General features: G+C 43.6%; 1 protein-coding gene, 1 long non-coding RNA gene and 4 gene segments (V, D, J or C); all 6 read left to right on the top strand.

Moving 5' to 3' along the window:
* Positions 1-155, top strand: part of LOC120397926 — a 1,417-nt gene extending 1,262 nt beyond the window's left edge. Inside the window, exon 2 of the V gene segment in view lies at positions 1-155. This exon is cut by the window's left edge and continues 549 nt beyond it.
* Positions 156-13,625: 13,470 nt separating this feature from the next.
* LOC120397929 lies at positions 13,626-14,383 on the top strand. The segment is given in 2 exon segments: positions 13,626-13,687; positions 13,800-14,383. Coding segments are annotated over 2 exon segments (414 nt in total).
* Positions 14,384-43,237: 28,854 nt separating this feature from the next.
* LOC120397925 lies at positions 43,238-46,299 on the top strand. The segment is given in 2 exon segments: positions 43,238-43,375; positions 43,886-46,299. Coding segments are annotated over 2 exon segments (630 nt in total).
* Positions 46,300-46,407: 108 nt separating this feature from the next.
* LOC120397930 lies at positions 46,408-52,239 on the top strand. Its single transcript, XR_005594089.1, has 3 exons — positions 46,408-47,651; positions 49,334-49,873; positions 52,159-52,239. It is a non-coding gene; the product is annotated as an uncharacterized LOC120397930 (long non-coding RNA).
* A 2,620-nt stretch (positions 52,240-54,859) lies between these two features.
* LOC120397269 lies at positions 54,860-55,377 on the top strand. The segment is given in 2 exon segments: positions 54,860-54,902; positions 55,007-55,377. Coding segments are annotated over 2 exon segments (414 nt in total).
* A 196-nt stretch (positions 55,378-55,573) lies between these two features.
* Positions 55,574-62,224, top strand: LOC120397268. Its single transcript, XM_039522970.1, has 4 exons — positions 55,574-55,613; positions 56,235-56,298; positions 56,407-56,465; positions 61,506-62,224. The coding sequence occupies exons 1-4, from the start codon at positions 55,574-55,576 to the stop codon at positions 62,057-62,059; spliced, it is 717 nt and encodes a 238-aa protein (XP_039378904.1). The 3' UTR covers positions 62,060-62,224.
* Positions 62,225-66,222: the final 3,998 nt, after the last annotated feature.

Here is a 66,222-nt window from a genome sequence, read left to right as displayed (position 1 = left end):
TGGGAGTTTACCTAGTGGGTGGCACAAAGCTGATATCCAGTGACAGCTCCATCTCTAAAGGCAGAACAAGTGATTGAACAGTCACTGCCCATTTGACTTCACAAAGCAATGGGTGACCAGAGACACTGGGGAGTGAGAGAATGAGGGAGAATGGGGTGGGGACAATAAGTAACTGGGGACAGGCTGGGGGAGGGAGGGTAAAATGAATAGGGAAGGTGAGGGGGAAAATATTTTCTAATTTGGAACCAAACAGCAGTTTGCATCTCCAGTTTGCATTTTCAGCACATGTCCATGGCTGGAGCTGTTGTGTACACAGAATACAGGAGTTTTCTATACAGTTTCAGTGGCTATACATAAAATAACTAACATAGTTCCTCTGAGTGCACACGTGTGCCATGTTCGAAGAGTTAAGACAGCAAATTTTATAGCTTACAAGCTCTTCATTCTAAATGTGAGAAGGGCACAGGAAGTCTTGGGGAGCTTCCTTCCCATGGAAAATGGCCCAATCCTCACATCCATCTGCACTGCACTTGGTGCAAGACTGAGCTTGGTGACAAAGTTAGCTGGATGCCATCTCTGTGCCTCCATAATGCTGGGATCAGCTAGTGGCTTGTTTTGCTCCCACTACAACTTAGCGTTTTTAGTTGTGCCCTGCTAGGAATGGCCTTTGAGGAGCCATTGTGGGAGTTAGGGATCACAGTAATGCAGTACCTCCCTCTAGCCACGTCCATTACAGCAGAGTGGAAATGGAATACCTTATCCTAGGTTCCAGGAATTACAGCCTGTCTTGAGAATGGATAGGTTTTGGCTCAAACTTATGTCCACTGGTACCTCATTTCACTATCAAACAGCTTTGACTGAGAATTTGTAATAAGCAAATTAAACTGGATATTCTATTGATCTATGTATGGGGCTCCTGTTAATATCAATGGATTGTAAATGATACTCAATCATCACATATAGTTTAGAGAGCCAGACATGTGCATGTCACTTACAGACACTGTTCATAATGTCCAGTATAGATTAATATCCATTCAAGTTCTTGGCATGTATGTTAAGGAAACCATTTGGTCCACAATAAATCACAAACCTGGGACGTTTACAGAAGTGTGGTACTTACATATATATTTCCAAACAATTCATTAACATGTAGTTAAGGTTCATAAAATCATAAAGATTAGAACTGGAGTCCAGCATCCAGTCCATCTTCCTGCCAGTGCAGGATTGTTCATTAAAAATAGACTAGACAAACAACACTAGAAGATAATGGGGCTTCCATCATGTTCTTTGGGTGATGTTTCCAAAGCCTGACTGAGATGTCAGGAAGTTTTCTTCATTTTTCTAAGTTTTGCATATTTTCGCTGTCCTTACTGATAGTGGCAATTCAACCCAGTTTTGGATCATATGCAAATGTTTTAAATGTATTGTTCATTCCATCCTCCACATCAGTAAGGACGACTGATTAAAAGCACTTTGAAATCTTCAAAATGAAAGGTGATCTATGCTGCAAGATCCTAAGAAATTTTTAAAGATAGTGGGTGAATTCATCATCTACAGAAATTAATGAGAGTTGGGAGACCTTAGCACTTCCAGAGTTACCTCGTGCTTTATAGGATAAGCTCCGTAAGAGCAAAGTGTTCAGTTGTTTATTTTTAGTAGATTTATGTACACAATACAGTAACTAAGAAAGACTTAAGATTTCATACTTCAGTTGGGTGGCTTTGCTTTCTACTCTCTTGATCATTACAATAATATATATTTAAAAATAAATGACCCAGTCCTCAATGCAAAGTTCTCCCAATACATTTCTTAGAAAAACAGAATTTTCAAAGGGCTGTAGCAAGATTTGGAACACGGACCTGGACATTAGCTGCTTAGATCTCTCAAGTCTATTTACCTTTTTTCAGAATGTGCTCCCTTCTGTAGCACAAAGCAAATGGTGAAGGGAGACAAACCCATTTGATATGTATAAAGCCAGGGACAATGACATTTAATCACTGAATGAAATACTGAACCATTAATCCTTTGTTATTCTTAAGATATCTTGTATTTTCACAAATAAGTTCATGCAGCACATTTTTTTCCACTCACACAACCGCAAACATCCTTTGTAACAAAACAGGATGTGTCGCTTTTCAGCTGCTTCACCATCAAGACAGGAAACCAACCAATTGCTGTTTAAACATCTAGCAGGTTTGGATTCCAAATACTTCACCATTATTGTCATGAGCTTTTTTGTATAAAAACAAACAAACAAAGACAAAAAAAACCCCAAGACCTACTCAGAAGAATCTTTCCCCACTCTAGTATTAGGAATGGAATTTTCTTTTTACTGTTGGTGGGATTTAAATCATTGAGGCCCTGGTCTTGTGAGTTCCTGTTGCCTGTAATGGGAAATGAAGGTGCTCAGCACCTTGTAAGATAGGCCTCGTCAGGTTTCGTCCAGAGCCCAGCGAAGTCTGTGGAAGAACTCCCAGCCTCTTCAACAGGCTTTTAATCAGGCAAGCACACACCACTAGATTGTCACTTACCCTTTTGCAGTGGAACTGAGCTACTACTTTTAAAGGGGCTCTCTTCAGATGCCAAAGAGAGGGCTGGATGTGACCCTTACAGCCTCAGCATGCTCCTATGAAAGTTGGTAACAGCTTTGTTTGATCGGGCATATTGTATATTTACAGCATTCATTATGGTGTTTCCATCCTACAACTGCATGTTTCTATATAAACTAAAAGGTAAAAATAAAATCAGAGAACCCCATGATAAAATTCTATAATGGCCACTGAACAGGATATAAACATGCATGAAAATAAGTGCACAGCAAATGCATTACATTGAAATAAGAAAAAAAATCAATTCTAGTAACAGCTAGAGGAAGATGGAGATTCTCAGACTAACGGAGAAGTCAATTTTGAAAACAATTATATAACTAGAGATTTTTACTCACCTGAATACACACATTTCAGTCAGTCAATGAGACTATTAATAGGAATCAACTTACTCAAATTAAAACCTTCCTCTCCCTTGTATATACCCGTAAGGGTGAGAGATAATTTCGCCTTCAATTAACAAGGCAGGACTAAGATAATTTTCATCATCATCAAGAATTCCACAGAGAGGCTTTCAGTCTCATTTAAACCTCCACATGCATCCAGGCCCAGTATAGCTCTTTGTGAGATCATTCCTCATCTCATGATTAGAAAATGGCTGCCTGTGTACAAACTATGATTTCTAAATCCTTGGAATTCAGACCAAGTTTCTTCAGGTGACCAAGTTCAGGCTCCTAAACTCCTTTACAGATCTGGCCCGAATGTCTTTTCCCCGGCTAGGTCTGTTCAAAGAAAGGTTATGAAAAGTTTGTGTTGATCGGGGGAGGGAGGGAGTATATTCCCACCCCCACTAACCCCTCCAAAATAAACGGGGTCAGTGCAGGTAGTACTCCATCTATACGCTTAATCACAATATTTGTACCACATTTGTTGCTATGTTTCTGTGGATAGTCTGTAAAGTACATTCAAAATGTTACAGATTTTAAGGAGTTCTCCGATAGAATAGCCCTTTCCAGAGAGGCAAGAATGAGGCTTAGGTAGCACTTCCTTCTCACTTAAACCCTCAAAATAGGGCTTAAGGGGGGTTAAAACAGTGTAAGGACCTTGTTCTGGCTCTGCACAGAGATGAAGGTCACCCAATAAAAGTTACATGCTCTTGTGGAGTGGGGGCAATAGACACCAACAGATACCCAAAGGGAAACTCACAGACAGGGTGTAGATAGCAACAGAATTCACGAACAGCATACGAAACCCCTTACGAAACAATGGGAATTTATTGATGTAGGTGAAAACAAAGAGATCATCCTTGAGGCAACTCTGAGTTTGGATGACACAAGAGTCAAATTAAGTGCAAGGACAATGTGTTTATTTAAGAGCTTCCTGATTTGTTTTCCTTGACAACAATTCAGATATAGAAACTTGATGGGTCTCCAAGTTAAGAGAGGATGAAAAATTCCTAAGTAAGTTCTCCCTAGGAATTGAGGCTTATTCCAAAGCTCATTGAAATTAATTGAAGAACTTCCCATTAACTTCAATGGATTTTGCATCAGACCCTTAGTGATCTATTTTCATCACTGCTTGAAAAAAAAAAAAGTTATATTAGTTGCTTTTTCATGGTGAGAGCATTATTCCTTGATCAAATCTGTTGATTTCCCCCCCCACACACACACACACAAATGTGTCCAGAGAACCTCAGTACCTGTAACTATTGTTATAAAAATCTCATACGCTTTTTGAAAAAGTTCTAAAGAAGGGACCAGTCAGAGAAGAGTTGTAGGATAGCACGAGGGAAACCAGGGAAGCTTAGGAGATGTTCTTATCTTAAAGTCCAACCTTAGGAACTTTTATAGAGGGAAAATGCAAATCTATATTGCTTTGAAATAGCTCATCACTGGACATTTCTCACTCTCAGATCTGCCTATCAGTCACTTCCTCTGCTCTAGTGACCCTTTTTCTGAGATCAGAATTCATATTCCTTTGTGTCTCAGCAGCAGGTTCATCATAACTTAGTGAGAATGTTACTATTGCAGGATTTTCTTGTTGCTTCAGTAGTTTGGTCTTGTAAGTTGCTTTTTTTCACCCTTGGCTTCTGTACACAGGCACATTACTTAGCAATAACTGGAGATCCTCCAAGTTCATTCAATTTCAAATTAAATGGCATTTGTCTCTTTTCTCTGTAGATGGAGAAGCCCAAGTACTGGTACAGTCTCAACTACCCATCACCAAAGCAGAAGATAGAACTGCACGAATTGACTGTCATGTTTCTGGCATAACCCTGAGTAGTGCTTATGTAAGGGGACTGTTGCCCCCTTACTAGCATTCAGTGGGGGTGTTTTGGCTGCTAGCTCCCAGCAAGGGGAAGGAGGGGATTGATGGACAATGAGACTGACTGACAGTCCCCCAGGAACAATGGCAAAGGCCAATGCTCCTGACAGGGCAGGCCGGCTAATCAGGGGACAGAGAGGCCAGTGTGGGTCCCGCCTCCGTGTGTGTGAGTGGAATGAGTCAGACAGAGTGGGGGGGGGGGGGAGGAGGAGGGGGGGGGGGGCAGCTGCTGCTGAGAAGCCAGGCCCAGGCCAGATCCAGAGGGCAGAGCCCAGAGCAGAGAGCAGAGAGCACAGCAGAGAGAGGAGAGAGAGCTGGCTGCAGAGCAGCCAGAGAGAGGAGAGAGAGAGGAGAGCAGATCCCCAGGGAGAGCCTGGCTGCTGCTGGGAGCGGAGAGCAGAGAGGAGAGAGCAGAGAGAGGAGAGGAGAGCCTGTGCTGAGGCTGAGAGAGAGAGAGAGAGGCAGAGGAGAGAGAGAGGAGTCCCTGGGAGGGGAGGCTGGAGCCTGGAGAGAGCCAGAGAGTGAGCAGCTGAGGCAGGAGCCAGCCAGGGGGGGGGGACCCAGGGGGACAAGAGGCAAAGAGACCAGCAGGCAGGGCTCCAGCAGGCAGGGGGCTGCAGGCCAGGCTGGGGGGGGGGGACTGGCTGGGACGGAAAGTAGGAACCCACCAAAGCCCACCACCCACACGGAGGTGTGGTCACCCACACACACACCACAGGCACCCCTGCACAGCAGGGCCTGGCCTGAGGGGGGGGCCTGCCAGGGAACAGAGATGTCAGTGTGCTTGTCAGAGAGATTGTGTTGTTGTTGTCTGTAGTGTTTGTGTGTCCTCCCTGTTTCTTTGTATTTGTTCTGTTTTATTCTTATTCTTTATTTTTTTTTTTTCTTTAAATTGAATAATAAGTAAACAAATAAAATTGCAGAATTGTGCTTTAAAATCAGTGGGAGGGGGTGCAGAGAGGGTGCCTAGGGTGTGAGGGGTGGGGGTGGCCTAGGCCCCTTAGCCTGGGCCCAGGGTTGGGGTTGGGGGAAGGGGGGTTGGGCCCAGAAAGCCTCTGCCAGGGGGGCCGGGGCTAAGGGTCAGGGGAGGGAGGGGGAGGGGGAGTGGGGCAGGGAAGTGGAAGGTACAGAGAGAGCAGATTCGCCAGCCCACTTCACCCAGGAACCCAGAAGCCAGAGGCCCACTTATATACACTGGTATCGACAGAGACCTGGTACAGCTCTGGAATGCATTTTCTATCTTTCATGAGGAAAGTCTGTCTTTGATCAGGATTCTGAGAAGGGAAAGTTTGAGGCAGATGAGCAGCTCTCCGAGTTGACCTGTACCCTGACAGTAAAGAAAACAACCAAGAGTGATTCAGCTACCTATTACTGTGCCGCTTGGGATCACACAGTATTACTAAACCATTCACGTTCTGTACAAAAACCTACTTTGTATTCTCAAGTAGGTGTTAGGTCAATATAACTGCCTCTCAGGGTTATGGATTTTCTATACCTGAGTGATGTAATAACACTGACATAAATTTGTAGTGTAGATCAGGGCTAAGCGTACGTGAACAGCCATCCTATTTCAGTAGAGGACATTAGCACCCAGATGTGTTAGCTCTGTTATGAGTAGTGTTAAATTTGCAAGTGAATTGTAGCTCTGCAGTTTCCTTTGCAAATTTAACACCATTACTTTGGGCTTGAATAGGGACTGGGAGTGGCTGGCTCACTACCAATGCAATTTTCCCTCTCTTGGTATTGACACCTCCTCATCAATTATTGGGAGTGGACCACATCCACTGTAATTTATGCCTGCATCTGTAATTTTCACTCTATGCATCAGAAGAAGTGTGTTTTTTAACCCACAAAAGCTTATGCCCAAATAAATCTGTTCGTCTGTAAGGTATCACCGGACTCCATGTTGTTTTTGTGGATACAGACTAACACAGCTACTCCTGATCCTTTTTTTAGATTATCAGTCTGATGCATAAACTTTGCCTCTTTGTTTTCACCCTGGGGCCCAGATCCTGTGTAGCACATCAGGGTGTAACACAACAGTAATAATCATCAACACTGATCCTTCATTGTTCGTTAAAGGATCATGAAACGCACCTGAGGAATCTGTTTCATGCCAGTGCTAGGGTTGAAACTCACCCAAGGTCAAAGTTATCATACTGAGCAGCAGTAACTCTACCTCACTATGCGATAAGTCTTCTTCTATGGCCAGTACCACTTAGCTGGAGGTTACCTAAATGGGTCACTTCCTCTCCCCACCTACATGTCTCTCTGCATTCAAGATCAACAATTACATTCCTTGACTGGAGTCTGAGAAGAGCAGCAAGAATTTTGCTGCTGAAGACTTTTGTTCTGGCTACGGTTTGCTCCTGCGTGTTGCTCACACTGCTCCCTTGACAGCAGCAGCTGGTGAGCCTTCACATTATGTCAGTTTTATGTTAATATTTTTTCATTGTTTCTCTACAGATGGAGCCTCACAAGGGCATCTGACCCAGCCTCAACTGTCCATCACCAGGGAAGGAAATAAAGCCATACGAATTGACTGCCGTGTTTCTGTATCGGGGGATTTTGACAAGGCTTATATACACTGGTATATACAGAGACACAGTACAGCTCCAGAGCAGATTCTGTTCATCTCAACACAATCTGTCTTTGTCAGAGACTCAGATAAAGGAAAGTTTAATGCTGAAAAGAAGATTGGCCAGTCTACCAGTACCCTGACCATAAACAAAATAGCCTCCAGTGACATCGCTACTTACCGTTGTGCCTATTAGGGGGTTGCACAGCGTTAGAAAATTGTAGACAGTACAAAAAGCCCACTCTGAATTCTGAGCCACAGCCTCTTGAGAGTATGAGGCCTCTGTCACCTCTCTAAAAATTCCTCTCAGCCTAGAGTCAGCTGCAGAAACTCTTTATTGGCTTCTGCAGCTAGATATGAAACTGCTGATTTACTGCGTATTTTCCAAATAAATCACTGAGACCTGGTCAATTCCAGCAGAAAAGGTGGTCACCTAGGGCACAAAGGGGAGCTAGGCAACCAAACCATTAACAGTAACTGTCCCTTGGCCTTTGAAAACAAATGTCACCCAGAATATTAAGTGAAGCCAACAGTCAGTACTTGGTCTGTGTGAGTTATAACAGTGGTTCTCAAACTAGGGCTGCCGCTTGCTCAGGGAAAGCCCCTGGCAGGCCAGGCTGCCGCGTCTGCAGGTTTGGCAGATCACGGCTCCCAGTGGCCACGGTTCATCGCTCCAGGCCAAAGGGGGGTGCAGGAAGGGCAGCCAGTGGAACCCGCAATCGGCTGAGTTCCACAGGTTGATGGTGCGTTGTGTGAAGAAATACTTCCTTTTATTTTAAACCTGCTGCATATTAAATTTCATTTGGTGACCCCTAATTCTTGTCTTATGAGAAGGCGTAAATAACATTTCCTTATTTACTTTCTCCACACCAGTCATGATCTAGAGACCTCTATTATATCCCACCTCAGTTGTCTCTTTTCCAAGCTGAAAAGTCCCAGCCTTATTAATTGCTCCTCATATGGAAGCTATTCTATACCCCTAATCAGTTTTGTTGCCTCTTTCTGTACCTTTTCCAATTCCAATATATTTTTTTTGAGATGTGGTGACCATATCTGAAAACAGTATTCAAGATGTGGGCGTACAATGGATTTCTATGGAGGTAAGATGATATTTTCTGTCTTATTATCTATCCCTTTCCTAATAATTCCTAAAATTGTTAGCTTTTTTGATTGCCGCTGCACATTGAATGGACATTTTCAGAGAACTATGCACAATGACTCCAAGATCTCTTTCTTTAGTGGTAACAGATAATTTAGAGCCATAATTTTACATGTATAGTTGGGATTGTGTTTTCTAATGTGCATTACCTTGTATTTATCAACACTGAATTTAATCTCTATCTTGAATACTTTTTCAAGGCTTGCAAATTTTGCCACCTCACTTTTTTATCTTTCCAGATTTATGAATATGTTGAACAGTACTGGTTCCAGTACAGAACCCTGAGAGACCACTATTTACCATTCTGAAAACTGGCCAATTATTCTGACCCTTTATTTTCTATCTTTTAACCAATTACCGATCCAGGAGAGAACCTTCCCTCTTATCCCATGACAGCCTACTTTGCTTAAGAGCCTTTGTCTTTCTGAAAATCTACATGCATGATATCCACTGGATCACTCTTGTCCACATGCTTGTTCCCCCTCCCCCCGCTTCAAAGAATTCTAGTAGATTGGTGAGGCATGATTTCCCTTTACAAAAACTGCATTAACTCTTCCCCCAACAAATCATGTTCATCTAGCTGCCTGATAATTCTGTTCTTTACTGTAGGTTCAACAAGTTTTCCTGGTACTGAAGTTAGGCTTACTGGCTTGTAATTGCCAGGATTGCCTCTAAAGCCTTTTTTTGAAAAAATTGGCATCACTTTAGCTATCCTCCAGTTATCTGGTACAGAAGCGGATGTAAATGATAGGTTACATACCACACAGTTAAACATAAAATTGCAGAACTACTGAGTTCCTTCAGAACCCTTCAGTGAATACCAACTGTTCCTGGTGACCTATTGCTTGTCTAGTGTATCAATTTGTTCCAAAACCTCCTCTAATGACTCCTCAATCTGGGACAGTTCCTCAGATGTGTCATCTAAAAAGAATAGCTCAGGCTGGGGAATCTCCCTCACATACTCATCCAAGAAGACTGACACAATGAATTCATTTAGTTTCTCCGCAATGGCCTTATCTACCTTGAGTGCTACTTCAGCACCTTGATGATCCACTGGTCCCACTGGTGGTTTAGCAGACTTCCTATTTCTGATGTACTTAGAGATTTTTGCTTTTACTTTGAGTCTTTGGCTAGCTGGTCTTCAAATTCTTTTTTGGCCTTCCTAATTATATTTTTACACTTCACTTGCCAGGGTTTATGCTCCTTTCTGTTTTTCTCTCAACAGGATTTAGCTTCCATTTTTTTAAAGGATGACTTTTTGCCTTTAACTGCTTCCTTTACTTTGTTGTTTAGCCACAGAGTAGCACTTTTTTGGTCCTCTTACTAGGTTTTTTTAATTTGGGGTATACATTTAAATTGAGCTTCTATGATGGTGTTTTTAAAAACTTTCCATGCAGCTTGCAGGGATTTCACTTCTGGCACTGTACCTTTTAATTTCTGTTTAACTAAACTTCCTCGTTTTTGTGTAGTTCTCCTTTCTGAAATTAAATGGTACCTTGGTGGGCTGCTTTGGTATTTTCCCCTGCACCGGGATGTTAAATTTCATTTTGTTATGGTCACTATTACCAAGCAGTCCAGGTATATTCACCTTTTGGACAAGAGCCTCTGCTCCACTTAGGACTAAATCAAGAACTGCCTCTCCTCTTGTGGGTTCCAGGACTAGCTGCTCCAAGAAGCAGTCATTTAAGGTGTCAAGAAACTTTATCTCTGCATTCCATTCTGAGGTGACATGTACTCAGTCAATAGGGGGATAGCTGAAATACCCCATTATTAATTATTATTATTAGAGTTTTTTATTTTTATAGCCTCTCTAATCTCCCTGAGCATTTCACTATCATCATCCTGGTCAGGTGGTCAGTACAGGGTGACCAGACAGCAAGTGTGAAAAATCAGGATGTGGGTGGAGGATAATAGGCACCTATATAAGAAAAAGCCCCAAATACTAGGACTGTCCCTATAAAATAGGGACATCTGCTCACCCTAGGTCAGTAGAATATCCCTACTGCTATGTCATTATTTAAGCATGGAATTACTATCCATAGAGGTTCTATGGTACAGAGTCTATGGTTCATTTAAGATTTTTATTTTATCTTCACTTCATTTGACTCTACACTTTTTCACATTAGTGCCACTCCCCCACCAGCATGACCTATTCTTTCCTTCTGATATATTTTGTACCCTGGTATTACTGTGTCCTATTGATAATCCTCATTCCACCAGGTTTCTATGATGCCCATTATATCAATATCCTCATTTAATATGAGGCACTCTAGTTCACACACCTTAGTATTAAGACTTCTAGCATTTGTATATAAGTACTTGAAAAAATTGTCACTTCTTAGCTGTCTTCCATTTTGTGATGTAATTGTATTGGACTCTTTCATTTGGCTGTTTCTCATCAGATCCTCCCTGTCTTTATCATCTTCTATCCTCTCCTCCTTACTAAGATACAGAGAATCTCGATTAACAGATCCTCCCCTAAGGGATGTCTCTCTCTGAACCACATGCTCCTCCACACCTGTGAGTTTTCCCGCAGCCCTTAGTTTAAAAACTGGGCTGACTTGGTGGAGGTTTGTCATCAGTCTAGAGGAGCATAACACCTGGGGTGAAAATCCTGGCTCCAGAGACGGAAATGGGGCCAGGATCTCACACCCATAACTGATTGAAACTGCAGTCTCCCAATGCAGACATCATTCATCTGCTGAAACAGGAAGCAAGTGAAAGTTAAATTGGAGCGTTGGACCCAGTGCACAGGTGCAACAGAATATTTCCCCAGTAACTTGGGCTTATCCTTCATAATATCCTTCTCAAGTACAAAGCCTCATGTTAGTGTCTAGAGATTCCAGTTAGGGCTTGACCCAATGTCCACTAAAATCCACAAGTGCCTTTCCATTGACTTCAAAGAGCTTTGGATCAGACCACAAGTCACCGAAGGGCACTGCAAACCAGCCTGGCCGCTTAACACCTCATTTTGATATTACTCTGATGGAAACAGGAATAAGTTTATTAAGGCTGCTTTTCTGCTGTTTAATTAGCCCCTGAGGCACAAAGAGCTTATTATTCACCTGATAAAACCACAGACTTCTTTCTGAAGGAGCAACCTTTATTTAGTCTCTGATGCCAGTACAGCAGAAAACACATGGTGGGACAGCAGGTTACACTCTGCTTGAACTGATATTATGCTGCATAATTTCAATCTTAGCATGAATGTTCAGGGAACTTCACAGAATAAGAGTCCCTGCCCCAAAGATTTTATAGTCAAAGGTGGGTTACTAGAGCAATGAGGATAAATGGAGTCAGATTCTTAGTACCCGTGGGAAAAGCATGCGATTGCAGGTACTTGAAAGAAGGGCAGAGGTTGAAGCACTGCTTATTGAATAAAGCTAGAAAGACACAAGAAAATGAATGGAGCTACAATATACAAAAGACATCATGGTAGGAATTAGCTCTGATCACAAGGAAACAAAGAAGAACAAATGAGGTTACTCGTAAATTAATTCAGCAACAACATCTCAGTGTAGAATTGGCCCTTTTTCAGAACTAGGACAAAACTGATGGCAAATATACAAGAGCAGGTCCATCCTATCTCAGTAGAGGGCATTAACACACAGATACATTAGCCACTTTACAAGACTCAATTCATGTAACAGAGGGAAAGTATCACACTGAAGGAGGAAGAGATATTCCACTCCTTCACATCTGGGAAACTCAGCAAGAGCAGGATCCTGGGAAGTGCTTAATATCTTCAAAGGAGTTGAGTGCTGTACTGGCCAGATGTCCCAATTTTATAGGGACAGTCCTGATATTCAGAGCTCTGTCTATATTGGTGATTATTACCCTCGACCTGTCTTGATTTTTCACACTTGCTATCCGGTCACCCTAACTGACAACAGCACCATTCAGGACAGCACCTCCTACAGTCAAAAGGGAAAGAAAATAACCCCCAAGAAAATTAGTCTTCACTGTGCCATCAACATGGCTCCGCCTGTCCCTTCATCTTTGTATTAGTTACAGTCATAGCTAGGAACCACAGTCCCTATCTGGTCCAGAGGGCACTGTACAAACAAGCAAAAAGACTGCACCCCTGACCACAAACAGGTTGGTACTTTCTTCCATCACTTACTTGTGGAATGGCCGCCTCATGCGCGCGCGTGCACGCGTACACACACACACACACACACACGCCTAAACCACTAGCCTCTTCTCCTTCAAATCCCTCTCAAGACTGACTCCTGGTGAAACTCCTACAAGAAATCTGCTTGCAAATAATGACTCTGTTTGAGGAGGGAAAAGGGAAATGGTATATTTGAACATTAAGTACCAAATTCTCTGCTGGTGCAAATGGTTGAAACCCCATTAAAATCAATGGAGCTGTGCCAGTTGATACCACCAGAGAAACTGGCTTTAAACATTGTATATCTAGTGTATATGTTACTGTTTCTTTTTTCCCAACCCAGTAAGAGTGCCCACACTATAGCTGGCAGAGACTCCCAGCTCTGGGTAGATGGACTTGTGCTACTGGGACTTGAGCCAGTGTGCTAAAAATAGCAGCATGGATGTTATGACTCCAGTGGAGACTCAGACCAAACACTGGTATTTTTAGTGTGCAAACTGGAGCCCAGGTACCACTCCCAGCTGCAGTGTAAACATACCCTTTTCAAGGGAAGATCTTTGGGACAGTCACTCCATATATTGCTATGTATAGCACCTCACACAATGGGGACACCACGCACACAGAGGCCTCTGGGAACCACTGTGCTATATACAAGAAAGAAAAAAAACTTTTATGATAAAATCTAGGCTGGTCTAAAGACAGCTGAAGAATTTTCTTCTTGCCAGATAATGCTCTGATAAAAGTAAAGTCTGGTGAGTTTCAGCCATAACTCTACCTTACTTTAAAGTAACATATGCAACCAACAAAACCTCATCACATGTTAACTAAATGAGTCACTTCCGGTCCCCAAACGCACCTCTCCTTCCACCCCAGCACAACAGTCACATTTCTCATAGATGCAGGTCCAAGCAAAACTCATAAAATGTTGCTGCTGCACATTATTATTCTGGCTTTGGTTTTGTCTTGTAAGTTTATTTTTTAATCCTTTTTCTACAGAGTTGTACATTACAGAGTAACAAATCACCATGCTCCAGATTCATGTTAATTTCATGTTTTCTTTTCTTGCTCTCTTCCTAGACGGATGCGCACAAATACATCTCAGACAAGCTCAGTTGTCCATTACCAGGGCAAAAGATAAAACTGCACGTATAGACTGTGAGGCTTCTGGCATTCACAACTTCAGGACTGCTGTTATACACTGGTATCGACACAGACCTGGAGAAGCTCCAGAGCGGATTCTGTACATCTCATCTGAAAAAGTTGAATTTGACAAAGTCTCTGATAAGAACAAGTTTGATTGTGAAAATAACCCTGACCAGCCCATCTCTACCCTAGTAGTAAATGGAATAACTGCTGATGACAGTGCTATCTATTATTGCGCTTATTGGGATGACACAGTGTTAGAAAGCCATAGACAGTCTGTACAAAAACCTCACTCTGTATTCTGAGCCACAGACTTTCACAAGAGTAAAAAAATTACAGCTGCCTCCTGGCTTCAGCTCTGAGATTAAGGAGTAGATACTCCTTCCTGTTTTCTCTCAGCTAGACATAAGACCACCACATACAACAGAGGTTTTTAAGTATGGCGGGTATAGATTTAAAAGCGTGTAGTAAAAGCAAAAACTTTTATAGATACAATGCAGCATGTGTCTGACTGTGTCCTGCAGAAATTTATAGTACAAGAAGTTCCTCCTTCATTTCTAGTTAATAATCTTTGGAAAGTCATTCCTATCAAATCTATCCTTGAATGTGGTTTTATATGATTGCTACCATTTGTTGGGCCTCTTACCAATATTGGTTTCAACATGATTACTGGTGGCAGGTACAACATTTGGAGGATGTTAGTTTGCTGGAGTCCCCTGATTAGAAGAGAAAGCAAATTTTACAGGTCTATGGTGGAAGATCAGTTTATCAATAAGACATTTTGTCCATGGCTGCCTGGACAGCACATCAAATGAATGGAGAGAGCTAAGATACAGAGCTGGAAGATTTCCCTGCCAGTAATACCACTCACTGTCTTCATTTTCTCCTCTGTGAAAAATTCTTAAGCATCAGTAGCCAGAGATGGAAAAAAATTCTAACAAACATTATCAGGATTCTGAACTAGGATGCAGAAACTTGATGACGATGAAACTGCCTCCGTGTTCCCACTCCCTACACATTGTGCCACGCATGGACAACACAAGTATGCCATTGTCACTAAGGGACTTTCACGTGCTACAACCACTGGGATTTATAATGCAGTCTTCCTGCCGCAGTGCTGTAATACTAGGACTGGAATAACTGTACTACAGTGTGACAGCTATAGGAAGAGAAGAACATGTTCTTAAGCTTCCTAAGCCTGTAGTCTGAGATCTGATTCCCTCCCATCAATGCAACAGTTGCTAGAATAAATCAATAGTTGTGCATTCAAATCCCTCCCTCCCCACTAGGATCCTTTGGATCACACATAGTGGGGAGGTTGGAGGAAGGGGGACCAGAGGACTGGCATGGCTTCCACACGCAACTGAAGCTAAGGCCACCCTGTAGCACATTAATATCCTCCATAATAGTTTTATTGGTTGTAACCTAGAAATTTCTTCCACTTATGTTGCAATTTTCCCCCATAGTAACAACAAAGGTGGTAGCAGTGGCCACTTCCCAGCTACAGCTCTGGCTCCACTGGTGCTTCCTCTCCAGCACATTCCCTGGGCCCAAACAGATCCTCAGAACATGGACTTAGGACATTCCCCAGCCCTGCTGGCCACAGAGTCTGTTCCAGGGTCTAGTCCAGGTCTGGGCTCTGTTTCTGCTCCTCTGCCACCAGAGAACCCTGTGGTGCTACCATCATCCCCTCTGCACCAGTCTAGAACTCAGACTGTCCCAGCTGAAAAAGCCTGTCATGCAAGAAGGGAGGGAGCCATACTCACGGTGCTGGTGAACACCCAGTTAATCTCCTTGTAGTAAGGGCAGGTAGATCATAGAATCATAAACTTTAAGGTCAGAAGGGACCATTATGATCATCTAGTCTGACCTCCTGCACAATGGTGGTGAGCATTATTAGTACATAAAAGAGTTTAATGGAGGCAAGGTATTGTGCCTTTGGGGTTTTATAAGAGCGTGTAAAGATTTGAGGGTGGGGTTGAGTTGATTAGGATAATATTGAGAGATGAAATTGGGCCACAATACAGTCCAAGGGGGTCCACTGGCAGGAGTGGAGATTGGGGGGCATGTAAGGGTGCTGACCCCCGCAAACTGCGTCTTTCCACTCCCCTTCCAACCCCGGCCCTTCAATGCAGCTCCAGGTCTCACAGCCCCGCCCATTTCTCCTGCCTGCTAGAATCTGTGTGGAGAGTGTGTTTCGGGGGCAGGGTCTGGAAGAGAGGGATTTTTTGGGGATGAGGGTGCTGGGGTCAGGGGAGCAGCAGAGGCAGAACTGGAAGTTTTCCTCCTCCTTTCCTCAGCATCTGGCTTGCAGACAGACAATGGTGGTGAGGGTGACAAGTTGCTATTTTGCAGTGGGGAGTATTTAGGACCCTCCCCTGTGCACTGAGCTGTGCCCTACAACTCGGTGGCTGGCAGTGGGGTGTGGGTGTGCTGTTTTGCAGTGGGGGGGGTCAGAGGACCCCCCTTCCCAGGGCACTGACCTGTCCTCTTCCCCGTCTCCTCTCTGCTATCTGTGCTAGGAGCCACATTCCCCCCATTGCAGGCTGTGCACGGTGCCCTCCCCAGCCATCAATCCCTACCCAGGGTTGAGCATAAAACTGCCAGTGGGAGTGTCCTCAGCCTGTCCCCAGCAGCCGGGCTTGCTCAGCCATTTTGCTAACTGGAGGTTTCCCTGCTAAACCCAGAATTCCCCTGCCCCATTCTGCCCCCCACCTCACACCCCAACTCCCCATCCACAAGGTGGCTGCCCCACCCCTTCCCTCACATCCTTAACTCTTCACATGCCACAGCTCAGCCTACGCCCACCACAAGCCATCTGTCAGTGCCTTCCCTCTTGGGCCAAACTGGTCTTGGTGTCGCTCACCTCAACCCTCTACCCCAGGGCCAGGCTGGGGGTTTTCTGGGGCTGAACTCCTGCTCTGACTGGGGTAACAGGCTCAGTCTCCTTTCTTTGCCTCCCACAACCCACCCCATCTCTCCACAGCTGGATCGAGCACTCTTCTGCCTGCTGCAGGAGAACTGCGCCCTGTGGGCAGAGGTGGGGCTGTGGCAGTCCCAGAGCTGAATGAAATATGCTACGCCTGCCACCAGTCAGGGGCAGCACCAAGGGACCTTAGCCATCCCACCCCCCAACCAGTGCTTTTGGCCTTGGCTCTTCAAAGGGAAGAGATGGAAACACCCTCTTGATTATTCTTCCCAGTGGCCTCCCTCTCTTGTTGACCTTGCAATCTTTAAATAAGCCTCTGGCTTTGCATGCAGCTAGGCTTGCATTGTGAGAGATACAATGCACAATACACACCTGACCAGACAAAGAGAGAGAAGCATCCCCTCTCCCCTGCCCAAACAGAATCTGGCCAAGGCTGGTCACCTCCTGGTGACCTGCTTTTAAACATTAAGACTTTAATTTCCAGTATAGATACATGACTTCTTAACATTACCCATACATGCATTTCACAGTGACTAAGCTGACCAGTGCATTACTGGCAGCTAGTAGAGCCCCCACATGCTACCCTTTGGTGCACTATTCTGTAGACATCACACCCAGGGGATTCCTATAACCCCCTGTGCCCTCTGCCAGTTGGCACTAAAAGGTTCCTGAGTCACAGCAGGATGTCACCAAGAGTTGTTTAAAGTCTCTGGCCTGATATTCAAAGCCCTGCATGGGATTTGTTCTGCCTACTTCAGAACTTGCCTCTCTTTCTGCAGAAGTGACCTGTCATGATCACTACATTCCACCAGAACAAGAGGCTTGTACGAGATAAAGACATTTCACAGGAGCTGGACCTAGACTTTGAGACTCACTACCGCAAGGGTGAAGGATGACCAGAGGTCTTTGTGTTTAGAACTAATTGCAAAACTCTTAACTTCCCTTTCCCACATTAAACACTCCCAACCTCTCTCACTTCCACATGCCCAAAAAAAACACCCACCAACACAGCAGATCAAGGAGTCACAGGAGCAGTTCCACTCCTCCCTCATAGCTCCACTGCTTTCCCAGTGTTTGTGTAAGAAGAGGATTCCTTGACCCTCACACTGCCACAGCGCACAACCCAGCTATTTACACCATGCACTTCGGGAAGGGTTTGCTTTTCACTGGTTAAATTCATGAAAAGCTCGAGAACCAAATCATTTGCATTTAAAAAGACCAGTATCAATTTTGATTGCTCTAGGCAAGTATTGCTGGATAATCCAATCAATCAACAATGACAATAAGTGGCTGCTTAAAAATTAAAGCCACATTGTTGCATGGAATAGAAAAAAAACCACAAGAAACAGACCCATGTGATTATGAGAACGGAATACAACTAACATTATGTTTGTCAGTCAGGTATTAACAAGATTATAACCAGCACCATTCACTGTGCAAGCTCCGCTATGCACTCTGCTGGTCACATGGGCAACCAGTTTAGCTGCTTATGGAAGTCAAACTGATTGGAATGGGCTTGATGCAAACAAGCAAGCAGCAGTGTATTATACAAAACAAACACCCCTTAGTCTGTGTTCTTGCAATATATAAAGTTTTCCTTTAGTTACATGGAACACTGAATTTTAAAAATCAAACTACATTTAAAATGAAGCAGCAGGGACAGGAATTGTAGACTGTAGCAAATTCTCAACCCTGGTTCAAATGAACACAGTAAAGGTCTTCTGGGTATTTGGATTCTGTCTTCCCAAATGTATAGATCTTGAATAATTACCCATATCCAGACCCCATGCAAACACACCGTGTGTTATTGTTGTGTGCACCAGCTGGTCAGCAGCATTTAAAATAAGCCAGTCTCTTTTCAGTTTGTCTAGAAGCCAACATTTTAAATCACTGAAAGGGAAGAATGAGTGAGAAACACACACACACACACACACAATATATGGAAGGTTTTCTGTGATTAAAGGGGATGCAGTTCAAATGAATGCAAATTCTACAAAGCTCAAGTCATTTTTGAAGGCAATTAGTACTGCATGTTTGGATTCTCAGCATGAGAAATCCCGGTGAAACAAAGTTCCCAGGCAGTTCTAACAGCACCAATGAAAGGGTTAACAGGTAGAAGTGCACACAGTTTCAGTCCATCCACAAACACCAAGAACTAGTGATGCAGAGAACTACCGAGGGGTTTGGAGACCATGGAAAGTGGAACCTTCAGAGGTTGGAGAGAGCCGTATTGCCCAGGTGGAAATGAATAATTCTGTCACAGAGGAGTGAAGCTCTGAGGCCTGATGAGCTAGTTAGAGCTGTGACACCAGCTCTGCTCTGCCAGCCCCTGAAATACATTGGGTTTGCCTGAAAAATAGTAATAATGCTGGGCCAGCAATCCCCAGCAGTTGGAAGATCCCTGGGGGCCATGGAAGAGTGAGTCAAATTCTCGTCAACTTTACACCATTTTCTTGAACATGTGCTGTAATGAAGGGCAGAATCTGGCCTCAAGAACAATGTCAGCTACAGGAATATCACTGTTGGATGTATAGTAGAATCACCAGTGCATTAGAATTATGCCAAATTCTGACACCAGTTACATACAGGCAATGCCAGAGCCAGCAGTGGTCTCGCACCTCTGTAAATGCAATCAGCATTTGGCCTATAGTGGTCTGTGCATATTTCACAATGGGATCTCCTCTATCCTGGTACAACACTTTCACAGACAGGGTGTATATAGCAATATAATTCAAAAACAGCATATGAAACTCCTTCTGAAACAATAGCAACCTATTAATTTAGGTGAAAACAGAGTTAATCCTTGAGGCAACTCTGAGTTTGGATGACACAAGAGCCAGATTTTAGTGAAAGGAAAATGCATTCTAAGAGTATTTTTCTTTGACAACAATTCTATCAGATCTAGAAAGTTGATGGGACTCCAAGTTAAGACAGAATGAAAAAATCCTGAGTAAGTTCTCACTAGGAATTGGGGCTTAGTCCAAAGCTTGTTGAAATCAATTGAAGAACTTCCCATTGACTTCGCATCAGACCCTTAGCCCTGGTCTACACAACAAGATTAGGTCAAATTTAGCCACGTTAGGTCGATTTTATAATGAATGCATCTAAACAAGCAACCCCGTTCTCTCGGCCTAAAGGGCTCTTAAAATCGACTCAGTACTCCTCACCAGCGAGGGGAATAGTGCGTAAAAACTGAGGTAGTGCTGACGCAAATTGACTTTATTGGCTTCTGGGGGCTATCCCAGAGTGCTCCATTGTGACTGCTCTGGACAGCACTTGAACTCCGATGCACTAGCCAGGTACACAGGAAAAGCCCCAGGAACTTTTGAATTTCATTTCCTGTTTGGTCAGCGTGGCGAACTCAGCAGCACAGGTGACCATGCAGTCTCCCCAGAATCGTAGAGTGTAGAATGTTTCTATGCTCCCCCTATCATCTCCGTCCCTGAGGTTATCGCAGATTAGAAGGCAAACAAAAAACAAAAAACAAAAAAACACCCACTCACAATGACATGTTTTCTGAGCTCATGCAGTCCTCCCACACTGATAGGGCACAGCTTAATGCGTGGAGGCATTCAGTGGCAGAGGCCAGGAAAGAATTAAGTGAGCGCGAAGAACAGAGGCAGGATGCGATGCTGAGGCTAATGGGGGAGCAAACGGACATGATGAAGCGTCTGTTGGAGCTGCAGGAAAGCCAACAAGAGCACAGACCCCTGCTGCATCCCATCTGGGCTACCTTGTCCGTTATCTCTTTTTGTTTAAAATGAAGAAATAATGCATGGTTTCAAAACAATAGTTACTTTATTTCAAAGGGGTGGTTGGCTTACAGGGAATTAAAATCAACAAAGGGGCCGGGTTTGCATCAAGAAGAGAAACACACAAAACTGTCACACTGAAGCCTGGCCAGTCATGAAACTGGTTTTCAAAGCCTCTCTGATGCGCAGCGCACCTTGCTGTGCTCTAATTGCCCTGGTGTCTGGCTGCTCAAAAATCAGATTCCAGGCAATTTGCCTCAACCTCCTACCCCGCCATAAATGTCTCCCCCTTACTCTCTCAGATATTATGGCGCACACAGCAAGCAGCAATAACAATGGGAATGGTTGCTCTGAGGTCTGACCTAGTCAGCAAACAGCGCCAGCGAGCTTTTAAATGTCCAAAGGCACATTCTACCACCATTCTGCATTTGCTCAACCTATAGTTGAACTGCTCCTTACTACTGTCCAGGCTTCATGGGCCATGGAAGCAAGGGGTAGGCTGGGGTAGGTGAGACCGCGCAGTGCTGCCAGATAGGAGAGCAGCCTGAGGCAGAAGCCTCCAGCTTACATGATATTCCATGAGGCGGGACTGAGTCACTGATAACAGATAATAGAACGTCAATGATTGCATTGGCTACTTGGATCACTTGGCTACTTGGATCACAGCAGCCCCCACAGCAGACTTGCCCACAACAGCAGTGGTGACGGTGAGCTGAGTGGGCTCCATGCTTGCCATGGTATGGCGTCTGAATGGGTAACCCAGGAAATTATTGTCTGCCGTTGCTTCCACGGAGGGAGAGGTGACTGACGACATGTACCCAAAACCAGGTGCAACAATGGTTTTGCCCCATCAGGGATATGGAGCTTAACCCAGAATTCCAATGGGAAGCGGAGCCTGTGGGAACTGTGGGATAGCTACACACAGTGCACCACTCCGTAAGTCGATGCTAGCCACGGTAGGGAGGCCGCACTCCGCCGACTTAATACATTTAGTGCAGACTTAGACAATTGACTGTATAAAATCGATTTCTAAAACTCGACTTCTATAAAATTTAGCTAATTTCATAGTGTAGACATACCCTTAGTGATCTATTTTCATCACTTCTTGAAAAAGTTAGATTAGTTGCTTTTTTATGCTGAGAGCATTATTCCTTGATCAAATCTGCTGTTGTTTATGTTGAAAAACAGGAGTCCAGAGAACATCAGTACCTGTAAGTATTGTTATAAAAATCTCATGCTCTTTTTGAAAAAGTTCTAAATAAAGGAGCAGTCAGAGAAGAGTTGTAGGATAGCATGAGGGAAACCAGGGCACCTTAGGAGATGTTCCTATCTTAAAGTCCAGCCTTATGAACTTTTATACAGGGAAAACACAAATCTATATTGCTTTGAAATAACTCATCGTCACTGGACATTTCTCACCCTCAGATCTGCCTATCAGTGGCTTCCTCTGCTCAAGTGACTCCTCCCTTCTTCTGAGATCACATTCATATTCCTTTGTTTTTCAGCAGCAGGTTCATCATAACTTAGTGAGAATGTTACTATTGCAGGTTTTTCTCATTGCTTCAGTAGTTCGGTCTTGTAAATTGCTTTTTTCCACCTTAGCCTTCTACACGCAGGCACATTACTGAGCAATAATTGGAGATCCTCCATGATTGTTCAATTTCAGATTAAATGGCATTTGTCTCTTTTCTCTGTAGGTGGAGAGGCCCAAGTTACTGGTACAATCTCAACTATCCATCACCAAAGCAGAAGATAGAACTGCACGAATTGACTGTCATGTTTCTGGCATAACCCTGAGTAGTGCTTATATACACTGGTATTAACAGAGACCAGATGCAGCTCTGGAACGGATTTTCTATTTTGCATCAGGAACACCCGTCTTTGACCAGGATTCTGAGAAGGGAAAGTTTGAGGCAGATGAGCAGCTCTCCGAGTCGACCTGTACCCTGACAGTAAAGAAAACAACCAAGAGTGATTCAGCTACCTATTACTGTGCTGCTTGAGATCACATAGCATGAAAAACCATTTCACATTCTGTACAAAAACCTACTTTGTATTCTCAACTACAGTCTTTCAAATATATGAAACCACAGCTACCTCCTAGTCCTGCTTCTCATGATAGAACCAGACCCAGAAACCCCTTACAGGTTTCTGCAACAAGAGATAAAAAGCAACAGAACTGTTGCTCTCACAAGTTTTGCAAACAAGAAGATCCCACCTGTGTCTGCCAAACAATAAGACCATATAGTTGCACAGGACAGCTACATATTCGAGAACACACACAACTAGACTAGCAATGTTACAACACGTGTTGACATTAGCAGAGCAGAAAGAGGGAAAATATTTGAGCTCTTTAATTAGCATTTGACCTGCGAAGAGCTTGTTAGTCCAGGAGATGCCTGCTCATAAAACCACAAAGTTCAATTCTAAAGAAAAGTTTCATATTTAGTCTGCAAGATCAGTTTGTTAGATGAGATGTAATATAAAAGTTACACTCTCCTGGAGCAGCTATTTCTATTTAGCCATACATATGAATGCACCTTAGGATGAAATAGATGATCAAAGTCCCTGCCCCACAGAGCTGATACCCTAAACTGAGAGGAGTTACTAGAGAAACACAGATTAAATCTTGGATGGATAATGAAGGAAGGAAAACAAGGAATGCAGTGAGGTGACATGCATCTGGACACATCTTCAGACTCACGCTTTTTTTAATGTAGTTACTTCTTTTCTACTCTCTGCCATATGGTCAGGTGCGACACACACACACACAGAGCAAGAGGAATTAGGTTTTGAAGGCCCATGGGACGAATGCATTTTGACCAAAATTTGAAGGAGGGGAGATGATAAAAGCATGACAGTCTGGATCAGGGTCTAACGGTATAAATGTAAACTAATAGTGCAGAATGTTAAAAGCAATTGTCATATGCATTATTGAACTGGAGGCTGTTTAGGTGTGTGCGTGTGTTAATGCACATGATCCTCTAGTGGATGGTTCCAAATTTGCTCAACTATGTGACATTTATCTGTATAGGGCCTATGAACAGCAGCAGCAAACCCTCAGGTCCAATCACATGCCAATGGCACCCACCACCAGCTTACGGACCATGGTGAAGTTAGCACAGCATCTGGATCAGGGACAGGTCCATGGATGAGCCCATCCTCTCCTGCCTGTAGTGTTCCTCCCCGGATGAGGGATCGGATCCAAGAGCCGCAGGCCGGGGGGAGAGGCCAGCTAGGGTGTGTCCCAGATGTCCAGATGTTTTGATTTTAGTCCCAGTATTTGGGGGCTTGTCTTTGTATATATAGGCACCAACCACCCTGAGAGTCATACATCAGACGTGTGGAAAAACAAGACAGGGTGGGGGTAAAAGGCCTATATATAAAAAGAAAAAGAGCAAAAATTGGGACTGGCCCTATAAAATATCTGTCCTGGACCCCCCCCCCCTACCCCCCCCCCTGATTTTCACACCTGAGCCCAGCCCCCCCCCTCCTGACTCCTCCTGGCCAGGAAGAAGTTAGAAGGGAAGTGACTTCACTTTCATTCCTCCAGCAGGCAGGCAGCCAGCCTCCTCCAGCCACCCCCTCCCCCCCACCCCTCACCCAGCCCAGGAGAGGGAGAGGGAGGGAGAGAGAGAGGAGGGAGGAGGGGGAGGAGGGAGGAGGGAGGGGGGGGGGGGGGAGGGGGGGGGGGGAAGAAGGATGGATGTTGGTGGGAACAAAGAGCCTGCCTCTCTCCAGAGCAGCAGCCTGCTCTCACACTCACCAGAGGGGGGGAAAGACACACAGCCCCCCCCAACCCCTACCACCCCCCCCCCCCAGAGACCCCAGCAGCCAATCCAGTGCTGCATTCTGCTGCATTCTTGCTGCTCTCTTCTCTGCCCTCCTCTGGCATGCTGCTCCACTGCTGCTCCACTGCTTCCCCCCTCCTGGTGCCCACCTAGGCAGTGGCCCTCTTTGGCTGGCCTTGGGCCTATGTGTGGGATTATGCTGATTTATTCTGTGTTTAACAGAGAAATGAATTGTCTGTTTATAAAAAAAGGCTCTTGAAATATACAGACCGTCACCTCTTGGTGGCTTTTTGATCACTAAAGGAGAGCTAAACAGAGTTCTTCTTTAGTGCAAGTAGATGGAGTTCTCTGCATTGGATTAGTCCCCACTGAAAGTTAACAAAAACTAATAATGAAAAATTAATGAAGTTCCTTGTAAATTAAGAGTTGGGGTGAAACTAAGGACTTGTCTACATTTATTGAGCTGCAGTGGCACAGCTGCGCTACTGTAGCACTTTCTGAAGACACTATCTATGTTAACAAGAAAGCTTCTTCTGTCAGCGTAGATACTCCGCCTTCCCAAGAGATGGTAGCTATGTCAATGGTAGAAGCCTCCCCTCCCTCCCCCCATCAACATAGTGCTGTCTATACCGGTAGTTAGGTCAGTATAACTGTTGCTCAGGATCATGGATTTTTTACACCTGAGTGCTGTAGTTATTCTACCATAAGTTTGTACTGTAGACCAGGGCTACGTGTACATGAGCAGGCCATCCCATTTGAAGAGGACATTAGCACAGAGGTGTTAGCTCTGTTATGAGCAGTGAGATGTGAAACAGCCACGCTATCACAATTAAGTGGGGAGTGTGACAGATTCGGTCACAGATCACCTTGGGACTGTCACCTGACGTGCTGGAATCACCTCTCAGCAAATTTTCCACTGCCAACTTGGGACTTCAGAACCCTGCTTTGTTGATCCAGACACGCTAGTCTGCTGCAACACAGGCCCAGGTCTGGTCCATGCCCAAAGCTGCAGACTTTAACCAAAAACTGCTCAGCAAGTCACCTATCTCCAGCACCCAGTTCCCAATGGGATCCAAACCCCAAATAAATCTGTTTTACTCTGTATAAACGTTTACAAGGTAAACTCATAAATTGTCCACCCTCCATAACACTGATAGAGAGATACGCACAGCTGTTTGCTCCCACAGGTATTAATCACTTACTCTGGGTTAATAAATAAACAAAAGTTATAAAAAGTAGGATTTAAATGGTTTCAAGTAGTAACAGACAGAACAAAGTAAGTTATCAAGCAAAATAAAACAAAATACACAAGTCTAAGCCTCACTCTCAGAGATGTCCCAATAAGCTTCTTTCACAAACTAGACTAGTATGGGCACAATCCTTTCCCCTGGTACAGTTCTTGTTAGTTCCAGCTCAGGTGGTAACTAGGGGATTTCTCATGACTGGCCACCTCCTTTGTTCTATTCCACCCCCTTTTAGAGCTTTGGCACAAGGAGGGAATCTTTTCTCTCTCTGGGTCCCCACCCCTCCTTCTAAATGGAAAAGCACCAGGTTTAAGATGCATTCCAGTACCAGGTGACATGTCCTGTGAGACCCCATTCTTTCCAGCTTGACTCAAAGGAACTCAGGAAGGCCTGAAAATAAACAGAGCCATTTACAACCAATTGTCCTAGTTAATGGGAGCCATCAAGATTCAAAGCCACCATTAATGGCCCACACTTTGCATAATTACAATAGGACTTCAGAGTAATGCTTCATATTTCTAGTTTCAGATACAAGAATGATACATTCATACAAATAGGATGAACGCACTCAGTAGATTATAAGATTTGTAATGATACCTTACAAGAGACCTTTTGCATAAAGCATATTCCAGTTACATTATATTCACACTCAAACATATGGAGTGTAACATCACAGGGAGAAACACTGAAGAATCTAAAACTGAAAAATACACTACAGCTCAATTCTGCCAGATGCTCAGTGTCTCTGGAAATATTGTGAATACCATCAACTTCCACTGGCATACGTGAGAGCTGAGGTATCTCTCTCTTTTTGTGGTGGCTCAGCAGCTTCCCAGGGAAAGCAATGAGTGAATGACTTAAAGACAACAGTTTTAACTGCACCATCAACAGCATTTCCTTCTCCTCACTCTTTTTTTCCAAACTGTCCACTCTGGTCCACCACCTGCCTATCCAGTTCTCCAACAAATGAAATCATGCTTTCTTCCATGCCGTCACATACACAGACTGGCCCCTGACTGGTCTCATGTGGAACACCACTACCTTCTCCTCTGCAAGATTTCTAGTCCACAGGGCGTACAAGAAATCTGCTAACACACAATGACTGAGCTTTGCGGATGAGTGAGAAGAAAACAAAAACCAGTATATTTGTGCATAAACAAGGACATGAGGGGGAAAAGTTATTTGTTTTGACTTTCCCTTTCCCCACAAGCTTGGAAGGTCACTCCTTTTTTAAGACTGTCAGCAGTCTGAGGCAGAACTTTGCCTCTTTGTTTTCACCCCGGGGCCCAGATCCTGCGTAGTATCTCAGGGTGTAATAAACAACAGAAATAATCATCAACACTGATCCTTCATTGTTCATTAAAGGATCATGAAACACACTCGAGGAATCTGTTTCATGCCAGTGCTAGGGTTGAAACTCATGCAAGGTCAAAGTTGTCATACTGAGCAGCAGTAACTCTATGTCACCTTGAAATAAGTCTTCTACAGCCAGTACCCCTTAGCTGGAGGTTACCTAAATGGGTCACTTCCTCTCCCCACCTACAGGTCTCTCTCTGTTCAAAATCATCATTTTCATTCTTTGGCTGGAGTCTAAGAAGAGCAGCAAAAATGTTGCTGCTGAAGACTTTTGTTCTGGCTACAGTTTGCTCCTGTGTGTTGCTCAGACTGCTCTCCTCATATGTAGGCCCATAACATAAGCAGCTGGAGAGCCTTCACATTATTTCAGTTTTATATTGATTTTTTTCATTCCCCCCCCCACAGATGGCTCCTCACAAGTGCGTCTGACCCAACCTCAACCGTCCATCACCAGGGAAGAAAGTAACGCCATACGAATTGACTGCTGTGTTTCTGTATCTGGGAATTTTGACAAGGCTTATATACTGTCATAAACAGACAGTCCAGGGTTGATTCTTCCTTTACCTGTAAAGGGTTAAGAAGTTCACATAGCCTAGCTGACACCTGACCAGAGGAACCAATGGGGGGACAAGATGTTTTCAAAGAGGGAGGAGGGAAATCAGTCTTTGGTCTGTTCAGAAAAGTTTGTGCTGGAGTGAAGGATCCAGGAATCAGCCATCTAACATTTCTTAAAAGTAGTAAGTATTTAGAGAGGAATGTATTAGATTATTTTTATTTTCTTTTTTGACTTCTTTTGCATAAGAGGGAGAATCAAATTGGGTTTCTTTTGTGAACTTTAAGGTTTTGCCCAGAGGGACATCCTCTGTGTTTTGAATCTGTTGTCTGTGAGAGTCGTCGCATGCTAATCAAACAGAGGTATTCCTTTCACCCTTTTTCCTTTAATTAAAAGTCTTCTTTTAAGAACCTGATTGATTTTCCTTGTTTTAAGATCCAAGGGTTTTTTGGATCTGGGCTCACCAGGAATTGGTGGGAGGTGAATCAGTCTCAATCCTGCCAGGAAAAGGGGGATAAAGACTGGGGAATATTTGAGGGGGAAGACAGAGTTTCCAAATGACTGTCCCATAAACATTTGTTTAAACTATTTGGTGGTGGCAGCTACTAGATCTAAGCTGGTAATTAAGCTTAGGGATTATCTCATGCAGGTCCCCACATCTGTACCCTAAAGTTCAGAGTGGAGGGTGACACCTTGACATATACACTGGTATATACAGAGACCCAGTACAGCTCCAGAGTGGATTCTGTTCATCTCAACACAATCTATCCTTGACAGAGACTCAGATAAAGGAAAGTTTCATAATGAAAAGACTGTCCAGTCTACCAGTACCCTGACCAGAAATAAAATAAAATCCATTGACATTGCTACTTACTATTGTGCCTATTGGGGGATCCCACAGCATTAGTAAATTGTAAACAACCTATACAAAAACCCACTCTGCATTCTGAGCCAGTTTTTTGAATGTAAATAACACTTCCAAATTTACTTTCTCCAAGCCAGTCGTGTTCTTTAGACCTCTATCATATCCCACCTTAGTTGTCTCTTTCCCAAGCTTAAAAGTCCCAGTGTTATTAATTGCTCCTCATATGGAAGCTGTTCTATACCCCTAATCATTTTGTTGCCCTTTTCTGTACCTTTTCCAATTCCAACATATATTTTTTGATATGGGATAAACATATCTGCAAAAAGTATTCAAGAGGTGGGCATACAATGGATTTCTATGGAGGCAATGATATTTTCTGTCTATTATCTATCCCTTTCCTAATGCTTCCCAACATTTGTTAGCTTTTTTTGCCTGTTGCTGCACATTGAATGGATGTTTTCAGAGAACTATCCATAATGACTTCAAGATCTCTTTCTCAAGTGGTAACTGCTAATTTAGAGTCCATGGTTTTACATGTATAGTTGGGATTGTGTTTTCCAATGTGCATTACTTTGCATTTATTTATCAACATTGAATTTCATCTCATCTCATTTTGTTGCTCAGTCATCCAGTTTTGCGAGATCCATTAGTAACTCTTTGCAGTCTGCTTTGGATTTTACTATCTTGAATACTTTTGCATCTCCTGCAAATTTTGCCATGTCACTGTTTACCTCTTTTTTCAGATCATTTATGAATGTGTTGAATAGGGCTGGTCCCAGTACAGAACCCTGAGACACACCACTATTTAACTCTCTCTATTCTGAAAACTGACCAATTATTCCTACTCTTGGTTTCCTATCTTTTAACCAATTACCGATCCATGAGAGGACCTTCCCTCTTATCCCGACAGCTTACTTTGCTTAAGAACCTTTGGTGAAGGACCTTGTCAAAGGCTTTCTGAACATCTAAATACATGATATCCACAGGATCACCCTTGTCTACATGCTTGTTGCCTCCGCCCCCTGCTTCAAAGATTTTAGTAGATTGGCAAGGCATGATTTCCCTTTACAAAAACAATGTTGACTCTTCCCCCAACAAATCATGTTCATCTAGCTGTCTAATAATTCTGTTCTTTATTATATTTTCAACCAGTTTGCCTGGTACTGAAGTTAGGCTTACCAGCCTGTAATTGCCAGGATCGCCTCTGAAGCCGTTTTAAGAAAATTGGCATCACATTAGTTCTGTACCAGATAACTGGTACAGAAGCGGATGTAAATGATAGGTTACATACCACAGTTAAATATAAAATTGCAGAACTACTGAGTTCCTTCAGAACTCTTCAGTGAATACCATCTGTTCCTTGTGACCTATTGCTTGTCTAGTGTATCAATTTGTTCCAAAACCTCCTCTAATGACTCCTCAATCTGGGACAGTTCCTCAGATTTGTGACCTAAAAAGAATAGCTCAGACTGGGGAATCTCCCTAACATCCTCAGCCAAGAAGACTGATGCAAAGAATTCATTTAGTTTCTCTGCAATGGCCTTATCTACCTTGAGTGCTACTTCAGCACCTTGATTGTCCAGTGGTCCTACTGGTTGTTTAGCAGACTTCCTGTTTCTGATGTACTTAGAGACTTTCGCTGTTACTTTGAGTTTTTGGCTAGCTGTTCTTCAAATTCTTTTATGTCCTTCCTAATTATATTTTTATACTTCACTTGCCAGAGTTTATGCTCCTTTCTATTTTTCTCTCAACAGGATTTAATGTCCATTTTTTAAAGGATGCCTTTTTGCCTCTGCTTCCTTTACTTTGTTGTTTAGCTATGGTGGCACTTCTTTGGTCCTCTCATTATGTTTTTTAATTTGGGGTATTCATTTAAATTGAGCTTATAAGTTCTTACAAACTTTCCATGCAGCTTGCAGGGATTTCACCTTTGGCACTGTACTTTTTAAATTTCTGTTTAACTAAACTTCCTCGTTTTTGTGTAGTTCTCCTTTCTGAAATTAAATGGTACCTTGGTGGGCTGCTTTGGTATTTTCCCCTGCACAGGGATGTTAAATTTTATTTTGGTATGGTCACTCTTACCAAGCAGTCCAGGTATATTCATCTTTTGGACAAGATCCTCTGCTCCGCTTAGGACTAAATCAAGAATTGCCTCTCCTCTTGTGGGTTCCAGGACTAGCTGCTCCAAGAAACAGTTATTTAAGGTATCAAGAAACTATCTCTGTATCCCATCCTGAGGTGACATGTGCCCAGTCAAAAGGGGGATAGCTGGAATCCCCCATTATTATTATTATTATCAGAGTTTTTTATTTTTATAGCCTCTCTAATCTCCTGGAGCATTTCAGTCAGTATCACCATCCTGGTCAGTAGAATATCCCTAGTGCTATATCCTTATTATTCAAGCATGGAATTACTATCCATAGAGATTCTAGGGTACAGAGTCTATGGTTCATTTAAGATTTTTACTTCATTTGACTCTACGCTTGCTTTCACATATCCTGCCACTCCCCCACCAGCATGACCTATTCTGTCCTTCCAATATATTTTGTACCCTAATATTACTGTGTCGTATTGATTATCCTCATTCCACCAGGTTTCTACGATGCCTATTATATCAATATCCTCATTTAATATGAGGCACTGGGGCATACCAACCTTAGTATTTAGACTTCTAACATTTGTATACAAGTGCTTTTTAAAATTGTCACTTTTTAGCTGTCTTCCATTATGTGATGTAATTGAATTAGCCAAATGAAAGTCTATTTCTCATCAGATCCTCCCTGTATTTATCATCTTCAATCCTCTCCTCCTTACTAAGATAGAGAATCTCGATTAACAGATCCTCCCCAAGACAGTCTCTGATGCCAGTTCAGCAAAAAAAAAAACAAACAAACCATGATGTGACAGCAGGTTACACTCTGCTTGAACTGATATTATGCTGTATAGTTTCAATCTTAGCATGAATGTTCAGGGAACATCACAGAATAAGAGATCAAGTCTCTGCGTCAGTGTTATATAGTCTAACCTGAGTCGCTAGAGCAATGAGGATACATAGAGTCAGATTCTTAGTACTCATGGGAAAAGCCTGTGATTGCAGGTACTTGAAAGAAGGGCAGAGGTGGAAGTCCTGCTTATTGAATAAAGCTAGAAAGACACAAGAAAACGAATGGAGCTACAATATAGAAAAAACATCATGGATTGGATTAGCTCTGATCACAAGGAAACAAAGAAGTGTTAAAGAACAAATGAGGTTACTCATAAATTAATTCGACAACATCTTAGGGTAGGTCTATACTTACCTGCCGGGTCGATGCGGTGAGTTCGACTTCTCGGAGTTCGAACTATCGCGTCTAATCTAGACGTGATAGTTCGAACTCCGAACGCGGTCCCGTCGACTCTGGAACTCCACCACCGCGAACGGCGGTGGCGGAGTTGACGGGGAAGCCGTGGACTTCGATCCCGCGGCGTCTGGATGGGTAAATAACTCGAACTAAGGTAGTTCGACTTCACCTAGGCTATTCGCGTAGCTGAAGTCGCGTACCTTAGTTCGACCCCCCACCCTAGTGTAGACCAGGCTTTAGTGTACAATTGGCCCTTTTTCAGAACTAGGACAAAACTGACAGCAAATATACAAGAGCAGGTCCATCCTATCTCAGTAGAGGGCATTAACACACAGATACATTAGCCACTTTACAAGACTCAATTCATGTAACAGAGGGAAAGTATCACACTGAAGGAGGAAGAGATATTCCACTCCTTCACATCTGGGAAACTCAGCAAGAGCAGGATCCTGGGAAGTGCTTAATATCTTCAAAGGAGTTGAGTGCTGTACTGGCCAGATGTCCCAATTTTATAGGGACAGTCCTGATATTCACAGCTCTGTCTTATATTGGTGATTATTACCCTCAACCTGTCCTGACTTTTCACACTTGCTATCTGGTCACCCTAACTGGCAACACCACCACTCAGGGCAGCACCTCCAACAGGGAAAGAAAATAACCCCCAAGAAAATTAGTCTTCACTGTGCCATCAACATGGCTCTGCCTGTCCCTTCATCTTTGTATTAGTTACAGTCATAGCTAGGAACTCCAGTCCCAGATCTGGTCCACACTGCACAGGGCACTGTACAAACAAGCAAAAAGACTGCATCCCTGACCAGAAACAGCTTGGTACTTTCTTCCACCACTTATGTGGTGAATGCCCCACCCCACACACACGCCTAAACCACTAGCCTCTTCTCTTTCAAATCCCTCCTGCTGCAACTCCTACAAGAAATCTGCCAGGAAATGATGACTGTGGCTGAGGAGGGAAGAGAAAAATGGTTTATATTTGAACATTAAGTACCAAATTCTCTGCTGGTGCAAATGGTTGAAACCCCATTAAAATCAATGGAGTTGTGCCAGTTGATACCACCAGAAAAACTGGCTTTAAACATTGTATATCTAGTGGACATGTTAGTGTTTCTTTTTCCCAAACCCAATGAGCATGTCTACACTGTAACCGGTAGAGACTCCGAGCTCTGGGTAGACAGACTTGTGCTACTGGGGCTTAAGCCAGCATGCTAAAAATAGCAGCATGGATGTTATGACTCCAATGGAGACTCAGGTTAGCCACCGAGCTCAGACCAAACACTTCTATTTTTAGTGTTCGAGCTCGAGCTCCGCTACTACACCCAGCTGCAGTGTAGACATCCCTGTTTAGAGTGAAGATCTTTGGCACAGTCACTTCATATATTTCTATGTATATGTAACTCACACAATGAGGACACCATCCACACAGAGGCCTATGGGAACCACTGTGCTATAAACAAGGGGAAAAAATTACGATACAATCTAGGCTGGTCTAAAGACAGCTGAAGAATTTTCTTCTTGCCAGATTATGCTCTCTGATAAAAGTAAAGTCTGGTGAGTTTCAGCCATAACTCTACCTTACTTTAAATTAGCATATGCAGCCAACAAAACCTCATCACATGTTAACTAAATGAGTCACTTCCAGTCCCCAAATGCACCTCTCCTTCCACCCCAGCACAACAGTCACATTTCTCATAGATGCAGGTCCAAGCAAAACCTGTAAAATGTTGCTGATCCACCTCATTATTCTGGCTTTGGTTTGGTCTTGTAAGTTTATTTTTTAATCCCTTTCTACACCATTGTACATTACTGAGTAACAAATCACCATACTCCAGATTCATGTAAATTTCATGTTTTCTTTTTTTGCTCTCTTCCTAGACGGATGTGCACAAATACATCTCAGACAAGCTCAGTTGTCCATTACCAGGACAAAAGATAAAACTGCACGTATAGTCTGTGAGGCTTCTGGCATTCAGAACTTCGGGAGTGCTGTTATACACTGGTATCGACACAGACCTGGTGAAACTCTGGAGCGGATTCTGTACATCTCTTCCGCACAACCTGTCTTTGACAAAGACTCCGATAAGAAGAAGTTTGACTGTGAAAAGAAGCCTGGCCAGCCCATCTCTACCCTAAGAGTAAATGGATTAAACCCCAGCGACAGCGCAATCTATTATTGTGCTTATTGGGACAGCACAGTGTTAGAAAGCCATAGACAGCCTGTACAAAAACCTCACTCTGTATTCTGAGCCACAGACTTTCACAAGTGTATAAAAATTACAGCTGTCTCCTGGCTTCAGCTCAGTGGCAAGATTAAGAAGTAGATACTCCTTTCTGTTTTCTTTCAGATAGACATAAAAACATCACCTATTGTATGCGGTGGTCTTAAGTGTGTAGTAAAAGCAAACTTTTATATATACAATGCAGCATGTGACTGACCATGTCCTGCAGAAACGTATAGTATAATTCAGATATCTAGTTCCTCCTTCATTTCTGGTTAATAATCTTTGGAAAGTCATTCCTATCAAATCTATCCTGGAATGTAGTTTTATATGCTTGCTACCTTTTGTTGGACCTCTTACTAATATTGGTTTCAGCACTATTACTGGCAGGGACAACCTTTGGAGGATGTCAGTTTGCTGGAGTCCCCTGATTAGAAGAGAAAGCAAATTTTCCAGGCCTATGGCGGAAGATCAGTTTATCAACAAGAAGACATTTTGTCCATGGCTGCCTGAACAGCACATCAAATGAATGGAAAGAGCTAAGATACAGAGCTGGAAGATTTCCCTGCCAGTAATATCATTCACTGTCTTCATTTTCTCCCCTATGAAAAATTCTTAAGCATCACTAGCTAGAAGTGTGAAAAAATTCTAATGAACATTATCAGGATTCTTAACTAGGATGCAGAAACCTGATGACGATGAAACTGCCTCCATGTTCCCAGCCCCCAGACATTGTGCCATGCATGGACAACACAAGTATGCCATTGTCACTGAGGGACTTTCATGTGGTACAGCCACTGGGATTTATAATGCAGTCTTCCTGCCACAGTGCTGTAATACTAGGACTGGAATAACTGTACTACAGTGTGACAGCTATAGAAAGAGAAGAACATGTACTTAAGCTTCCTAAGCCTGTAGTCTGAGATCTGATTCCCTCTGACCATCCATGCAACAGTTGCTAGAACAAATCAACAGTTGCACACTTAAATCCTCCCCCCCCTACTTGGATCCCTTGGATCACACATGGTGGGGAGGCTGGAGGATGGGGGAGCAGGGAACTGGCATAGCTTCGACCCACAACTAAAGCTAAGGCCACCCTATAGCACATAAATATCCTCCATAACAATGATATAATGATAACAGTGATGGGCAGCACCCAGGGACTTCAGCCACCCTAGCCCCCAACCAGTGCTTTTGGCCTTGGCTCTTCAAGGGAAGGGATGCTGGGCATAAATGGGGAGCACTGCCTTTTGGGTAGAGGGGTGGCATCTGCCCTCAGGGTGCAGCACTGAAGGGCCAGGATTGGTAGGGGAGAGGAAAGATGGCTCCCTCTTGGTACATAGAGTTTATATGTATGTAATTAAAGTTAATAATTTTCCTCAAGAAGCATTAATATAGTGGGCCACCCTGCCCATTGCAGTTGCACACGTCGGCCACAGGGAAAAAAGTTTGGGAACCCCAGCGTTAGAAGACCTGTCTGTACACTGCTTCTTGTGTGGTACTGATGGCTCAGTACCAGGCTCAGATGGAGCCTCAGCTGAACCCCTTGAGGGACATGAGGTCTCCTTAGAATGGGATTTATGGGGCCATCTACCTCTCCTCCTAGGCTCTCTGGAAGGAGAAAGGGGTTTCCAAGCCTCTGAAGGTGCTGCTGCCACTGTGGCAGGCTGGGATGTTGAGGCTGGTGTCTGGAGCTGGGGGAAGTAGACTCCTCTGGGGCTAGCAAACACTCCATTAGAAGGAGCATCAGTCTAGGCTCTGCCTTTCCCCAACCTGCCTTTAAATCCTGTACAGACCTTACACTTTGATAGGACATGGGTGTCTTCAAGGCAACAAAAGACAGCTTGAATGCCCATCACTACAGGGAGGAGACCTCTGGTAGGGCTTAAAGCCTGCGGTCTTCAGCATAACCCAGAGAGTGTTAGCGGACATGAGGGGCGCACACCCCACCCCTCTAAATAAAAAACTGTATGAAACTAAAAAATAAATACAAATAATTAAGAGGAAAATTAAGAAAGGCAAGAGGCTGAAAATCAGATGACATGCAATTGCTCTGTCTTGAGCTGCAGGCAGCTGAGAAGGAACCATATGGCAGCATATCTTGCACCTCTTTCTACGGCCTCCAAATCAGGATAATCTGCTTCCACTGGACACTCACAGAATTCACGGATCTGCTACTGCCAAAGGAACAGCACCGTTATTGTCAGTTACACCTCAGGATCACCACTCTGCTCAACACACAGCTCTAAGATATAAACTTTTTGTTCTTCTTCTAACTATAAGAAAGAACAGAGGTTGAGAAGCAAGTAGAATTAATGGAAACCAATAATTCCATACAAAATAAAATCATAACACGCATTCTAGGACCCAGACTGACTTAACTAGTTATTGTCATGAGTAAAAAGAGGATTTCTTGACCCTCACACTGCCACAGCGCACAACCCAGCTATTTATACCATGCACTTCGAGATGGGTTTGCTTTTCACTGGTTAAATTCATCAAAAGCTCAAAAACCAAATCATTTGTATTTAAAACACCAGTATCAATGTTGACTGCTCAGAGCAAATATTGTTTGATAATCCAATCCATCAAGGATGACAATAAATTGTTGCTTAATAAATAAAGCAACATTGTTGGACGGAATAGGAAAAAAAAAGACACAACAACAGACCCATGTGATTATGAGAACTGACTACAACTACAGTTATGTTTGTCAATCAGGCATAAACAAGATTACAACCAGCACCATTCACTGTGCAAGCTCCGCTGTGCACTCTGCTGGTCACATGGGCAACCAGTTTAGCAGCTTATGGAAGTCAAAGTGATTGGAATAGACTTGATGCAAATAAGCAAGCAGCAGTGTATTATACAAAACAAACACCTCTTAGTCTGTGTTCTTGCAAAATATGAAGGTTTGCTTTAGTTACATAGAACACTGATTTTTAAAAATCAAACTTCATTTACAATGAAGAAGCAGGGACAGGAATTGTAGGCTGTAACAAATTTTCAACCCAGATTCAAATGAACACAGTAAAGGTCTTCTGGGTATTTGGACTCTGTCTTCCCAAAAGTACAGATCTTGAATAGTTACCCATATCCAGACCCCATGCAAACACACCCTGTATTCTTGTTGTGTGCACCAGTTGGTCAGCAGCATTTAAAATAAGCCAGTCTCTTTTCAGTTTGTCAAGAAGCCAACATTTTAAATCACTGAAAGGGAAGAATGAGTGAGAAACACACACACACACACACACTCTATGGAACATTTTCTGTGATTAAAGGGGATGCAGTTCCAATGAATGCAAATTGTACAAAGCTGAAGTCATTTTGGAAGGAAATACTGTATGTTTGGATTCTCAGCATGAGAAATCCTGGTGAAACAAAGTTCCCAGGCAGTTCTAACAGCACCAATGAAAGAGTTAACAGGTAGATGTGCACACACTTTCAGTCCATCTACAAACACCAAGAACTAGTAATGCAGAGAACTACCGAGGGGTTTGGAGACCATGGAAAGTGGAACCTTCAGAGGTTGGAGAGAGCTGTATTGCCCAGGTGGAAATGAATAATTCTGTCACAGAGGAGTGAGGCTCTGAGGGCTGGTGAGGTAGTTAGAGCTGCGGCACCAGTTTTGCTTCCCCCTACTCCTGAAATACATTGAGTTTGCCTGAAAATAGTAATAATGCTGACGACCTGCTGTTCCTTCAAAGCAGACCTGTGATCCCTGAATAAGGCGACAGCCTTGCCTTGGCTTCACAGCTCACAGGAGCATTGACTACAAAAGATGATGATCAGCAATTCCACACACAAGAGGACCCACTGCATCACTTCGCACCATTCTGGTGGCATAGCTGATTCTGAGGATTCCCCTTGTGTAAGAAATACCCTGGGTGGCAAAGCACCGCGCTGCCACCACCACCTCCTCCCCACTTTGGCAGATGACGAAGCTCCTGGGAGAAAGTAGGCATGGCAGGAGCACCCTGGACCCAGCAATCCAGAGAGAGTCCCCCTGGGGGTCATGGAAAGGGGCCAAATTCTTCTCAAATTTACATCAGTCTCTTGAACATGTGCTGCTGTAAGTGCAGAATGAATCTGGCCTAGACAGTAATATCACAGCTAGAATATCACTGTTGGTTGTATGTAAGAATCACCAGCTCATTATTTATTATGCAAATTCACACACACACAGGCAACAGCCAGAGCCAGCAGTGGCAGTGCAGTAAATGCAGCAATGCTATGCAAATGGTATATGGCCTATATATGGTGGTGCATATTTATCTAGGATCCTCTCTCTATCCTGGTACAGCACTTTCACAACACTGACTTCTGTGTTTTCATTCTTTGTGTACTTTCCTGGCTGAAACAAAAAAAAAAACAAAAAAACAAACACAAAAAACACATTGAAGAAGAATACATGATACAATGTAATGTCACAGAAAATTGTCAGCTACAGTTAGATTCTTGTGATTCCCAAGAGTTTTAAGAACAGGAGTACTTGTGGCACCTTAGAGACTAACAAATTTATTTGAGCATAAGCTTTCATGGGCTACAGCCCACTTCATCGGATGCATAGAGTGGAACATACAGTGAGGAGATTGTGTGTATTATATATATATATTATATAAACACACACACACACACACACACACACCACATGAAAAGATGGGAGTTGCCCTACTAACTCTAACAGGCTAATTAATTAAGATGAGCAGGAGGAAAAAAACTTTTGTAGTGATAATCAAGATGGCTTATTTCAGACAGTTTGACAAGAGGTGTGAGGATACTTAAGATGGGGAAATAGATTAAATGTGTGTAATGGCTCAGCCATTCCCAGTCTCTATTCAAGCCTAAATTGATGGTATCTAGTTTGCATATTAATTCAAGTTCAGCTGTTTCTCCTTGGAGTCTGTTTTTGAAGCTTTTCTGTTGCAAAATTGCCACCTTTAAGCCTGTCACTGAATGATCAGAGAGGTTAAAGTGATCTACTGGTTTTTGAATTTTATGATTCCTGATGTCAGATTTGTGTCCATTTATTCTTTTGCATAGATACTGTCCGGTTTGGCCACAAGGGGGTACCAGAAGCTTGAATTTGTATTTAGCTAACCTGAGCTGTTACTTTGTTCAGTCTTCAAGCAGGAATTGGGTGCAACGTTTATCATGGAGAGAGGGATCATCTATGCAGATACACAGAGCAAATTAAGTGAAATGATAGAAGCAAAACTAGTGTTGCATGTACAGTAATTGGCAATTGAGACCTGCATAAAAATATAAAGTAGATTACTCAATGCACAGTATCACACATTATAGCAAACGACCTTGGAAAACACATATGCATGTTAATACATACAATAGAAATCAAATCATACTCTCTCCCCTTAGCAGTTCTACAATGAATAGCTACCAGCATACAGCAGATTTGGCTTAAAAGAGGAACTGTCAGGGTAAAAAATAATAATAATAATAAAAAAATCCTGCTTATTTTTAACTGTTTCGAATAAATACCTCAAATCATAATTTTATAATAATGAAAGAAATGTTTAAATCCACAGCCTGATTCACTCTGCTGCTCAGAGCGCTTCACACTACTTTAGCAATGCATAGCAGCCATAAACCCACTTTATGCTCCCAGTCTTCTTAGATTTACTTTTTCTGTTTGTTTCCACTGGGACAAGGACCACAAAATAATTCAGTTTCACTTTTTGGTTTTCACACCCTGGCCCAAAGCTGCAATGTTTGAGTTGCAAGCACTATAAAAGAATGTTTTTAATCCCCAAAATGGATAACGTACAAGAAAGCAGCTGTCTCAGGGTGAAATGTAATGAGCGTACACAACAGCCTGGAGAGGAAGCAAGGATTATACCATATCCAACTGAAACTCCAGGGGGAAGTTTAGGTGAGTGGAATGGAAAAGAAGTATTGAATTTTGGACAGGCACTAGGGGGGCCACATCTTCCAGGTTTATATGGTCTAACATGAATGGATTAAATTATTATTGTTAGCAACAAAATACTTTCAGCATGGGGCATAGGCTCCTATTCTTATAAAAGGTTCCGTGGGATCTTTAATGATGGGACGTTAATAGGACCTATGTCTTACACTTCATTACAAAAAGGAAGGAGGAAGCATGTGAGCAGGCAGTGATCTTCCCAAGAAAGGATGAGTTTGTGTTTTATTTCCAGTGACAGCACCTCCTGCCTGTTGCGATTGAGGGTTCTGGTATGGAATTTTTGAGAGTCAGACATGGTTTGGCCCTTCCTGTTTAACTGACTAAATTATTTAGTTTGTATGTTTCAACTAATCAAGACATATGACTGTGTAGTTCACTAGTGCAGGGTGCAGAGCATGCCGTGAGCAGTCTGTTTTTGGTTAGTGGCTCACACACTGGGCTGACACGTGTCCCCTCTCACACTCTTAAATACATTGGAAACTCTTTGACACAGTGAGAACAGCAGCACTTCATCTCTTCTGCTCAGGACTGAGCAGCATTGACTTCTTGTGCTTTTATTTCTCCTCAGGAGCCAGAGCAATTCCAGGAGACATGGTGGGGTTTCTGGAAATTCTCTTCACTTGCCTCTTGCCATGTAAGTTTGTTGAACTCAGTCCTGTTTGTTATTTATGGTTATTTATGCAGCATTGTGGGCTTGCATCCCCAGAGTTGCAACAGTTTTATCCCAGGGCAACCTAGAGAAAGCAATGGAGTAAGACTGGAGTCTCAGAACCCCTGAGTGTGTATGGAGCTTTACAGATAATCCACAGACAATGGGCCCAATTCACCACTGCCCTGCCCCTCGTGCAGTCATTGACACCCGTGCCTGGGAGAGAATAAACCCTGAGATCAGAATTGTCCTCTCACTCCTACCCCTGGCTGAAATTACACACGTCTCCCTCACTATGCACACTTCTAAATGAACATACACGGTGAAAGGCAGCAGAGAAGCAATCCCAGTGTCCCTTCAGTGTAAGCAGCATGGACTCTGCATAGGGTGACATTACTGCTCCATGTAGATGGATTATTTCTAGTAGCCATTTTCTCATTGCTCCTTATCCTCCTTTTGCCTTCCAGCTGTGCTGTGGGCCATTCACCTGGAGCAGGTACCAATCTCCATCACAAAGGAGCCACATGAGGACAGCACTGCTGAATTCACCTGCAAATTGTCTGGTGGGTCAGACTCTACCTATATCCATTGGTACCGAGCCCCAACTGGAGGGGCACCGCAGAGGCTGCTCTACCTTTCTTACAACAAGCCTGACCCCAGCTGGGACGCCGGCTTGTCCAGCAAGAAACTCACAGCCCATTTTCAAGGCCGTAGCATCTGCAAACTGTTGGTGCACAAGCTGGAGAAGGCAGACAGTGGCCACTATTACTGTGCCGCATGGGATCATACACAGTGCCACAAACCTCCTGCAGCCCTGCACCCAAAAAACCCCAACAACAACAAAACCACACACACCACAGCCTGGGGGCTGGGCTCAGCTCTCACATTATGGCTGCAATTCAGCGGCAAGTCCGTCCCTCTGAGAGGGACTGAGGGACTCACCACTGAATTGCTGCCGAAGAGCCGGATGTGCCGCCCCTTTCCGTTGGCCACCCCAAGCACCTGCTTTCTGCGCTGGTGCCTGGAGCCAGCCCTGACCACACGGTTTAACCCTATTCAAACCACGTCTAAATTATGCAATTTAAAAACACCTGCATCCACTGTGCTCCTGCTTTCAATCTCTGGTTCCGAAACCCCACTCAGGGACATGGCATTACACTAACACTGACAAGGCCTTAGAACCAGTTTTGCCCCCGTTTCACTCAGCAAATGGTGGATGCACTAGTAGGATGCAGGAATTCTGTGGCCATGACAGCAGCAGTTGGGGGTAGACAACAAAACATAAAGCTAACTTCACTGCATATTTTAAACACCCAGAGAAGCCCTCAGTGGATTAATGCAAGAGAAGCAGTACAATTCCTGACAACTTTCAAGCTCTTCAAACCAAACGAGAGAAAGACATGGGGAATTTCCTTGCTACTTATCAAATCCCTAATGAGCAGGTTGGCTGCACATCCATTTTATGTTACATTGGTAATTCACTGATCTTACTCTATTCTCGATATTGGAGCTATTTTTGATCTAATCTATGTAAGTAGCAAACTGTCTGAGTAAGGCATTCCTAAAATGTCCATCACCAGGGTATCTGAGCACTGAACACGGTAATGTGGACTCTGACAGCACTAAGAGAGCATTAAAGTTGGTTCTGCTTTTTGCATCTCCCAGTTTCTATGAAGCTTTATTTGCTTCTCTTTCTTTGAGTATGTATCTGTTGAACACCCAAGTGCTTGCAGTTGTTTCTTTTAATTGCAACAGGAATTTTTTTTTTATCTAGTTACATTTTTAAAATGCAAATATAGTAATATTATTTCTATTGAGGTAGCACCCAAACTGATGGAGATCTCTTTGTGCTAGGAACTGTATAATCATGTGATAAAAATACTCCCTGCTCTAAGAGAGTTTTACAAATGATGTATTCAGGTTTATCTGATTCCATATGAAGGATGGAGGGAGAGGGATATAACTTTCTTATTAGATGGTAAATTGTTTGGGGCAGGAGCCAGGCCTTTTTGCACCTCTGACCAGCACCTAGGACAGTGGGACCCTAATCCTGATTAGGAACTTTGGTTTCCACTATAATAGTAAAATGATTATTTGCATGGATTTAGGGCCTACAGACCCCAACTGAGAGGGGTCCCACTGTGCTAGATGCTCTAGACCACACTGAGAGATGGTCCCTGCCTCTAAGAGGTTATATCTAACTAGACAAGACATAAAAAGAAACAATAATCCTCATTTTACAGATGGAGGACAGGAGATTATAGGCCAGGTTATCAAGAAGAACTGAGCACTTCTTCCTCCAGCAGAACTCGACACAAGCAGTGGGTACTCTGCCCCTCTGAAAAATCAGTATCTTGGTAACTTGCCAATAGCCATGCATGACGTTTGTGGCATTGCTGTGAACTGAGTTCAGACCTTCTGAGTCCTAGTTTAGTGTCTTAACACAGGGCATTAATGGTGGGAGAGTGCACTACAATTCGCTACATGGATCTCAGAGGTATTTAGTCTCCTAACTTCCATTGAAATCATCCTAATCACTGAATTAAGACCTGGACCTAAGAGCCTAAAATGGTTAGTGACTCTCTCTGTCTCTCTCTCTCTCACACACACACACACACACACACACACACTCCACCTCTTCTCACCACCCCCAACCCAACAGGAAACCAGCCAGTACAGCAAGAACAGCAGCAGTATCCTCATTTCTTCTTTCTTCAGTCAGGACTGGGCAACAGTTTTTCTTTTGACAAAATTGAGCACCATTAACTTCAATAACTTTCCTTCCTGGAAAGGTGCAGCAAGTTAAGGAGAGATGGTGGGATGCTTGGAAGCTCTCTTAGCTTGTTTCTTCCCTGGTAAGTTTACTGGACACATTAACTGTAGTTAGTGATTTTATTCGGTATTTATTGCTAACAAAAAAAAATACAATGTGGGCCTCAATCTCTAGTCCACTGTAACAACTTGATGGTGGTGGAATCCCAATGAAACCAGTAGCATTGCACTGAAATAAAACTGGTGTAATGAAATGGGGAAATCAGGATCCCTAATCCTGGATGGTTCCTCACAGATAAAGGGTCTGATTCTTCACTGCCCTGTACCTTGCATAATTGTTCACACCATCTTTGCCCAGGTGTAAACAGAAATTGATCGTTCACTCACACTAGAGATAGGGGCTTTACCCATTTCCCCCTCACATTTACAGAGACGTAAATGGCTACACAAGCTACAAGGCAATGGATAATTAAACCCATGTACCTTCCTGAAAAACGTGCAGGCTGCAAGGCCATGTGTGTGTTACTGCTCTTTGAAGAGGGGAATGTATCTAGGTGCTGTCTCCGCATGGCTGCTTTCTCTTTGCCTTCCAGCTGTTCTGTGGGCCATTCACTTGGAGCAGGAGCAGATCTCGGTCACAAAGCAGCCACTTCAAGGCAGCTCTGCCACATTCACTTGCAAGGTGTTTGGTGGATCGGACTCTACCTACATCCACTGGTACCGAGCCCCAGCTGGAGAGGCCCCACAGAGGCTGCTGTACCTCACTCTCTCTGGGTCAGACTTAAAGCGAGAGGCAGGCTTCTCCAGTGACAAATTCTCAGCCTATGGGACACAAAGCACCTGCATCTTGATGGTGAACAAGCTGGAAGAGACAGATAGCGGCCGCTATTACTGTACCACATGGGATTTTACACAGTGCCACAAGTTTCCTGCAACTCTGCACAAAAAACCACCACAGCTCTGTGTGTGGGGCTCAACTCTCATATTACTGCTGCAGCAGAGCAGGCTGAGCCCTGCCCCCTGCCCAGGCACACCAGCCCACAGAACAGGCATAGTCTCAGTTCCACAAGCCACAGCCAGTGTGAACTCCCGTTCGACCAGCCCAAGTTGTGTAGGGATTTGCCTCAGCCAGGGAAGTGGGAGTTTACCTAGTGGGTGGCACAAAGCTGACATCCAGTGACTGCCTACCAGTGCTGGCTCCATCTCTAATCCACATGTGATTAAACAGTCACTACCCATTTGACTTCACAAAGCAACAGGTGACCAGAGGCACTGAGGAGTCAGAGAATGAGGGAGAATGGGGTGGAGAGTGTAAAAGTGAATAGGGAAGGTGAGGGGGAAGATGTTTTCTAGGTAGGAACAAACAGCAGTTTGCATCTCCACTGGGAATTTTCAGCACATGTCCATGGCTGGAACTGTAGTATACACAGAATACAGGAGTTTTTCTACTCAGTTTTAGTGGCCATACATATAATAACGAACTTGGCTTCTCTGAGTGTACACGTGTGCCATGCTCAAGGAGTTAAGACAAGAGCAGCAGCAAAATTTATAGCTTACATGCTCTTCATTCTAAATGTGAGATGGGCACAGGGAAATCTTGGGGGGCTTCCGTCCCATGGGAAAGGGCCCAATCCTCATATTCATCGGCACTGCACTCGGTGTAAGACTGAGCTTGGTGACAAAGGTTGCTGGATACCATCTTTGTGCCTCCATAATGCTAGGACCAGCTAGTGGCTTGTTTGCTCCCACTACACATTTGCGCATTTAGTTGTGCCCTGCTAGGAATGGCCCTAAGGAGCCCTTGTGGGAGTTAGGGATCACAGTAATGCAGTACCTCCTTCTAGCCATGTCCATTACAGTAGAATGGAAATGGAATACCTTATCCTAGGTTCCAGGAATTCCAGCCCATCCTAAGAATGGGTAGGTTTGGGTTCACACTCATGTCCTCTGATAGTTCATTTCACCATCAATTTCCTTTGACTGAGAACTTTTAATCATCATTACAAATAAGCAAATGAAACTGGTTATTGTATTGTGATGGATGTGTGGGGCTCCTGTTAATATCAATGGATTGTATATGGTACTCACTCACATATAATTTAGAGAGACATATGTGCATGTCACTTACAGACACCATTCAGAATGTCCAATATAGATTAATATCAATTCAAGTTCTTGGCATGTATGTTAAGGAAACCATTTCGTTCACAACAAATCATGAACATAGGACATTTACTGAAATGTGGTACTTACACATTTATTTCCAAAAGAATTCATTAATACGTAGCTAAAGTTCATAAAATCAGAGAGGTTTGAATGGAAAAGACCTATTACAGCATCCAGTCCATCTTCCTGCCAATGCAGAACTATTCCCTACAAAGTATCTTCCAGTGTTTTGTCTAGTCTAGTTTTAAAGGTCTCCACAGTGGGGTTTTCCATCATCTCCTTTGAGAGATGATTCCATGCCTGATTGAGATCAATGTTGGTAAATTTACTTGATATTCTAAGTTTTACATATTTTCTCTCTCCTCACTGGTGTCTCCAACTCAACCCAATTTTAAATCGTATGCAAGTTTTCAAATGTATTTATTGTTCATGCCATCCTTTGCATCAGTAACGAAGATGTTCTGCATTTCTTTTTTCTTGCCTTAAAGATTGATTAAAGCACTTAGAAATCTCCAAATGAAAGGTGCTCTATCCCGCAAGATACTGAGCTATTTCTAAGAGATGGGGGTGCGCTTATCATCATCTGTAGGCACTAATGAGAGGTGAGATACCTCAGCACTTCCAGGGTTACTTATAGTGCTTTACAGGATAAACTCTGAATGAGCTAAGTGCTCAGATTATTTTTAATAGTTCTGACTTAGGTACAGAATTCAATTAAGTCACGAGAAGATTCGATACTTGAGTTAGGTGACTATTTTTCTTCTAGTCTCTTGATCATTACAGGTCTGTCACATCTTAGACACATTTAACATGTGCTATTTCAGCTTTACGCGGTCAGCAAAAAAACAAAAAACAAAAAGAGAAAAACAATTTTAATATTGTACCTGTAGTGCGGGCGATTCCACCTGCCATTACACTCAATGTCATTTTGACTATACGCGATTTTTGCTTTATGCGCCGACTAAGGAACATAACCCCAGCGTAAGATGCGACAGACCTGTACCGGCAATTATATAATGTATATTCTAAAAAGTTATGACCCAGTCCTCAATGCAAAGTTATCCCTCTGTGTTCCTCAAAAAAAGAAAACAGAATTTTCAAAGGGCTATAGCAAGATCTGGAACATGGACCTGGGCATTAACAGCTGAGATTTCTCAAGTCTACTGTTTTCAGAATGTGCTCCTTTCTGTAACATGGAAGAAATGCTGAAGGGAGAACATGACAAAAAATTTTAACTGAATTAATATTGAACCATTAACACCTTATTTTGTGAAGCTACAAGATGTTTTGTGAATAAAAAGTTTCTACAGCAAGTTTCCCCCACTTCCTCCCTCCCCATACCACAAACATCCTTTTAACAAAACAGGATGTGTTGCTTTTCAGCTGCTTCATCATCAAGAGGAAACCAACAAATTGCTGTTTAAACATCGAGCAGGTTTGGACTCCAATTACTTCACCATTATTGGTAGTGAGTTTTTCTGTAAACAACAACAAAAAACAAAAGAAACCACTCTAAGTACACTCCAAAGCATCTTTCCCCACATTTTAGTATTGGAATGGGATTTTCATTTTACTGTTGGTGGGATTTAAAGCCATAAGGCCCTGGCCTTGTGAGTTGCTGTTCCCTGTAATGGGAGATAAAGATGTTCAGCACCTTACAGGATAGGCCTTTTCAAGTTTCATCCAGAGCCCAGTGAAGTTAGTGGAAGAACTCCCAGCCACTTCAGTGAGCTTTGGATCAGGCCTCCAGACATCCACAACACACCTGCTGTAGACTTTCACGCACCCTTTTGCAGTGGAACTACTAAACTACAACTTCTGTAAAGGGTCTCTCTTCAGATGTCAAGAAAAGGGCTGATATTGATTCTTCAGAGCCAAGATTGTTTGGTTGGGAATATTATATATTTACAGCATTCATTACAGTGTTTCCATCCTACAACTGCATGTTTCTATATAAACTAAACTGTAAAAATAAAATCAGAGAACCCTATTTATTTTTATCACAAAGACCATTTAACAGGATATAAATGTGCATGAAAATAAGTGCACAGCAAATGAATTACTATAATTGAATTTTCTTGTTTCAATATAACTGAGCTAGAGGAAGATGGAGTATTATCAGACTACCTGAGGAGTCAATTTTGAAGACAACCATCTATCCTGAATAAACTCACTTCAGTCAATGAAATTATTGTGAGTCAATTTACTCAAGACGTTCCTCTCCCTTGTACATCCCCATAAGAGTCACAAGTAAGTTAGCGCTTAATTAACGAGGCAGGGCTCAGACAATTATCATCATCAACACTCATCCAAGTCCAGTACGACCCTCTTTGCGAGATCATTCCTGGTCTCATGATTAGAAAATGGCTGCCTGTGTACACAATATGATTTCTAAGTTTCGCCAGGTGACCAAGTTCTGGCTCCTAAATTCATTTAGGGATCTGGCCCTAACTCCCTTTCCCCAGCTAGGTCTGTTCAAAGAAAGGTTAAGAAGTTTGTGTTGATTGAAAAAGGTCTATTCACTGCCTGACACACATACAAAAAACAGGGACAATGCAGGTAGCACTCCACCTATATACTTAATCACTATGCTTTTGAAATATGGTATATTTGTTGCTATGTTTCTTTGGATAGCGTGCAAAGTATATTCACAATGTTACAGATTTTAAGGAGTTCTCAGAATAGTTTATTGTAAAGTTTAATGGGTTAAATCCAGCCCTTTGTAGAGGGGCAAGAACGAGGCTTATGTTGCACTTACTTCTTTCTCACTTAAACCCACAAAATAGGGTTAAAACAGAGTAAGGACCTTGTTCTGGCTCCGCACAGAGATGAAGGTCACCCAATAAAAGTTACATGCTCTTGTGGAGTGTGGGGAATAGACACTAGCAGATACGCAAAGAGAAACTCACAGACAGGGTGTAGATAGCAATAGAATTCACAAACAGCATATGAAACCCCTTATGAAACAACGGGAATCTATTGATGTAGGTGAAAACAAAGAGATCATCCTTGAGTCAACTCTGAGTTTGACTGACACGAGAGCCAAATTTTAGTGCAAGGAAAATGTGTTTTAAGAGATTACTGATTTGTTTTCCTTGACAGCAGTTCTATCAGATCTATAAACCTGGTGGGACTCTGAGTTAAGACAGGATGAAAAATTCCTGAGTAAATTCTCCCTAGAAATTGGGGCTTATTCCAAAGCTCATTGAAATCAATTGAAGAACTTCCCATTGACTTCAATGGACTTGGCATCAGACCCTTAATGATCTGTTTTCATCACTGCTTGAAAAAGTTATTAGTTGGCTTTTTCATGCTGAGAACATTGTTCCTTGATCAAATCTGCTGATGTTTACGTTGAGGGGGGAAAAGAAAAGAGTGCAGAGAACCTCAATAATTGTAACTATTGTTATAAAAAAAACCCTCATACTCTTTTTGAAAAAGTTCTAAACAAGGGAGCAGTCAGAAGAGTTGCTGGATAGCATGAGGGAAGGTTAGTAGATGTTCATATCTCAAGGTTTAGCCATATGGGCTTTTATGTAAGGCAAACACAAGTCTCTATTGCCTTGAAATAGCTCATCTGCAGATGAGAAATATCCACTGTTGATTTGTCTATCAGTCACTTTCTCTACTCAAGTGACTCCATCCTGTTTCTGAGATCAGAATTCACATTCCTTTCTTTCTCAGTAGCAGGTTCATCGTAACCTAGTGAGAATGTTACTATTGCAGGTTTTCTTGTTGCTTCAGTAGTTTGGTCTTAAAGTTGATTTTTCTTCTCCCTAGTCTTCTACACACAGGCACATTACTGAGCAATAAGTGGAGATTCTCCATGTTCATTCAATTTCAGATTACATGGTATTTGTCTCTTTTCTCTGTAGATGGAGAGGCAAAAGTACTGGTACAATCTCAACTATCCATCATCAGGGCAGAAGATAGAACTGCATGAATTGACTGTCATGTTTCTGGCATAACCCTGAGTAGTGCTTATATACACTGGTATCGACAGAGACCTGATGCGGCTCTGGAACAGATTCTCTATTTTTCATCAGGATTCTGAGATGGGAAAGTTTGAGGCAGAGAAGCAGCTCTCCAAGTCGATCTGTATCCTGACAGTAAAAAAAAAAACATAAGCAAGAGTGATGTGGCTACCTATCACTGTTCTGCTTGGGATCATACAGTATTACTAAACCACTCACGTTCTGTAAAAAAAACCTACTTTGTATTCTCAACAACAATCTTTTACATGTATGAAACCACAGCTACCTCCTCATCCTGCCCCTCAAGATGGAACCAGAGATAAAAGCAACAGAACTGTTGCTCTCACAAGTTTTGCAAACAGTAAGAGCCCGCCTGTCTCTGCCAAACAACAAGACCAAGAAGTTGCACAGGGCAGCTAAATTTTCAGTTGCTCTCTGGAGGTGACTAAGTTTTGATACGTATCCACATTTACTAGTTTGCATAAGGGAGCTGACATGACAATTGAATTAGGGCAGGATTGGACATTCATTGAAACAGGAAAGACAATCCAGGGTGTTCAATCCAATATACAAATCTAATGAAAAAAATCTCCTTGAAGGCCCATGGGAAGAGTGCATTTCAACAGAAATTTGGAGGGGAGATGATGAAAACAGGACAGACTGGATCAGGGTATAATGGTATAAATGTAAAGTAGTAGTGCTATAGTGTAGAACTTGTCACATGCTTTAATGAACTGGATGCCATGTGTGTGTGTGCGCGCTCATGCGCACTACCCTCTAGTACAGAGGTTGGCAACCTTTCAGTAGTGGTGTGCCGAGTCTTCATTTATTCACTCTAATTTAAGGTTTCGCGTGCCAGTAGTACATTTTAATGTTTGTAGAAGGTCTCTCTAAGTCTATAATATATAACTAAATTATTGTTGTATGTAAAGTAAATAAGGTTTTTAAAATGTTTAAGAAGCTTCATTTAAAATTAAATTAAAATGCAGAGCCCTCCAGACCGGTGGCCAGGACCCGGGCAATGTGAGTGCCACTGAAAATCACCTTCTGTCCACCTTTGGCACGCGTGCCGTAGGTTGCCTACCCCTGTCTAATAGATGGTTCCAGATTTGCTCAACTACGTGACATAGTCCCCATACAGCTAAACAAATTCCTTTGTGTGGGATCATGCTGTTTTATTCTGTGTTAAGAGAGAAGAGAATTGTCTGTTTACAAAAATGGCCCTTAAATATACAGAACATCACTTCTTGGTGGCCCTTTGATCACTAAATGGGAGCTGAACAGAGTTTTTCTCTAGTTCAAGTAGAGTTCTCTGCAGTGGATTAGTCCTCACTACAAAACAATAAAAACAAATATTGGAAAAAAAGAAAGAAGTTGCTTGTAAATTATTTGTACAAGACACCTGCAAATATAAATTCTCCCTTTTTTAGAGCTGGGATGAAACTAACTGTCCATGAACAGGACCATCCTATTTCAGTAGAGGACATTAGCACACAGATGTATTAGCACTGTTATGAGGAGTGAGATGTAAAATGGCCCAGTATCACAATGAAGTAGGAGAAAAACTGAAGAATTTAAAGACTGAAAAATACACTACAGCTCAATTCTGCCAGATGCTCACTGTGTCCGGAAACATTGTGAACACCATCAACTTCCACTGGTATCCATGAGATCCAAGGGCATATCTCATTCTCTCCAGCAGGAAAGGCTCAGCAGCTTCCTTGGGGAAATGACAAGTGAATGACAGAAAGACAACTACAGTGTTAACTGCACTGTCAGCAGCTCTTGCCTATTCAATTCTCCAAAAAATTCATTCATGCTTTCTTCCATAGTGTCACATACTCATGGAACAGGCCCCTCATCTCATGGATCATCATCACTAGCTTCTCCTCTGCAAGATTTCTATTCCACAGGATGTACAAGAAATCTGCTAACACACAATGACTGAGCTTTAGGGGTGAGCGAGGAGAAAAGAAAAACTAGTGGATCTGTGCATAAACAATGGCATGATAAAAAAAAAAAAAGATGTTTTGACATTTCCCTTTCCCACAAGCTCGATCAGTCACTCCTTTTTTTAGATTGGTCAGCAGTGTGAGGCAGGACTTTGCCTCTGTTTTCAACCTGGGGCCCAGATCCAGCACAGTATCTCAGGTTGGTGCTGTAATACAAGTAATAAACAACAGCAATAATCATTATCAACACTGATCGTGAAATACACCTAAGGAATCTATTTGATGCCAGTGCTAGGGCTGACACTCACCCAAGCTCAAAGTTTTCATACTAAGCAGCGGTAACTCTACCTCACCGTGCAATAAGTCTTCTACAGCCAGTAACCACTTAACTGGAGGTTACCTAAATTAGTCACTTCCTCTCCCCATCTACACAGCTCTCGATTCAAGACCATCATTTACATTTCTTGGCTGGAGTCTAACAGCAGCAGCAAGAATGTTACTGTTAGAGACTTTTGTTCTGGCTACGGTTTGCTCCTGTAAGTGTGTTGCTTGCACTTAGGGTGACAAGACAGCAAGTGTGAAAAATTGGGACGGTGGGAGAAGGGGGGCAGTAAATAGGCACCTATGTAAGACAAAGCCCTGAATATCAGGACTGTCCTTGTAAAATCAGGAAATCTGGTCACCCTATTCACACTGTTCTCCACATACATTGGCGGATGACAGCAGCAGCTGCAGAGCCTTCACATTATTTCAGTTTTCTTTGTTTCTTCACAGATGGCTCCTCACAAGTGCATCTGACCCAACCTCAACTGTCCATCACCAGGGAAGGAAATAAAGCCATACGAATTGACTGTCATGCTTCTCTATCGGAGGATTTTGGCAAGGCTCCTATACACTGGTATAGACAGAGACCCAGTGCAGCTCCAGAACACATTCTGTTCATCTCAACACAATCTGTCTTGAACAGAGACTCGGATAAAGGAAAGTTTAATGCTGAAAAGAAGCTTGGCCAGTCTACCTGTACCCTGACCATAAATAAAATAACGTCCAGTGACATTGCTACTTACTATTGTGCCTATTGGGATCACACAGTGTTAGAAAACTGTAGACAGCCTGTACAAAAACCCACTCTGCATTCTGAGCCACAGCCACTGTCACCTCTCAAAAATTCCTCTCAGTCTGGAGCCATCTGCAAAAACTCTATTGGCTTCTGCAGCTAGATATGAAAAGCAACTTCTGATTTAGTGTGTATTTTCCACATAAATCACTAAGACCAGGTCAGGTCTAGCAGAACAGGAGGTCACCTAGGGCACAAAGGTTAGGAACCCAATCCCATTACAAGTCAATAGGAGTTGTGTGTTTAGCTTCCCCTGGGCTTTTAAAACAAAAAAAAAATCTGCCTGCTGAATATTAGGTAAAGCCAATAGTCAGTAGCTGGCTGTGTGGGTTATCAAGGGCTGACTGGGTGGAGATTTGTCATCATCAGTCTAGAGGATCATAAGACTTGGGGTGAAAAATCTGGCTCTAGAGAAGGAAATGGAGCCAGGCCCTCACCCCCATAACTGCCTGACACTACAGTCTCGCAGTCCAGACATCATTCATCTGCTGAAACAGGAAGCAAGTGAAAGTAAAACAGGAGTGTTGGACCCAGTGTGCAGGTGCAATAATCTACCTGCTTATCACTCCCCAGTAACTGGGGCTCATCCTGCATAGTATCCTCCTCAGGTACAGAGCCTCATCTTAGTGTCTAGAGATTCCAGTTGTGGAGCTCAGTGGGCACTGGGTCAAGCCCTAAGGGTCTTTCCATTGACTTCAATGGGCTTTGGATCAGACCATAAGTCACCTAATGGCACTGCAAACCAGCCTGGCCACATTACATTTTGATATTACTCCAATGGAAACAGGAGTAAGTTTATTTTGGTTGCTTTTCTGCTGTTTAATTAGCTCTGAACCATGAAGAGTGCATTGTTCACTTTATAAAAACTAGAGTTCTGTTCTGAAGGACCAGCCTATCTTTAGTCTCTGAAGCCAGTTCAGCAGAAAACACATGGTGTGACAGCAGGCTACACTCTGCTAGAACTGACAGTATACTGTATAATTTCAGTCTTAGCATGAATGTTCAGGGAACTTCACAGAATAAGGGTCCCTGCCTCAGTGGGTTACTAGAGCAATGAGGATAAATAGAGCCGGGTTCTTCAGTATCGGTGGGAAAAGCATGTGATTGCAGACGATACTTGAAAGAAGGGCAGAAGTGGAAGCATAGCTTATTGAATGTTGCTAGAAAGACACAAGAAAACTAATGGAGCTATAATATAGAAAAGACATCATGGACTGGATTAGCTCTCATCACAAGGTTACTCATAAATTAATTCAGCGAAAACATCAGTGTAGAGTTGGCCGTTTTTCAGAACTAGAACAAAATTGACTGCAAATATACAGTTGCAGATCCATCCTCTCTCAGTAGAGGGCATTAGCACACAGATATAATAGCCACTGCACATCACTCTATTTATAGAACAGAGGGACAGTCTCTCACTGAAGTAGGAAGTGATATTCCACTACTTCACATCTGGGGAACTCAGCGAGAGCAGGATCCTGGGAAGTGCTTAATATCTTCAGAAGGGTTCTGAGTGCTGTACTGGCAACAGCATCCCTCAGGGCAGCACCTCCCATGTTCCACAGGTGAAGAAAATAACCCCCAAGAAAATTAGTCTTCACTGTGCCATCAACATGGCTCTGCCTGTCCCTTCATCTTTGTATTAGTTACAGGCCTAGCTAGGAACCCCAGCCCCAGATCTGGTCCACACTGCACAGGGCACTGTACAAATGAACAAGCAAAGTTTGCATCCCTGTCCACAAACATCTTGGTGCTTTCTTCCACCACTTGTGTGGGGAATGCCCCACCCCCTCCACACACACAAACCCCCAAACCACTAGCCTCTACTCCTTCAAATCCCTCTCAAGACCCACTCCTGCTGCGACTCCTACAAGAAATCTGCTGGCAAATAATGACTCTAGTTGGGGAGGGTGGGGGATATGGTATATTTCAACATGAAGTACCAAAAATTCTCTGCTGGTGCAAATACTCTTTTAGAGGGAAGATCTTTGGGACAGTCACTCCATATATTGCTATGTATAGCACCTCACACAATGGGGACACCACCCACACAGAGGCCTTAAGAAACCACTGTAATATAAATTAAAAGCCCAATCCTTTATTACGCAGACTTCCATAATATAATCTACACTGGTCTAAAGATAGCGGAAGAATTTGCTTCATGCCAGATAATGCTCTTTGTTAAAAGTAACTTTGGATGAGTTTCAGCCATAACTCTAACTTATCTTAAATTAGCATATGGAGCCAGCAAAACATCAAACTAAATGAGTCACTTCCTGTCCCCAAACGTATCTCTCTGTCCACCCCAACACAACAGTCACATTTCTGATAGATGCAGGACCAAGCAAAATCTCTAAAATGTTCCTACTTCAGGGTGTTATTCTGCCTTTGGTTTTGTCTTGTAAGTTTCTTTTTACCTTTTTTCTACACAGCTGTAGATTACTGAGTCACCATGCTCCAGATTCATGTTAAGTTCTGGTTTTCTTTTCTTTTTCCTCCTTCTAGACGGATGTGCACAAATACATCCGAGACAAGCTCAGTTGTCCGTTACCAGGGCAGAAAATAAAACTGTACGTATAGACTGTGAGGCTTCTGGCATTCACAACTTCAGGACTGCTGTTATACACTGGTATCGACACAGACCTGGAGAAGCTCCACAGCGGATTCTGTACATCTCATCCTCACAACCTGTCTTTGACAAAATCTCCGATGAGAAGAAGTTTAATTGTGAAAAGAAGCCTGACCAGCCCATCTCTACCCTAGTAGTAAATGAAATAGCACCTAATGATGGAGCTACCTATTACTGTGCCTACTGGGATCACACAGTGTTAGAAAGCCATAGACAGACTGTACAAAAACCTCACTGTGAATACTGACCCATAACCCATCAAATGTATGAAACTACAGCTACCTCCCTGATTTTACCATCAGCTGTAGAAACTCCTCACTAGCTTATTTTAAAAGGTTGTTTTGTTTTTTAAAGCAACATAATTAATAAAAATCTTTATTGTGAAGTAGTTAAAGCCACCACACACATAACATACCTGATTCAAACCAGAAAAACCAAGTACCATGACCACAGCTCCTGTAATGCCTCTGGTAGGGGGTGGAGGTAAGTGTAGTGTTCAGTGATCACTCAGTGTTAAGGGGCTTGCAGAAGATCTGCTTTTCTCTGTGTCAGATTCCAACTGGCTATTCACAGCAACAAATGCTTCAATGCCTCACACAGACCCTGTCTGGGAATCTCAGCCCTTACAGGCACAGTCCCCTGTACCACACAGGGAATACTGCTGAAGGCTTTTATTCTAGGGAAAGATTAATCATTAACATAAAAACAGGCAGTGATTGGTCTTCAATGGGATGGCAGCAAAGCACTTAAGATTAAGCATGGGTTTAATGCAGATGCTTTCCAGAATAAAGGCTTAAATAAGAAATTTGGGGTCTACTGCACCCATCAACATGAACCCTTCATTGTCCGTCCTCTTAAGAAACAATGGATATGGTGCTAAATTCACTGGAGCATTTGCTTCATACTAGACTTATTGCTGAAACTCATGCTGGCTCACTTTTGTCTTAATGACTAATTGTCAAATTAACCTCACATGGAACTGACATACCTACAACCAACAGAACTGTTCTCGGGTGCTACTTAAGTGAGTCACTTCCTCTCCCCAAAGGCACTCGGCCCTCCATCCGCGATCCTAACTTGCAGCCTTCTGTTTCTGACATTCAGGCTCAACTGAAGTCAGTGAGAATGTTACTGGTGCAGGTTCTCATTGTGGCTTCAATTTGGTCATGTAAGTTGGTTTTCACTCTAGTTTTCTACAAATATGCAGATTACTGAGCAACAACCAGAGAGCTTCCAAATTCATACTTATGGTATTTTTTTCTTCCTTTCTTTGTAGATGGAGCTGCAGAACTGACACAAGATCAACTATCCATCACAAGGAAACCAAAGAAAACAGTAAGAATTGACTGTAAAGTTTTTGGCATCAATTTTGGTGATGCTTATATACACTGGTATCGACAGAGACCAGGAGAAGCTCCGGAATGGATACTCTACTTTAAGACACAAATTGAAAAATCTAATTTTGACATGGACAAGTTTAGCGTTGACAAGACAACTGAAAAATCCACTTGTACCCTAACAGTAGATAAACTAACCTACAATGACACAGCTACCTATTACTGTGCCTATTGGGATCGCACAATGTTAGAAAGCCATAGACAGGCTGTACAAAAACCTCACTCTATTCTGAGCCACAGACTTTCAAAAGTGTACAAACAAACCAAGAAAAACAAAACCCACACACATAGTTGCCTTCTTAATCAGCTGAATGCTAGAGTAGATGGTCTGATATCTAGCTCAGAGAAAATGACTATGACATACTTAAAAACATCAGTTGTATGGCAGGTATAGATTTAAATGGGTGTAATAAAAGCTAACTTTTTTAGGTACAGCATAGCATGTCATTGATCACATCCTGCAGATACCTATAGTAGAAGTCAGATATCCAGTTCCTCCTTCATTTCTGGTTAATAATCTTTAAAAAGGCATTCCTATCAAGTCGCTCCTTGAATGTTCTATATGCTTTCTACCATTTTTTGGGCTTCATACAGGGGTCGGGACACTCAGACCAGGGGGCTGTTAGCAATATTGGTTTTAACACTATTACAGGCAGGGACAACCTTTGGAGGATGTTACTCTGCTGAAGATCCCTGATTGGAAGAGAAAGCAAAGTTTTCCAGGCCTGTGTCAGAAGGCCATTTGTCAGGATGACATCATCCCCCCCCCCCCCCGCTGACTGAACTGCAAATCAATGAATGGAGAGGACTAGTAAGCTACCAGAGTGGTCATAGGTGCGGGAACTATGGATGCTGCTGCAACCCCTCACTTGAAGTGGTTTGCATTATATGCAGGCTTTACAGTTTGGTTCAATGGCTCTCAGCATCCTGACTATATACAAATTGTTCCAGCACCCGTGGGGGTGATAGTTGGAAATTTGCCCTGCCCAAGAATATCCTTGACTGTCTTGATGCTAAGAATTTTTTATACAGGAGAAAAATCACTAACCAGGAGTGGGAAACATTACCAGGCTTCTGAACCATGTGCAGAAACTTTCTGACAATGGAACTGCCTCCACACACACACACACCAACCCCCCAGACACTGTGCCACGCATGCACAACAGCAAGATGCTATTGTCACCAGGAGATGTTTTCACATGGTACAGCCACTGGGATATATTATAATGCAGTCTTCCTGCCATAGTGCTGTAATACTAATACTGGCATAACTGTACTACCGTGTGACAGCTATAGAAAGAAGAATATGTGGAAATGTGTACTTAAGCTTGCTAAGCCTGTAGTCCCAGATCAGATTCCATCCCACCATCAATGCAACAGTTGCTAGAATAAATCAATAGTTGCACATTTAAATCTCCACACACACCCCCAACACACACACATGGTGGGGAGGTTGGAGGAAGGGGGACCAGAGGACTGGCATGGCTTCCACCTGCAACTGAAGCTAAGGCCACCCTACAGCACATAAATATCATCCATAACAATAGTTCTATTGGTTGTAACCCAGAAATCTCTCCCACTTATGCTGCAATTTTCCCCCATAGTAACAACAAAGGTGGTAGCAGTGGCCACTTCCCAGCTACAGCTCTAGCTCCATTGTTATGTTTCCTCTCCAGCGCATTCCCTGGGCCCAAACAGATCCTCAAAACATGGACCTAGGACATTTCCCCAGCCCAGCTGGCCACAGAGTCTGCTCCAGGGTCTAGTCCAGGTCTTGGCTCTGTTCCTGTTCCTCTGCCACCAGAGAACCCTGTGGTGCTACCATCATCCCCTCTGCACCAGTCTAGAACTCAGACTGTCCCAGCTCAAAAAGCCTGTCATGCAAGAAGGGAGGGAGCCATACTCACGGTGCTGGTGAACACCCAGTTAATCTCCTTGGAGTAAGGGCAGGTAGATGGGCGACTGCTAGACTTTTGCTTGGCATCCTTTGCCTTGTGATGGGAGTGAATCAGAAACCTTCAGGTGCCTAACATTGGAGAGCCATCTGCTGGATCCCCTCCTCTGCCAGCCTCTTTGAGACACTCTCACACAGATGCTGGCTTCAGGTGCACCTCTCAAAATCATGTTCTTTGCCGTGCTCACACCAGAGAGCAATGAGAACCCTGATGCTTTCACCAGCTAAACCATGCTGGGACAGCATCTTCTCAAGCTGTTGGAATGAGCTGAGCAGGGCAGAGGTGGAGCAGGCTGGATGAAATGAGGCGTTAAATGCTGACTGGGTATATAAGCCCATAGAGGCAAATGGGAAGTTAGTACTGTAGGTAAAAGGTCAGAAAATACAGCCCCGGGGAATTGTGGGATGGCATTAGAGGACTATCAAAACCTGAGCTCTACAACCTGGGATTCAGCTGCAGCCCCACTGCAAAGTAGGCAGCTTTAGTCCTACCTTAAAGCGAAACCCAGGCTGTAAATCTACACTCCCAGCCAGGCAAGCAAACCCAGGTTCAAAACACATATAAGCCTGGACATAAGGGTTTTGTGTGAGGAGGAGAGAGGGTGTTTGGCTAAAACCAGGGTAAGAGCCAAGGTAAATCTAGAGTGTCAACACACCCTGAAAGACATAAATCTCCAAAGTGTGACATATACATATGTCTTAACATTAATAACAATTAAATATGCTGTCAAAGGGAAACTCACCATCAAAATGCCCCCACCTGGCATGCAAAGTCTTCTCTTCTGGTGCCCTGCTGTGGTCTACTTCTTGTGCCTCAGCCCCTCACCAGGTCACATTCACTCCCACCCCTTCCAGGGTTACAGAGAGTCACACAAAACAACAGTCCAATGACCTTATGAGAGATCTTCAACCCAAGTTGGGGTTCAGTAACCTTTACACCCCTTATCTCAGGGAGCTTTTATGCCACCTTCCTTGGTAGCCAGTAGGGGCACATGGGCAAGCAGGCAGACCTGCCCTCTACCCTGGGTTTTAATCCAGGAACCCTGTAGCAAGCAGCTACAGACAGCCTGATCCTCCCAGCCAGCATTCATCCTTAATTCACCCACCCAGTCCTATCCAGCTAAGTATAATTCTAAATTAGGCCTGGCCCACCCTCCAGATGCAACTGGATGCACTAATTGCTGTCTGGCAGTGGCTCAGGTTAACTCTTTCTTTGCCAATGTGAGGTATACACTCCATCACATATGCTCTCTAATATCTCATAGTTATGTGCTTATATTGTATCTTTAAAATGAAACCTTGTGGCAACATTTTACCTACACATTTGAAGCAAAATTACATACCCGTAATTAAGGATACAAATGGCCTTTTTTGGAAGACAGGAGAAAGTCAGTTTTTAACGTACACGAGCATGTGTTATATCTCAGTAGAGGGCAGCAATAGCACACAGTTGCACTGACAATGACCTGTTTGCCTCTGCTCAACATTACATCATTTTCTTGAACATGTGCTGTAATGAAGGGCAGAATCTGGCCTCAAGAACAATGTCAGCTACAGGAATATCACTGTTGGATGTATAGTAGAATCACCAGCGCATTAGAATTATGCCAAAATCTAACACTAGTTACATACAGGCAACACCAGTGAGAGCAGTGGCCTTGCACCTCTGTAAATGCAATCAGCATTTGGCCTATAGTGGTCTGTGCATATTTCACAATAGGATCTCCTCTATCCTGGTACAGCACTTTCACAGACAGGGTGTATATAGCAATATAATTAAAAAACAGCTTATGAAACAATAGCAAACTATCAATTTAGGTGAAAACAGAGTTAATCCTTGAGGCAACTCTGACTTTGGATGACACAAGAGTCAAATTAAGTACAAGGAAATGTGTTTAACAGATTACTGATTTGTTTTCCTTGACAACAATTCTATCAGATCTATAAACTTGGTGGGAGTCTGAGTTAAGCCAGGGATGAAAAATTCCTGAATAAGTTCTCCCTAGGAATTGGGGCTTATTCCAAAGTTCATTTAAATCAATTGATGAATTTCCCATTGACTTCAATGGATTTTGCATCAGACCCTTAGTGATCTATTTTCATCACTGCTTGAAAAAGTTAGATCAGTTGCCTTTTTCATGCTGAGAGCATTATTCCTTAATCAAATCTGCTAATGTTTATGTTGAAAAACAAAAGGAGTCCAGAGAACCTCAGTACCTTTAACTCAGGGGTAGGCAACCTATGGCACGTGTGCCAAAGACGGCACATGAGCTGATTTTCAGTGGCACTCACACTGCCCGGGTCATGGCCACTGGTCCAGGCAGCTCTGCATTTTGATTTAATTTTAAATGAAGCTTCTTAAACATTTAAAAAACCTTATTTAATTTACACACAACAATAGTTTAGTTATGTATTATAGACTTATAGAATGAGACCTTTTAAAAATGTTAAATGTATTACTGGCACCTGAAACCTTAAATTAGAGTGAATAAATGAAGACTCGGCACACCACTTCTGAAAGGTTGCCAACCCCTGCTTTAACTATTGTTATAAAAATCTCATATTCTTTTTGAAAAAGTTCTAAAGAAGGATGCAGTCAGAGAAGAGTTGTAGGATAGGATGAGGGAAAACCAGGGCAGCTTAGGAGATATTCCTATCTTAAAGTCCAGCCTTATGAACTTTTATACAGGGAAAACACAAATCTATATTGCTATGAAATAACTCATTGTCACTAGACATTTCTCACCCTCAGATCTGCCTATCAGTCGCTTCCTCTGCTCAAGTGACTCCTCCCTTCTTCTGAGATCACATTCATATTCCTTTGTTTTTCAGCAGCAGGTTCATCAGAACTTAGTGAGAATGTTACTATTGCAAGTTTTTCTTGTTGCTTCAGTAGTTTGGTCTTGTAAGTTGCTTTTTTCCACCCTAAATTTCAACACACAGGCACATTACTAAGCAATAATTGGAGATCCTCCATGTTTGTTCAATTTCAGATTAAATGGTATTTGTCTCTTTTCTCTGTAGATGGAGAGGCCCAAGTACTGGTACAATCTCAACTATCCATCACCAAAGCAGAAGATAGAACTGCACGAATTGATTGTCATGTTTCTGGCATAAGCCTGAGTAGTGCTTATATGCACTGGTATCGACAGAGACCTGATGCAGCTCTGGAACGGATTCTCTATTTTTCATCAGGAAAACCCGTCTTTGACCAGGATTCTGAGAAGGGAAAGTTTGAGGCAGAGAAGCAGCTCTCCAAGTCAACCTGTACCCTGACAGTAAAGAAAACAACAACGAGTGATTCAGCTACCTATTACTGTGCTGCTTGGGATCACACAGCATTAAAAAACCATTCACATTCTGTACAAAAACCTACTTTGTATTCTCAACTACAGTCTTTCAAATATATAAAACCACAGCTACCTCCTAATCCTGCTTCTCATGATAGAACCAGACCCAGAAACCCCTTACTGGTTTCTGCAACAAGAGATAAAAAGCAACAGAACTGTTGCTCTCACAAATTTTGCAAACAAGAAGATCCCACCTGTGTCTGCCAAACAAACAATAAGACCACGTAGTTGCACAGGACAGCTACATATTCCAGAGCACATGAAACTAGACTAGCAATGTTATAACACATTTTGACATTAGCAGAGCAGAAAGAGGGAAAACATTTTTAACTATTTAATTAGCATTTGACCTGCGAAGAGCTTGTTAGTCCAGGAGATGCCTGCTCATAAAACCACAAAGTTCAGTTCTAAAGAACCGTTTCATATTTAGTCTGTGATACCAGTTTGTTAGATGAGATGTAATGTAAAAGTTACACTCTCCTGGAGCAGATAGTTCTATCTAGCCATACATGTGAATCACCGCCCTGCACTTTAAACAAGGAGGGCGGGGGGTTGTCTGGCTGGCATGGGAATGGAGAGCAATGCTTTCTGGCTTGGGGAGGAGGGGAGATGTAAATCTGCTGGAAGAGCAGTCAGCCTGGTGGATGACTCACCACCTAGGAATGAGGGGTTTAAAAAGGTCAGCCTAAGCCTGTCCTCTCCCCAGGGCCGGCTCCAGGCACCAGCTCAGCAAGCAGGTGCTTGGGGCAGCCAAGGGGAAGGGGCAGCAAGTTGGGCTCTTCGGCGGCGGGTCCCTCGGTCCCTCTTGGAGGGAAGGACCTGCCACCAAATTGCTGCCGAAGAAGAAAGCGGCGAGGTGGAGCTGCTGCCACCGATCGCGGGTTGTTGGTTTTTTTGCTGCTTGGGGCAGCAAAAACCCTGGAGCAGGCCCTGCTTCTCCCTTCATTCACTCGGAACAGGCTGGGCAGCAGGCACAGAGGCTTTGGTGCCTGGCTTGCTGTAGGACCCCTTCCCCATTTCAGGACACAAAAACAGGCAGGAATTGCACACAGTGGTAGCGGGGAGCGGGCACAGGTTCCTTGCTCCATAGAACTCCTCACATGGAATCAGTCTGGACAGTGAACAAGAACAGCCAGGAGGGAGCAGCTCCTTCCCGAATGCAGACCATAGAAACAGGGTGGAGTTGGGACACAGTGGCAAGGGGCAGGAGAAACCCCATGTGAGGCAGCCTGAAGGGGACAAACAAAACAAAACAAAAATCTCCCACTCTCTGGGAAAGCAGTGGTTGGGCTGCACTGGGGGATAGCAAGTGCATAGGGGGCTACAAGCCATTCCCTGTTTCAGTCAAGGAGGCAGAAGGGGCAGAAGCTGGTAAGCAGTCTCAGCGTGGCTCCAGGGGGACACAAAAAGGGGAAGGGAAGGGGTGCACAAAAAGGAATTCTTAATTCTCCTTTTCCTCTGGCACCAGTGGAGCGGGGTAGCTATAAGAGAACAGATTCGCAAAGGGAGGTAGAGTTCTTTACAAGGGGTATAGGTACAGAAAGGAAAAGGAGGGGGGAAGCAGTCCCCTCCCATAGCAGGTGCAGTGTACATGAATGTTTAGAGAATCATGGTGCAGTTTTTCCCTGCTGTAGCCAGAACAGAACAGGATGGGAGGAATTTGCATCACACCTCCGCCCCCTAGTTAGTTTCGTTGCCACAGGAACCCAGAAAGCAATCAAATCACACACAAGGCAGACCCAGTGCAGTTGGTTGGCCCCAGGGCAAGCCAGGGGCAGAGTCCATACAGCAGGGGCAAGTGTCTGGGGGACAGGGCCGTCCTTAGGCATAGGCAGAATAGGCAGCCGCCTAGGGCACCACTAGGTCTGGGGGCACCGCTCTGCTGGGAGCCTGGACAGATGGGAAGCAGTGGAGCATGTAAGATCAGGCTGCTGGGTCCTAGAGAGAGCCGAATGCAGCACAGTCTGAGGGAGGGGATTGGCTGCTGGGATTTCTGGGAAGGGGAGGGGGTAGGGGTTGGGGAAGGAGCTCACCTGTGAGTGTGACTCTTTCCCCCTGGCTGAGGTGAGGTGAGGCAGGCTCTGCGGCTCTGGAACCAGTATCCTTTGTTGTCCCCCATAACATCCATTCTTCTCCCCCGCTGCCCCATGGAGTATCCCCTCCTTTCTCCCTCCCCCCACGGAGCATCCCTCTCTCTCTCCTCCCTCCCCTCCGTCAGGGCTGGGTTGGGTGAGGTGCTGGGGGGAGTAGGTGGGGGGAGGAGGCTGGCTGCCTGCAGAGGAATGAAAGTGAAAGTAACCCACTTCCTCGGCCAGGATTGGAATGTCACACAGGGCTGGGCTGGGGTTAGCCAGATGTGTGAAAAATCAGGACAGGGGGTTGGGGTAGGGTGAGCAGATATCCCTATTTTATAGGGCCAGTCCCAATTTTGGGGTCTTTTTCTTATATAGGCTCCTCCCCCCCCCCCCGGCCTGATTTTTCACACTTGCTGTCTGGTCACTCTAGGTGGGGGTAATTGGTGCATATATAAGACAAAGCCCCAAATATCGGGACTGGCTCTATAAAATCAGGACATCTGGATCTGGGCACCCTAGCTGGGGAGCGCCTCTCCCCCGGGCTGGCAGTTGCCAGCGATCCACCTCATCCGGGGGGAGCTGCACAGGGCAGGATGAGCTGCTGTGGCTCCATGGGTGACCTGTCCCTGAGATCAGATGCTGTGCTAACTTCACCATGGTCCGTAAGGCTGGTGGTGGTGCCCATTGGCGTGTGATTGGACCTGAGGGTTTGCTGCTGCTGTTGCCACTCTGCACGCCAAGAGGTGGATTTTGGGGTCTACTGCAGATGTTGGACCAGCAGGCTGGGGGGTGAGCCAAGCATGAAAGCAGTACTGTGTTGCCATTTAGATTGTCATTTAACAACTTTGTTTGCCAAAAATTCTTGCTAACAGTCCTGAATCCAATTTCAATATTTTTTTTAAAAAAAATCAATATCTTAGCCAAAAACAGAAAATTAAGTTGTTGACAATTATTAGTGACAGGTTTGGTTTGAGGCAGGGAGTGGGCCAGTTTTCATCAGAGAAACAAAAAATGTCGACTGACTTTCCTATAGCCTGTTACTCCAGATAAGAGCCCTCCAACAACTGTAATATGCTCATCTCCTTACTAGTGTATAGAGCAGGGGTCGGCAACCTACAGCACACGTGCCAAAGATGGCAGGTGAGCTGATTTTTGATGGTACGCAGCGGCAGGCTGAGCGGCTCAGCCCATCACTGCTCTGGGGTTCTGGCTGCTGCCCTATTGCCAGCTGGGAACCGGCTGCCGGCCCCACTCAGCACCTGCTGCTGGCCTGGGGACCCCCAAGGAACCCCAGGCTGGCAGCGGGCTGAGCAGGCCGCTGAACCACTCAACCTGCTGTCAGCCTGGGGTTCCATTCATTCAGCCGGCAGTGGGCTGAGTGGGCTGGTGGCGGGCTGAGCAGGGCCGGTGGGGGGTTGAGTGGCTCAGTCTGCTGCCAGTCTGGGGTGCCGGCAGCACTCAGCCTACTGCTACTCCGGGGTTCCGGCTGCCGGCCCCTTGCCAGTCAGGAGCCCAGCCGCCGGCCCCACTCTGCCTCCTGCCAGCCTGGGTGAGCAGAATCCCAGGCTGGTAGCGGGCTGAGGGGGGTTGGCAGCTGGAATCCTGGCTGGCAGGAGTTGGTGGTCAGAACCCCAGACCAGCAGCGGGCTGAGCAGGGCCTGGGATCCTTGTCTAGGGTTCCAGCCACCAGTCCCGCTCAGCCCGCTGCCGGTCTGGGGTTTCATTTACTCAGCTGGCAGTGGCCTGAGCAGGACCTCTGATAATAACAATAGTTTATTTATATAATATAGACACAGAGAGAGAGACCTTCTACAAACGTTAAAATGTATTACTGGCACGAGAAACCTTAAATTACAGTGAATTTGGCACACCACTTCTGAAAGGTTGCCGACCCCTGGTAAAGACTGACCATATGTTGTACTAAGATTCTCCTGCTTTTTTTTTTTTCCTGTGAGTCAGTATAGCTTTTGCCAGCCCAGAAGTTGGGCAGCCAATGTTTTACGTTTTCACAATGTTTTCTCCACCTTTCATAAAGTAAATACATAGTTAATATGAGTTTAAAAGGCCAGGGACACTTCCTTGTGAAGAATCTGTACAGCAGATCATGCTAGAGCTGTGAAAATGTCAGTTTTTGATGGAACTTTAGAGGCAGTGATTTATCATGTATTTTATCATGTGAATGTGCTGCTATTGCTAATGTCTTTCCAAACAAAAATAAGGTACAATAGGACTTCTGTAACATTTCTGTGCTACCTTAATCTAGATGAGATGATTCTGTGCTGATTTCATTTTGGTCACTTTGTGCTTTACCTAGCA

Source organism: Mauremys reevesii, linkage group 2 (genome assembly GCF_016161935.1).
Source record: "Mauremys reevesii isolate NIE-2019 linkage group 2, ASM1616193v1, whole genome shotgun sequence".
Taxonomy (NCBI): domain Eukaryota; kingdom Metazoa; phylum Chordata; order Testudines; family Geoemydidae; genus Mauremys; species Mauremys reevesii.
This window is presented reverse-complemented; position numbering and strand designations above follow the sequence as displayed.

Coding starts and splice junctions, on each gene's coding strand:
- LOC120397268 (XM_039522970.1), top strand. CDS start 55,574: ATGACCACAGCTCCTGTAATGCCTCTGGTAGGGGGTGGAG. Junction 56,299..56,406: donor TGTGGCTTCAATTTGGTCAT/GTAAGTTGGTTT, acceptor CTTTCTTTGTAG/ATGGAGCTGCAGAACTGACA. Junction 56,466..61,505: donor CAAGGAAACCAAAGAAAACA/GTAAGAATTGAC, acceptor TTTTCTCTGTAG/ATGGAGAGGCCCAAGTACTG.